Source organism: Nuphar pumila, chromosome 13 (assembly GCF_984573655.1).
Source record: "Nuphar pumila chromosome 13, dmNupPumi1.hap1.1, whole genome shotgun sequence".
Classification (NCBI taxonomy): Eukaryota; Viridiplantae; Streptophyta; class Magnoliopsida; order Nymphaeales; family Nymphaeaceae; genus Nuphar; species Nuphar pumila.
In genome coordinates this window covers 54478093-54550181 of record NC_143261.1, presented here as the reverse complement: position 1 = coordinate 54550181, position 72089 = coordinate 54478093, and the positions used below count along the sequence as shown (strand labels likewise).

The following is a 72089-nucleotide window of genomic DNA, read 5'->3' as shown; positions in this document are numbered from 1 at the left end:
GAATTAAGTGCATAGGATTAATTTAAGACCTCAAAAATAAAAAACAATGGCATCCTACTCTGTGCTGTCTAACTAGGGATTGGCTCTAGGAGGATTAGGCGAACACAAGTAGGGTAGGCAGTACCAGTTGACTAGGTAACCACGTATCACTTTTGACAACATAGTTTGCAACTAAACAAAAGTTAGCAGCTATCAATGGTGATTACAAGTATGTAAGGATAAAACTCAAGTAATGCAGCTGTTTTTCATAAAAACATAAAATTGAATTTTGCAGTAAAAGAAAACTAAGGCAATGGAAGAAGGTATAAGCACAGTCACAAATATCATGATATTTTAAAAAAATATTATGATATCTTTTCATCAGTTCTAACATTTAAAATATCACGATATTTTTCAAAATGTTGTGATAATTTAAAATTAAAATATCATAATTTATGTTTCATAAATTATTTTAAAAAACTTTGGCTGATAATCCTATTTTATCATTCACATCTCTCTCAATCTTTTTCTCCTAACTAATTAATGGCAATAAATACTGAATGCAACTTAATCCTAAGCAAGAAAGTATTTATTTCGGCCTCTGGACTCTCCCGTCTTTCATTTCTTTTTCATTTTTAAAACAATGGATGAGACATATTTATTGCTTTTGGCATTTGAGTAATTTTTTTACATATTTTTAACTTCAGTTTATAAATTTTTAAAAAATTATTCATTTTGCCAAGATTTTTTCAATAAAAGTGTGGGAGAACACAAATTATCAATATATGCCATTTACCATTTAATGGCAGATTTTATTTTGAAAATATAAACAGAAGGTAATAAATTAATATACCCAAGTTACACAATAGCACAGAGAAAACACAAGAATACAACCGCTACACGACAAAAATGAACAAGAAGCCACAGACAACAGAAGCAAAAGAATAAATGTTATAAAAGTTTTAGTTTGTCTCCTTTCAAAGAGGAGCTTAAGACAATTTTCAAATGTATATAAAATGAGGCTAATTGGATGCTATTGACAACAAACAGAAAAAGCAGCCAACTAGAATCCATCATAAATTGACATATATATTACATATAAAATGCAGTGGCTGCACCATAGTTGGCAAACCCAGAGAGCTGACTCGAGAATCGCCCGAGTCAACCCAGATCGGATCCCAACTGGGTCACCGATTCAGGACCACCTATCCGCATGCCACTTATGTGTCTTTTGTCATGCATTTCATGGTTTTAGTGCATAATGCTTATAAAAGGATAATTTTTACAAAGAATCATCTATTTTTAAATCATAATATCAACAATTATGTATAGTTGAATACTTATATAGCTTAGTCATTGATGTCATGTACTAAATTTAGTGATTATACAGTTTGGAGTTTGATTTTTTCCATATCTTAACACTAAAAAAATCATGTCCTAACTCGTCCAAATTACCGAGTCAACCTGCTGACTCACAAGTCAAGGGTCAGGCAATCCGGATCCAAGTCACGAGTTTGTCAACTATCGGCTGCACAAGAAAAGGCAAATTGCACAGGTGCCACTTTGATTCTTGGCAAACTTCAATCTTACATCATGTATTAAGCAGTAGAAGTGTACAGTTTTATCCTAATATAAAGAAAAGTAACTGCAAAGGCGGAACCAAACAAGAAAAACACAGAAAAACAATCTTACAAGGGATGTAAATTTTGATGGGAATTAACATTCAATATTGGCATGTCTAACAATTTAAAGCAAGTTGATGTCAGAAAAATAATCTAAAGCAAGTGATAGCAAAGAAAATAAATAGTGGCATTTTCTTACTCTTCTACAGGTTGTGCATCTGAGGAGATTGGATGGTTCACATATACAACACCTTTATCTCTTGCAATAACAGAACCAACCATAGAGCTTAAATGTGGTGGCCTAATCAATGCTTGCAAATAAACAAAAAGTCTAGTTAAAAACTATACAAACTAGGAAACATTTTGTTACACAATCCACTCAGTGAACAGAAGCGCAAACACAAACCAAGCAGGGCAACTTAGATGTAGAGATAAGTTCCTAATAAACGATGTCTTATGAAGCAACTGCCTATGAACACTACAAAAAGAAGGCAATAGCGCAGGCAGTTAGATTAGCAAAAATATTGTTGGCCTCATGCAACATGACACTTGCGGAATTATCATTTATTTTATGGAAAAAATATTTGTAGCTACTAAAATAATAATATAAATGTTTAAACATCTAATGAACTACTAAAGACGTTATATGTAAGCTCATTCAATGTATGGTATCAATCCTCAAGGCACTCTCTGCTTGGCTTCCCATTGAGGGCCTGAGCCAGTCATGAAGACTGAAAAGGAGGTAGAAAGATTACATCAGGGGGGGCATGAAAAAGACACATAAACCTTAATCAAGTTGCTGCTAATCTTCAACTTCAAGCAACCATAACCCGTGGGCTAAAAGGATATCAATGAGGTGTGATATCATCCAGAAAGGGATTTTGTCCAGAATACCTAAAGAGCATAGACAATGGAGTCACTTTGAGGCAGACTATACTTGTTCATATCATACACTGTTATCATTGCCCGCATTGATCAATCGGCCAAAAAACTTAACCATTCTTTAGATGGTTTAATATCCAAACGGCCTTTAGATTGCTCCCACTTGAAAATCGCAAACTTCAAAGCATTCAAATTTACAATGCAAAATTAAACACTGGTTTTATGCATAGTAACAAATATCAGCAATATTTTGAAAAGATCATGAGTGGTTTGGACCAGAGTTGCTAGTCGAGGAAGCGATTCGAGAAGCAAAAGCGAGAAGCGAGAAGCAAAAGGAAAAGCAGGACGACTTAGAAGCGAATCAGGAATCGTCTTGGAAGAAAACTAGGAAGCAAACCGAAAGCGACCTAGGAAGTGAGGGGGAAGCAAAAAAAAAAGAAAAATAAAAACACAAAAAAATGAAAAAATAAGGGAAAACGAGCTTCCCCTAAATTGGGAAGCGCGCTTCCCACTCCCTAATTTTTTTTGGCACTTCCCAGCACGTTTCAGAAGCGCCATGTTTCACGCTTACAAAACACGCTTCCCCATGCCCTATGGCACTTCTGATAACTCTGGTTTGGACATACAAGCATGAATTTTTCAATTTTGAAATTTCAATACATTGTGAACCATAAAATTTGAAACCCTTAAAAGATCTACCTATATAATTGATCGGACGATCTAAAACTTGCTTTTGACTGAACAAACCATATGGATCATATCCATAGGGCTTGGTCCACAAAAAAATCAATTAATCCAATAAAGGCATTTTTTAAAAAATTTATGTCTCTCTTTATGTTTTTATATATTTTTATAGTCTTAATTGGTTTTAACTTTTATCATAGTTACAAATATTGGCAATATTTTGTAAACATGGCAGCGTTTACAAAATCTGCTATACTATAAAAAGTCGCAATATTTCCAATAATGGTCTTATCATGATATCAACATAATAAATCATTTTTAATTTTTTTATATATATTGCCCATATTTCTAACTTTTTACACATGCTAATATTTCCTAGAGTTTTTCCAAAAAATAAAAAATTTAATTTATCATGACATTTTTCCTCACCAAGAGTTTCCTGGTACCAAGTTTTTTTATGTTGGCTTTATCCTATGTCACATGGGTGCGGGTGCGGGTGCGGCACTTTCAAAAAACTTGGGTGCGGGGGTGCGGCAAAATATATATATATATATATATATATATATATATATATATATATATATATATATATATATATATATATATATATATATATATATATATATATATATATATATATATATAATTTGTGAAGGGAAGGGGTCGAGCCCCCTCCCTGCGCCCTCTTTGTGCAGGGGAGGGGTCGAGCGAATGAGTTGTGGAGCTTGATTCAGAGTTTTTGCCCTTGCAGAAAGGGGGGGCGGGGGCTCCCCCCGGCCAATTTTTTTTTAATAAAAAAATTGGACACACCCAGGGTCGGGTTGACCACACCCGGTGCCGCACCCGCGTCGAGTCGCGTCGACGCGAGTGCGGCACCCTGCTAGCCGAATCCCTGTGACATAGGCTTTATCCTATTGGTCCAAGGATAAACACCTATGTTTTTACACTCTCCCAGCAAAGCTCAAGGATCTGAAGTTTCTTTGCTCCAAGATGGAAGAGGGAAATGTTCCACTATTTTATCTGAAATTGTTGGCAAATATTCAAACTGGTAACATTTGTTACTTTCAGTCTGCCGTCCAAAATTTACTGAAGCTTTTAACTGCCAGACCTGAGCTACATGTAAGCAGCTTGACCCACCATATCCCAACTAGCTCAGAGCTTTGCAATAGAAAATTTCTTGTGTTAAACCTATTCAACCATATTAAAGATCCTAATCAAATTTTCTTTCATTAGAAAAGGTAATTACTGATTCAAAAACCTCATAAGATTTCTCTGGTTGAACATGGAACACATGCAGTGAGAAAAGTACTAGATATTGAATAATCAAATGGGTGACTTAGTTCTCTTATTTGGAAGGCAAAATTAAATTGAGTGTGTGATTCACCAAAGCTAGTCATGGTTATCTTGTATATCAGTAGTTTTAACATCCATGATGAGAGATGAGAGAAAGTATCCTGAATAAAAACCAAAAGAGCAAATTCATTCAACCTTGAATAGCTTAAAGAAGACATGAAGGGGGGATTTTGGATTTATGAGCCTTACTAAAAGCCCTTCTTGTCCTGAAAGAATTCCTGAAAGCATTCTGTTTCCGCTTTTTCTTGAGCACAGATTGAAGATTCTTACGGGCAAATTTCCGTGCTTTCTTCCCAAGTTTACCCATTTCCTGGCAAAACAAATGAGAACAATACATCATAACTTCAAGAAGACTCAAAACCAGAGCTAAATCAAATGAAGAACCAAATCTAATGCATTGTAATAACACATCCATGCACTTACAGAAATGAACAAATTAAAAAAGAAAAAAAAAACTGAAGCAACTATTGATTCTTAGAAAAACTACTGATGCAATATTTTTATTGAGTGAATAGCAAGAAGCAAATATTAACTTTCAGAAAAAATGATGTAATATATTTAACAAGTGAAGCAAGAAACAAAGCATACAGGTCAAAACTGCAAAGGGTCCCTAGTGCACCTGAGAACTCAAACACGAAATGCTTGAGATTCCATGACAAAACGCTTGTAATGCATAAAGAAAATGAAGATTCATTCAATAAAAGACAAGATCTATCTCCTTGAATTCACAACCAGATAAGATATTCTTTTTCAATTTTTCTTGGTTGCAACTTTACCTACATAAGAAACAACCTTCCCATAACTACTCTATCAGTGTTCGACATGTGGAATTGAAAGCTAATTCCAAGGAATCAAGAATTTTTCAGGCAAAATTTTCATTATAAATGGAACACATAATCTACAAAATATGAGGTGCAGACATTCTTAGGCATTATTTAAGAGCAGCACTATTCTCTTTTTTTGCATACATCCCTACAATGAATTCAAAAAAAAGTTCCAATTGGATCTATTCTGCTTTCAATTGCACAAACAAACTGGTGACCTTAAGGGCATGTTTGGATGCAAAATTCATAAATTCACTTTTCTGGATTTTCTGCTTTTCAATTTTTTAAATATTCTGGAAAAATAGTGTTTGGATGCATTTCATATATATATATATATATATATATATATATATATAGAGAGAGAGAGAGAGAGAGAGAGAGATGGGAACATGCTAAATGGGCACAATGCTAAATGAAACATGCAATTGGATTTCCATTGTTTTTTTTCAAAATTCCAACCCCATAGATGTGTTCAGCATGATTGATTTACTAGAAATCCTAATTTGGATCAAGCATTTTGGATGGAAAAAAATGGTATTTGGAGGCTCGAAAATTTATGAAAAATTGTAGGGTATTGATTTTTGAAACCTTATAAAAACCTATTCATGCATCGGAGTCAAATGCTCTAAGAAGTGATTCCTATAAAAACAAGCATATAGATCACATCTGTACAGTCAAAAATTTGAAAAGCACCAAAAATCTAAGAGCATGTTTCATTTAGCACTGTGTCCATTTAGTAGGTTCCCATCTCTCTCTCTCTCTCTCTCTCTCTCTCTCTCTATATATATATATATATATATATATATATATATATATATATATCATAGATTTTAAATTTTTCACAGTTAGGTTGTCCCATTTATTAAATCTGACTGATTTTGAATCTTAATGCATAATCAAGAGTCCAAATTTACCTTCAGCCTTATGATTTTATCAATGTTGTGAATAGTGTTGAGGCGTAAGACCCACTCATGAAGCGAGGCGTAAGATTCACAAAAAATATTAAAAATTTGACCAAATAAAAAAACAAAATAAAGCATCATTTATGTACTATTAATATATAATTAGATATTAAGTGGACAATCTAAACTAAATTATAAAACTAATTCAAAGAAATGACTACAATGCAATAATTTAACTGATCCAACAAAGAAGATGTGATTATTTAACCAAGGAACAAGACCAAAAATCACAATAACTAGCAAGAACCACTCTACATATTTGTATAAAGGACAACATAATGCTATACACCACACATAGTTATACTTAGCAAACACAATTATATAATACAAATAGCATGCAGCTAATAAATAAGCAACAAATCAATGAATTACTAAATCAATATATAATTAATTAATTAATTAACAAGAACAAAGTAATTTTCTTATTAACAGGCCCGATTGTTCAAGAAGAACAGAGGAAGGGAAGAAGAAAAACGAGGAGGAAGGAAGGGGGAGAAGAAGAAAAGGAAGTAGGAGGGAAGAAGAAAAAGAACATCAGAAGAACAATAAGAAGGGGAAGAAAAACAGAAGAAGAAGAAGTTGGGCAGAGGAAGAAGGAGAAGAAAAGAAGAAGAAAAGAGAGAGACCTAAACAATCGGGCCTCCCTTGTTTTTTTAACCTGAAGAGAAGAAGATCTGCAGAAGGAAGGAGAAGAAGATCTGTAATAACTGTGAATTTTACCAGATAAATAAACTTAAAATTTATGTTATTAAGCTGATACAGGGATATTTTATTGGTGTTTATTCGTACTTGGATCTCGGACATCCTATTTGGATCTTCAATATTCCAATTAGAATTTTTTTTATTTGGATCCATAATAGTGGTCTAGATCCATGTATGGTAATTTGGATCCATAGCTCCAAATCAGGGTATGATGAAAACTTCAGACCCTTAGATCTGAATCTCTTAAATGGTTTATGAACAAAACGGATCCTGGATCCAGTATAATTACGTAAACACCAGGATAAAGTAATCGGATCCATAATTATTCAAGTTGGATCCTTCTTTGGAATTTTTAAATATTAGTGCAAATAGAAGATTTGGATCTGCGGATGGATCCGGATAGACACAAAACTTGGAATCAAGAGAGCATATGGGTCGCGGGTCGCAGCCGATCCAAAGTCGCACATACATGTGCGTTAAAATGAAAGCACAATAAAAAAAAACTAAGGTTAAAAGAGAGGACTGTGCAAACCCTAAAAAGGGTTTGCTTTTGAGTTAAATGAGAGAGGGTTTTCAGGCAGCCGCTGGAAAATTAGAGTAACCACTCCCCCACGATCTCCTTCCATCTTCCCTCCCTCTCTCACGCTCCTCCTCAAAACCCATCCCCACTCTCCATTTCGTTATCTCCCTCACTCTCTCTTTCGTTATTTCCTCTTTCCCTCTGCTTCCTCTCCCTTTCATTGTCTTGCTGTCGCACGAATTGGAGAAGGGCGCACAGTTGCATCCAAGATCTGCAAAGAAAAGAAGGGAAAAAAAAACTCAACAGAGGTAGGTTTTTACTGTGCTTTTTGCATATGTATTAAGTTATCAGTGTGTATTGGATTTGCCGAAAATCCCAAATCTTCGATTTGGGGATTTCGGATTTTTGGTAGTAGGATTTTATTATGTTTTGCACATATACTGTGTTTCAACCCTGTACTACGTCATAGTTTACCCCAAACTGAATGGATTTCAATTAGTTTTTGGTTTCGTATGGAGGTAACTTTGGGGATTTTTCCTTCCATTCATCCATACCCTTTTGGTAGGTCCGATTGAGACTAAATCACACAGAAAGAGCAAGGATGCACTGGTGCTGCCTCAAACATTGCGTATGCGACATAGAGACGTTGATTCTTTTTGGGTTTTCGAGTATGTCATGTAGGACTTCATGCAGAAATCTTTCTGCTGATAAATCATGGTGTCAGATGGTGAATGTAGGGTTGATACGATTAGGCAATTCGATAGGAATAGTTGGCCGTGATTAATGGGTGAATCTTTGTTCGGTGGGTGTTACTTGTAATAAAAATTTGACACGGGGTGCTTCGTTCACCCAGTTATGTATGTATTTTGACAAGTATGAAATATCGGTTTTCAGTATTGTTGAGCTTTGAAAATGTTCTTTGTTAGCTGCAGCGTTATGGCGTTATTCTAAATTTCTTTTTTCTTTGTTTTAACATTTTATGATGCAGGCTATTATAGGTTCTGAACTCTTAAGCTTTCACTGTCTTGCATTTTTGAAAGTTTTGATGCTCAGGTTATGTATGATTTGATTAACTTTTTGGCTAAAATTAGTACAAGTGTTGAATTCTTAAACTCTCAGAGTTGCGCATGCTCAAGTGGTGGTTAGCACCTGCTGATTTTAATTTAAAATATGTACCGACCTTATAATTGGTAATTAGATAATGTTGCAACTATAATTGTGCACTGATTTTGAAATTTAAGGTAGGTTTTTCCTATGGTTTCTGCTAATTATTTGTATCAAGCACGCTCAGCCTATGTGAGTGGGTTTAACAGATGCACAGGCAGAATCTTGGTTCTGCATGCGTGCTTTACACAGATTTTGGTTTAGCACATTTTTTTTTTTTTGAAAGTCGGTATTAGAGCTTCTATTTTGTCTAAATCAGGGTTTATGTTTGGGAAACACAGAGTCTCGATTCTGTGTGATTGCTACACCCTGAACCATAGGGTATACACTCTTGATGTTAGGAAAATCCACATGAATTCTGGGCTAGTGGACTCAGTGAAACGAAATCGATGGTAATCTGTCCAGACCAGGGAATATATTTCTATGATATATATATATATATATATATGTTTGGATAGGAAGATAATTATTTGCCATTTGCTTGTTCGATTTTGTTCACACATTTTTTTTATAGATGCAATGAAAAAAAAAATAACATAAACAAATTTTTTTTGGTTACAGAGTTGTTGGTTGGTAGTTCCTGTAATCTATTTTAGCGAACTCTGTGAAGTGCCCTATGTAATTTCATTTGACATTTATGGGTTAAATACAATGGTTGAATGATCATAGGTAATAAAGTTGTTAAAAAAAATAAATTTCTGTGAGGATCCATGATAGAAATTACATTTTTATGTGTTAAGGTCCATGACAAAACTCTGAATCGGTGCATTTTCTGCATCTTAACACATATCTGAATCTGTGCATTTTCTGAAATGTAAAAATACTACAGTATGTGTTTGCCTATCTATAATTCCAACCCAACTATGTGCTCAACTTGAAAATTGGCAATTGTAATATTAAAAGATCTGTCATGAGTCTCAAGCATCTAAACGAATGTGAAAGAATGAGAAAAAAAAATCAGTTTAGTAGTATATGAATGATCTTTATTAGTAACTCTCAGTTTAAGCTTCTGTAAAAGCAAGTAAGTTGCATGTGCCATGATTCAGTCTTACAAATGAATATGAACAACAAATGTCATGACTCTACATAGATTGGTGGTTGTTCTTATGGTGGGTTTATATAACTTGAATCGTGGAGAATGGTTGTTCATATGCACTTCATCTATGCAAAATGTGAGTTGCGTTAGGCTGATGCATAAACTCTTTATATCTGTGAGTTTGATTTGAGCCTGCTTTTGTTCGCATATGCTAGTTAGAGATGTATAATTGTGAGATCGAACAAAATATTGAGAGCTTTATACCTGAACTTGTTTACTTGTGATTAGAAAATTGAACATATGATTAAGTATTTAAACCAGTGTTACTTATTTAATTAGATGTTAAGTCCTGTTATGTTTTGTTATTTAGAATTTGTGCTATGCAGTAAATTAGTCTCATGTTAATTATTGCTTAATAGCATGCTTTACTGGATATGGTTAATCAAACATATTACATACCTTTTACACAGTACTTCTGCAAAAATCATGGTAATTACCTACTTAGACAGTTGTAGTCTAATTTCAATCAATTTACCATTTTTTTTGGTAGCGAATAAATGGAGCATCGTGGCGTCGCATTTGGAAGTAGTCAAGAGATCTCAGTTTTTCAGTGTTTCCTGTTTGAACTCTGATTAGTAGATTTACATTCCTGTTATGAGATGTAATTAATGACATTAATGCTCCCATTAATGAATAATATGTTTTTAGTACTTCTCTGTTTTACCCTGTACTGCGCCCAACTCTTGTTTTCACACTTTCACTATTTCAAAAAAAAAAATTTACTCCAAAATTTTTACTATAAAAAGTTGGGGCGTTACAAGATCAGCATAGGAAGAATAAGAAGGAGGAGGAGGAGAAGAAAAGAAGAAGATGATGAAGAAGAAGAAGAGACAAAGGAGAGAGAGGGGTACGTACCGAATGGACCCTCCTTCTTCTTCTTCCTTTCGACAGAGGCGAGAGAGAGACCTTCGGCTTCCTCCTCCTTCCTTTCGGCAGAGAGAGAGAGAGGGCCTTCTTCCTCTTCTTCTTGAAAGAACACGAGAGGGTTCTTCTTCTTCCTTTCGGCAGAGGCGAGAGAGCCCTAAACAATCGGGCCTCTCTCTTCTTTCAAAAATTGAGAGCCTATTGCCTCACAGGCACTTGCGCTTCATTAACGCGCCTCAAGGCAAAAGCGCACCTTTTACGCTATCCATCAAAAACTTCAAATTAGTCTACCTGAAAGCTGAACACGTTCCATTCGACTAGTGATCCTAAAACAATGACTAAGAGAATAAGCACTCTCCCAAATAACCATACCAACAATGATTCAGACATAGAACACTATATAAGATGATCACAACAAAATTACTTTTCCCACAGAATAACCATATAAACATCGATCAATTGACACCATCTTCACCGAAACAATGATGTAAACCATGTTGTGAAAAGCGATGGGGCGTAGACAAGGGTTCCACTAAAATATGAAGAGAGGAGTAAAGCACAAGCCTTAAAAACACATTTTTAAAAACTTAAAAAAAATATATATCTAAAAACACAAATAAATAAAAGAAATAACAATGAGAAATAAAAAAACTCAAATAAATACCGAAAGATATGAGAATAATATGTAAAAACAACATTAATGCAGCACCTTGATCTTTGTAAGTATCTAACAAATAAACTATCTATTTAAGGTTATGTCCACGAACGTGGATACAATATGGGCATGAGGCATGCATACATGGTTTTTATGAAAATTAGGACAGGATGTCTTCTCTTGAAAGCTTAATTTATAAAAACACAATACGCAACAAATTTTTATACATAAACATAATTACTACGAGATTCGATTAATCAAGGAATATACAATTAAAGTTTAAAACCAAATAATTAAGTAAAACTCAAAGAAGAAGAGGAAGGAGAAGAAGAAGAACGAAGAGAAGAAGAAGATGGAGAACGGAAGAAGAAGAAGAGACAAAGAAGAGAGAGAGTACCTGGGTGGGGGGACAGCCTCCTCTTCCTTCTTCTTTCGGCAGAAAGACAGAGAGAGAGAAAGAGATTTTGGCGGGGATTCGTAGGGAAACGCGATGCTGGGGTTTAGGGTTCTTTTTATCACAGTTCACAGATCGTTGTTCATAGGGTGCGAACCAGTGTTGTTAAAATCGGTTTCTCAAGAAAAAAACTCTTAATGAAATCGAATCGGATTGAATTCGTACTTTTCACCACTGGATGACACGTGTTATTAAAATATTTAAAATGTAAAAAATCTATTAAGAATACTAAAACAGAGTTTGAAATGATAGGTAAATCGGCCTCTTTGAATTGAATTGACTGAGAACGGATTCCATATGAATCAGGCCGAATCTGACATTGGTGCAAACGGGTAGAACTGGGCTTAGATCTTTTAGGATCCGAATCTGAATCCAAATTTAAACAGTAGATTCAAATTCAAATTCAAATACGATGAGGTAAAGTTGAATCCAAATCCAAAATACATGTGGTGATACTAGATCCCGAAACATAGAACAAAAAGAAGTTATTTATATGCAAGACATAATCTGGTCAGATTTTGCATTGGATCAATTTGAGATCCGAATGCAAAAGTAAACTGATTGAAAATATCAGAATCCCATTATGAATGTACATTTGAATCTTACTTAAAGGATCCATATATGGAGAAAACATGTCTAACTCATATCGTATATTTAACCCTATCCGATCTTCAACCCTAAATTATTCTGATCTTTATTCAAACATACGCCACTAAGATCTGATGTTATGGTGGAGATCTGATTCATGTCTATACTTAGGTAAGAACTACAACTGGTTTGCATCCATAGACATGGCCAAACCCATCATGTTGGATCCTGGTTTTGGATCAAGTGTTGCTATAGGGTCTTATTATAAAACATGATTATATAGCTTTATGAGTTTCATTTAACCAAAAATTGGTTATGTAGGGGGGATTACTGGAATTTATGGGGGCACTATCTCTAATTAGTGGTGAATTAAATTTAATCTTATGGAACACCTATAAATAAAGACCATGGTTATGGCAGCTCATATGATAGAGCATTTTGTGCTCAGTAAGAGGATTGCGGAGAGCCCCACGGTTAGAGATTGACTTAAATAGCTCAATTGAGAGAACATGTGTCACTACAAGAAAATAGGTTATTAGCGACGGAATTATTTCGTCGCTAGTTAGCGACGGTTTACCGAGCGAAACACATCCGTCGCTATAATTGCTGAAATTTACGAAAATAGTGATGAACTATATCCCGTCGCAAAATCCGTCGCTAATTAGCGGTGGATTTTGCGACGGAATATTTGGTCGTAACGGATGCAGCGTTTGGCGACAGTGTTTGCAACAGACAATTTACCGTCGCGACGTAGCGACGGACTTGGCGACGGAATATATTCCGTCGCCATTTACTTGTTTTTGATTTACGGTGGCTTAGCGACGAAATTACTCCGTCGCTAAGTGTCGCATAACCCTATCTCAGCCCTCTTTTCCTTTTCTTCTTTTGCTGCTGTCGCTCCCGCCAGTCGTTCCTAGTTCGCCGTCCCCCGCCAGACGTCGTTTGTCGATCGTCGTTTGTCGATCGCCGCGGCCCGAAGACAGGTTCGCCAGCCGTCCCCGCCGTTCGTCGTTTCCGACAGGGGGTTTAACCCCTTGCCTTTCCGGCAGGGGGGGTCGACCCCCTGCGTTTCCGGCAGGGGGGGTCGACCCCCAGCCGGAAAGGCAGGGGGTTTAACCCCTGCGTTTCCAGCAGGGGTTAAACCCCCTGCCGTGCCGGAAACGCAGGGGTTTATATGGTTATTCTGTGGGAAAAGTAATTTTGTTGTGATCATCTTATATAGTGTTCTATGTCTGAATCATTGTTGGTATGGTTATTTGGGAGAGTGCTTATTCTCTTAGTCATTGTTTTAGGATCACTAGTCGAATGGAACGTGTTCAGCTTTCAGGTAGACTAATTTGAAGTTTTTGATGGATAGCGTAAAAGGTGCGCTTTTGCCTTGAGGCACGTTAATGAAGCGCAAGTGCCTGTGAGGCAATAGGCTCTCGATTTTTGAAAGAAGAGAGATGCCCGATTGTTTAGGGCTCTCTCGCCTCTGCTGAAAGGAAGAAGAAGAACCCTCTCGTGTTCTTTCAAGAAGAAGAGGAAGAAGGCCCTCTCTCTCTCTCTCTCTCTGCCGAAAGAAAGGAGGAGGAAGCCGGAGGTCTCTCCCATCCAGAAAAAGTCTATAACGTACTTTAGGTGGCACTCATCTTCTATGTATCCTCTAATGGGTCACAAAATGTAAATTGTCACCCATCAGCTGCATTGCAGCAGCCTGCTGGCCTACCACTTCGGCCAAGTTATGTAGCATCTTCATAAAATCATTGCAATGATTTACCCAAGCCATTTGTTTGAGCAAATAAAAAGGTCGTTACAACCTTAGTTATAAATTCATGAAAATATAATATGTAATTATATGTTTTTATCTCTACATTAAGAAAACAACATTTCTACATACTTACAGAGCCATCGCGGTCGCTGGAAGAGCCAAGATCTCAGATTTTTCAGTCCTGCTCTGATACCAAAGTTGTAACGCCCCAACTTTTTATAGTAAAAATTTTGGAGTAAATTTTTTTTTTTGAAATAGTGAAAGTGTGAAAACAAGAGTTGGGCGCAGTACAGGGTAAAACAGAGAAGTACTAAAAACATATTATTCATTAATGGAAGCATTAATGTCATTAATTACATCTCATAACAGGAATGTAAATCTACTAATCAGAGTTCAAACAGGAAACACTGAAAAACTGAGATCTCTTGACTACTTCCAAATGCGACGCCACGATGCTCCATTTATTCGCTACCAAAAAAAATGGTAAATTGATTGAAATTAGACTACAACTGTCTAAGTAGGTAATTACCATGATTTTTGCAGAAGTACTGTGTAAAAGGTATGTAATATGTTTGATTAACCATATCCAGTAAAGCATGCTATTAAGCAATAATTAACATGAGACTAATTTACTGCATAGCACAAATTCTAAATAACAAAACATAATAGGACTTAACATCTAATTAAATAAGTAACACTGGTTTAAATACTTAATTACATGTTCAATTTTCTAATCACAAGTAAACAAGTTCAGGTATAAAGCTCTCAATATTTTGTTCGATCTCACAATTATACATCTCTAACTAGCATATGCGAACAAAAGCAGGCTCAAATCAAACTCACAGATATAAAGAGTTTATGCATCAGCCTAACGCAACTCACATTTTGCATAGATAAAGTGCATATGAACAACCATTCTCCACGATTCAAGTTATATAAACCCACCATAAGAACAACCACCAATCTATGTAGAGTCACGACATTTGTTGTTCATATTCATTTGTAAGACTGAATCATGGCACATGCAACTTACTTGCTTTTACAGAAGCTTAAACTGAGAGTTACTAATAAAGATCATTCATATACTACTAAACTGATTTTTTTTTTCTCTTTCTTTCACATTCATTTAGATGCTTGAGACTCATGACAGATCTTTTAATATTACAATTGCCAATTTTCAAGTTGAGCACATAGTTGGGTTGGAATTATAGATAGGCAAACACATACTGTAGTATTTTTACATTTCAGAAAATGCACAGATTCAGATATGTGTTAAGATGCAGAAAATGCACCGATTCAGAGTTTTGTCATGGACCTTAACACATAAAAATGTAATTTCTATCATGGATCCTCACAGAAATTTATTTGTTTTAACAACTTTATTACCTATGATCATTCAACCATTGTATTTAACCCATAAATGTCAAATGAAATTACATAGGGCACTTCACAGAGTTCGCTATAATAGATTACAGGAACTACCAACCAACAACTCTGTAACCAAAAAAAATTTGTTTATGTTATTTTTTTTTTCATTGCATCTATAAAAAAAAATGTGTGAACAAAATCGAACAAGCAAATGGCAAATAATTATCTTCCTATCCAAACATATTATATATATATATATATATATATATATATCATAGAAATATATTCCCTGGTCTGGACAGATTACCATCAATTTCGTTTCACAGAGTCCACTAGCCCAGAATTCATGTGCTTGCATGTGGATTTTCCTAACATCAAGCGTGTATACTCTACGGTTCAGGGTGTAGCAATCACGCAGAATCGAGACTCTGTGTTTCCCAAACATAAACCCTGATTTAGACAAAATAGAAGCTCTAATACCGACTTTCAAAAAAAAAAAAAAAAAAATGTGCTAAACCAAAATCTGTGTAAAGCACGCATGCAGAACCAAGATTCTGCCCGTGCATCTGTTAAACCCACTCACATAGGCTGAGCGTGCTTGATACAAATAATTAGCAGAAACCATAGGAAAAACCTACCTTAAATTTCAAAATCAGTGCACAATTATAGTTGCAACATTATCTAATTACCAATTATAAGGTCGGTACATATTTTAAATTAAAATCAGCAGGTGCTAACCACCACTTGAACATGCGCAACTCTGAAAGTTTAAGAATTCAACACTTGTACTAATTTCAGCCAAAAAGTTAATCAAATCATACCATAACCTGAGCATCAAAACTTTCAAAACATGCAAGACAGTGAAAGCTTAAGAGTTCAGAACCTATAATAGCCTGCATCATAAAATGTTAAAACAAAGAAAAAAGAAATTTAGAATAACGCCATAACGTTGCAGCTAACAAAGAACATTTTCAAAGCTCAACAATACTGAAAACCGATATTTCATACTTGTCAAAATACATACATAACTGGGTGAACGAAGCACCCCATGTCAGATTTTTATTACAAGTAACACCCACCGAACAAAGATTCACCCATTAATCACGGCCAACTATTCCTATCGAATTGCCTAATCGTATCAACCCTACATTCACCATCTAACACCATGATTTATCAGCAGAAAGATTTCTGCATGAAGTCCTACATGACATACTCGAAAACCCAAAAAGAATCAACGTCTCTATGTCGCATATGCAAAGTTTGAGGCAGCACCAGTGCATCCTTGCTCTTTCTGTGTGATTTAGTCTCAATCGGACCTATCAAAAGGGTATGGATGGAGGGAAGGAAAAATCCCCAAAGTTACCTCCATACGAAACCAAAAACTAATTAAAATCCATTCAGTTTGGGGTAAACTATGACGTAGTACAGGCTTGAAACACAGTATATGTGCAAAACATAATAAAATCCTACTACCAAAAATCCAAAATCCAAAATCCCCAAATCGAAGATTTGGGATTTTTGGCAAATCCAATACACACTGATAACTTAATACATATGCAAAAAGCACACTAAAAACCTACCTTTGTTGAGTTTTTTTTTTCCCTTCTTTTCTTTGCAGATCTTGGATGCAACTGTGCGCCCTTCTCCAATTCGTGCGACAGCAAGACAATGAAAGGGAGAGGAAGAAGAGGGAAAGAGGAAATAATGAAAGAGAGAGTGAGGGAGATAACGAAATGGAGAGTGGGGATGGGTTTTGAGGAGGAGCGTGAGAGAGGGAGGGAAGATGGAAGGAGATCGTGGGGGAGTGGTTACTCTAATTTTCCAGCGGCTGCCTGAAAACCCTCTCTCATTTAACTCAAAAGCAAACCCTTTTTAGGGTTTGCACAGTCCTCTCTTTTAACCTTAGTTTTTTTTTATTGTGCTTTCATTTTAATGCACATGTATGTGTGACTTTGGATCGGCTGCGACCCGCGACCCATATGCTCTCTTGATTCCAAGTTTTGTGTCTATCCGGATCCATCCGCAGATCCAAATCTTCTATTTGCACTAATATTTAAAAATTCCAAAGAAGGATCCAACTTGAATAATTATGGATCCGATTACTTTATCCTGGTGTTAACGTAATTATACTGGATCCAGGATCCGTTTTGTTCATAAACCATTTAAGAGATTCAGATCTAAGGGTATGAAGTTTTCATCATACCCTGATTTGGAGCTATGGATCCAAATTACCATACATGGATCTAGACCACTATTATGGATCCAAATAAAAAAAATTCTAATTGGAATATTGAAGATCCAAATAGGATGTCCGAGATCCAAGTACGAATAAACACCAATAAAATATCCCTGTATCGGCTTAATAACATAAATTTTAAGTTTATTTATCTGGTAAAATTCACAGTTATTACAGATCTTCTTCTCCTTCCTTCTGCAGATCTTCTTCTCCTCAGGTTAAAAAAACAAGGGAGGCCTGATTGTTTAGGTCTCTCTCTTTTCTTCTTCTGTTCTTCTCCTTCTTCCGCTGCCCAACTTCTTCTTCTTCTGTTTTTCTTCCCCTTCTTATTGTTCTTCTGATATTCTTTTTCTTCTTCCCTCCTACTTCCTTTTCTTCTTCTCCCCCTTCTTTCCTCCTCGTTTTTCTTCTTCCCTTCCTCTGTTCTTCTTGAACAATCGGGCCTGTTAATCAGAAAATTACTTTGTTCTTGTTAATTAATTATATATTGATTTAGTAATTCATTGATTTGTTGCTTATTTATTAGCTGCATGCTATTTGTATTATATAATTGTGTTTGCTAAGTATAACTATGTGTGGTGTATAGCATTATGTTGTCCTTTATACAAATATGTAGAGTGGTTCTTGCTAGTTATTGTGATTTTTGGTCTTGTTCCTTGGTTAAATAATCACATCTTCTTTGTTGGATCAGTTAAGTTATTGCATTGTAGTCATTTCTTTGAATTAGTTTTATAATTTAGTTTAGATTGTCCACTTAATATCTAATTATATATTAATAGTACATAAATGATGCTTTATTTTGTTTTTTTATTTGGTCAAATTTTTTATATTTTTTGTGAATCTTACACCACTAGCTTTTTATCCCTTTTGTCACAAGCCTCCAAAGTGGTTGAGAAACTTCTAATTCAGAGTTAAACTTGAACCAACTCTATTGACACCACTAGAACTCCCCATTATATCTGAAAAGTGAAAAGTGAATAGAAAATATGTAAATAAAGTTAATAAACACTTCAAAAAAATAGTAACAAGAGCTCCACCCCTCTAACTGTGTGCCTGATAGAAAATAACAAAGGCAGGGGTTGAGGCAGAGGGGAGAGCCTCCTATCAGAAAACAGATTTGAGGCGGGCTCCGCCCCCTGCCGAAAACCTACGGCTGAGGTAGGGGGTGGAGCCCCCTGCCGGAAAACAGATCTGAGGCAGGGGGCAGCCCCCTGCCGAAAAACAGATTTGAGGCATGGGAGCCCCCTGCCGGAAAATAAACTGAGACAGGGGCCTCCACCCCTTGTTGGAAAACACGAACGAGGTAGGGGGCTCCGCCCCCTGCCAAAAAATAAAATGAGGCAGGGGGCGAAGTCCCCTAACGGAAAACAGATCCGACGCAGGGGGCAGCCCCCTGCCGGAAAATAGATTTGAGGCAAGGGGCGGAGCCCCCTACCGGAAAACAGATCTGACGCAAGGGGCAGCCCCCTGTCGAAAAACAAATCTGAGGCACGGGAGCCCCCTGCTGAAAAATAAACTCAAGTAGGGGCCTCCATCCCCTGCCGGAAAACACGAATGAGGCAGGGGGATCCGCCCCCTACCGGACGAAGGGGAAGAAGAACGGAAGAGGGAGGAGTGCATACCTGAGAGGACCGGTGGCTGAGGTCGCTGATGGCTGGCTGCGGCTACGATCGTCAGGGTCTGGGTCGCCGGTGAGACTGAAGGGGACGAAGAGCGAGGGACGGCTGGGGGAGAGGGAAAGATCAGCGGGGAGGGGTCTGTCGTAAGCCCCTCCCCTTGCGTAGCCTCTTTAGGGTTCGACCCCGACCCCGATAAACATTTTGGATCCGGATCGGGTCCGGATCAGACCCGACCCGAGTCCAAAATAAATTTTAAATATGGACAACAATAGGCTCGGTCAAAGTTGACCGAGTCTATAAAGTGGACGGACTCGGCCCCGATGCATTGACCGAGTCCAACACTTGTTGACCGAGTCTGCCCTGTGTCTGAAGCCGCACCCGTGTCGGGGCGTGTCGACACGAGTGCATCGACCTCCTAACCGAGTCCATGTGACATCGGTTATATCCAATTATGCCTACATTGAAACCACATCCCTAGATGTGTCTGACATCTATCCAGCTATATCTTGATCATGTGGCTTGATCAAATTGCAAATTCTGCAGTCCAATCTACAGAATTGGAAGTGTCAATGACTCTTAAGGAAATGAGAAGGTTTGTTTGTTACATACATAATGTTCATAATTTCGCAAGGTTGAGGTTCAATCGACTATACTGTACAAGTATTATAAATTGTGCTTTTGTTCTTTCAGAATTTTTTTTTCTTTTTTTGGATATTAAGTATTATTAGGAGTTTCCCATTATCAAAGAAGGCACCAAACAAGGGCCTAGCAAGTTTCATAGAGAGAGAAAGTGAAGGAGTGGGGGAGATGGTTTAATAGATCTGAGGAATTTTCTTTATATTGTAACATCATATTTCATATATATAGGTTCTACATAAATATTTCCTCTTGAAAGGCTAAGCTTTTTGATATACTATAACCAAAAAGGGTACCAAAACATCCAATAATGCATAATATTACAATATTCAATAACCTAAAATCTTAGACTTTTTAATATATTCAATAACTGCAATATTCTACATTATGCATAGATGGACAAGCAGGAACAATTAGACACGATAACTAGCAAACTAATTTGGCTTTTAAAATTGTGATATGTATGAGCTGAAAAACTGACCTCCATCTTGGTTTTGAGGGCATGCTGCAAAACCTTGGAAAGGTGTTGTATAAGGATGGATGCCTTCTGGTAAGACTTAGCAATATCTAGTGAGTACAACTCCACAACAGAATCAGCAAGAAACTGGATATGTTTTATGTTTTCCGGTTCAACAAATTTGGAGTGTGCCAAAAATGTTCTGTACATGTTCGTTAGGAAGGAATCATAGCAATCTGAATTTAACTGCAGAACCATGCTTCGGATGAGTAAGAATGCTGCCAAAGAGACTCTCCCTCCTCCAGTTGCCCATAGGTGGATGACAATCTGCAATCACCTCACATATGAGATAATAAAAATCCATTAAGTGATAAGTTATTAGATATTCATCACAAGAATGCCCTTGCAATAGCCGAGTGTAACATCAACGGTTCAAATCAATCTCATGTATAATGATAATAAGTTAATTGTAGGGGTTCCAATCTATGTGACCTCCGGGCAGATTAAGTACACCTCTTCCCATGTGATGGACAAGCACTTTGAGACAAACAAGGAAAAAACCTTTCTCAAAATATGAATTATTATGAAATAATAGATGCAAACACCTAAAAAGGGTTTTCCATCTGCAATAAATGAATTTTGTGAAATAACCACATTTGCTCATTAAAAAATTTAGCACTGAAACCCCTTGTTCCCTACGTCTTTCCTCATAAAGAAAACTTTTCTCCCAAAGAAATACCAAATATATCCTTTCTACTGTACCAGCAGGATCATGCAATATAGATCCTGGAAACTTCATTGCATTTAAAAGAAGTCTCACGATTTTGCCGTAGAAATGGCCTAATGTAATGAACAAAGCATAAAACTAAAAAACAAACATGTTTTTTGGAAAAACACAGACATGACCACGTCAGCACACAAATACAAGCATGCACATGGATAGCATGGGGCACATCCGTGCATGTTTACGCATACATATGCATATCTTTTGCTTCTCAATAGATTCTAGCTTGTTCAACAACAGTTACCTTGCTAAGCGTTTGTAGCAAAACCGGAAATACAACTAAAAATATAACTGAATCTCTAAGCCGAGAAAGGACAAAGACAATTATCTGTGTATCTGTAGCCTGAGTCAGAAGATACAATGTACTTTTGATGTAAGACTTAACCAGTGGTTTCACTGAGGCCCATTTTGAAGTATTTTGCAACCTCAGTACAGTGTCCTTGCAACCAGAGCTTGACATTCCCAATAATCTTCAGAATATATTGTATGCTTCATAAAACACAATTAACAAAACCTTGCAGAAAGCTGCTCTTGTCCGAATCTTGTATAATAGAGCATCAGAGTTATCACTTCCATAATGGCATGCAACCCAGAATCCATTTAACAGATTAGGAAGCACATAGATGTTTTGTTGATTCATGATCTGTTGGCACCATGAATCAATGGGGAAACTTGTGAGGATTTTATGTTCACATAAACTTGAATTTTCCCCGATTTTGTTGTTGCTGCTCTCATTTGGTTCACCTTCATCATCTGAAAGCTGTCATGTGAAGGCTAACAAAGTAAGCAACACATAAAAGTTGAGAATAAGTGAACACGGGAAAGAAAGAATCAAGAAATAGCCCAAATAATGGCATAAAAAAGAATAAACAATATTTTAGAAATTTTTATATCACAGTAGTATAAAATATAAATCAATGATCAACAAGCAATAAAACAGGTAGACATGCATTATATAAATATAAAAAATATATATTATCATAGTCACAAATATCGGTCTCGGACATATCTTAGCAAGGCAATTTCTCTAGGTTTGGTTGATAAATATAAACTTGGTGCTTAAAAAATTTTTAAAAACAGTAGCAATAAGTGAGAAAAGCAACACATAATACAAAAAATAAGTAAAAAAACAAAAGAAAGAAGAAAAACATAGTTAAGATATAATAAAAAGTAAAAGGCAACTTATAATATCATGATATTATCACGATAATATCATGACATATATAAATTTATGATATTTTTAAAATATTGTGATATTTTGCCTTTAATATCGTTTTATGAATTTACAGCTATATTCTCCCTTCTTATGTTAAATCACATATGAGACTTATGTATCATCTGTGTATTACATTTAGTGTGGTACCCCCTCTTTGTATTTATGTGTACATTTCATTTTTTCAAGGGTACTTATGGATTTTAGCATTAGTTAGTGGTAAGCTTAGTTGTCAAAGGTGGTGCCTAGGCATAAGCCTAGGTCGGTATTTTTTTTTCCGTTGACTGTTATCAACATGTATAAAAGGGGGAAAAGGGTCATTTTTCCCCTTTTTTCGCTCCACTCTCTCTCGCTCCGTTCTCTCTCCTTTCTCTCGCTAGGGCAGAGCCGAAGAAGGTCAACCTTCTCCTCCCTCTACAGGTACCGCTACCTCTCTCTCTCTCTCTTAAAAGTTGTACTCTCCATATGAACCTTATAAACAAAGGTAAGTGAAGAAAAAGAATTAAAGTATTCTAATAATGTGTTCAGTGTTTCAAGTTGTTGGTGCCACATTTTTCTTCATCATATTTTGGGACATTATTTGGTAGCATTTTGTTTAACATTTCACATTTTGTTTAACATTTTTAAACTGTCCTTTTGAGTTCACACTTCACAGTTTGGGCTGGCTCCGTGGTGTGATTCCAATGATGTGAGTGTGATATATTTGATCAGAATATAAATCTAGAAAGATCAAATGCTCAGTGATGGCTTGCCTATAAAAAAAAAGAGTGATGAAGCAAACTGTTGGGTGTCATATTTGTACTAAATAGACATTATCGGTTTATTAGGATCACTTCATACCAAGGTTGCCAGACTAGGAAATGGAAGCGGGAAACGATACAGAAAGCGGAAGCGAGAAGCAATGCATTTTAAAATATATAGGAAGCGGGAAGCGAAGAATAAATAAAAGAAATATATGAATTGAATGAAAATCAAAATGAAACACAAATAAAAACTAAAATAAAAGTGACGAATATTAAATTTCATGTTTTTTTAGTGTAAGAATTAAACGTATAACAAAATCTAAAAATGATGACTACCAATTTAGAGAAAGCACATGGAAGTGAGTGAGAAAAGTGAGAGAAAACACATAAAAAACAAGAAAAGTTGAGTAAGAGAACATATAAGAAGAATAGATGAGGCGTGTGGAAAGCATAGGAGAAGCATGGGGGAATCGAGGTTCTCATCAAGTTTCGGAAGCGAGGAGTATCACGCTTCTGAAGCGAGTTTCCAGGAAGCGAGCTTCCCACCTATCTAAGAAGCTTCCGGTAGCTCTGCTTTATACACCAGTGTAAAGAGTATCTCCATGAAATTGGGATCAATGCTGCCATGAATAATATTTTCATCTATGTTGTGGCAGTTATGTTTTTTTCTTTTTTTTTCCTCTTATAAACCAAACATTTTCGCTTGTTGGCTTTTGTAAATTTCCTTTTGACTTTTTCTCTAAATTACTGATTCTATGAAAGAAAACCAATCATTTTTTGAAAATCCCCTACAAATTCCCGTGCGGACAAGTTAGAAATTCTTCTAAAAAGATTTACTGTGATCCGAACAAATCTCAGCCACACTCCAATTTTTGTTACTGGCACAGATATACATTTGTTAGGGTATAAGTGCACAGATAAACATTTGTTTGGGTATAAGTTCACAGATCTCATCTTGGGCAGTCAATGGGCCAGATCCATGTCTGGTATCTGACTGAGCCCAAACCCAAACATCAAGATAGGCATAAAATAATGACCAGAACCCAACTCAAATTAGGTTTAACTATGTTTTTTGGGGAACATTTTAAAAAAAACACCTAAATTTTGGTTGATTATAAAAAACACATCTAAGTTTTCAATATTGTTGAAAACACACCTAAACTTTTTTATAGTTAATAAAAAACCTAGGGTTTGCTCCTGTTAAAGTTGTCATTAAATGTGTGCTGCAATTACAAAAAAAAAACTTAAGGGTTTTTTTATTATGAATTCATATTTTGCTGATATGTTATTTGTTGCTTACTCCTTTTTATTTAGCAAATTTAGATGTTGCCTTTTTTTAGATTCTTATCATTTTTTAGAACAATGGAAGGGGGCTTCATCTGCAAGTGCTAGTGGGTCCACATTTTCAAATTTGGAACATATTCAGAACTTTAAGAGAAAATCAGGTGATCCAGCATGGGAGTGGGGCTATATTAAGGATAAACAAGATCTGAATTCTGTGACATACCTTAAATGTTGAACTTATAAAGGATGTATATATAAAATAAAATGACATCTACTTGGGATTGGAAGAAAAGTGAAGGCTTATGATAAAACAATTGCAGAAATCAAGCAAGTACTTTCTAAGTACATGGAGGAATCAAAGAAGAATAGAGATGAAAAAAATAAGAGAGAGACAGTTAATATATACGAAAGAAATGAAAGTTTATTCTCAGCTTCCGATTATGGCGAAGGACGTGAATGCAGTTTCATAGATGGAGGGGAGTAGTACATTCGGCTTTAGACCAAAAGGGCTATGGATCTATACTTTCAAAGTGATTCAACAGAGAAAGGAAGGCAAGCAAACAAACAAACTATGTTTGAAAATTGCTTCAAAAAGGAAAAAAGAGAAACAGTGTTCGAGTACATTAATAGGTGATTTTATGACGGTGGAATACCTTTTAATACAGCGAAGTTGCCTTCATTTTACAGTATGATTGAAGCTATAGGCCAATTTGAACCAGGGATGAAGCCTCCATCATATCACGAGTTGCGAGAACTACTTTTGAATAAAGAAATGAAGAAAATGAAGGAGTTCTTGGACCAATACAAAGTGCATTGGTCCAAACATGGATACAAAAGGGTGTACACTCATTAATTTTTTTGTTAATTGCCTTTTGGGAACAATGTTTTTGAAATCAGTTGATGCATCAAATGAAGTAAAAGATGCAAATTTGCTTTTTGCATTGTTGAATGATATTGTTGAAGTTTGGGAGGAGAATATGGTTCAAGTTGTTATTGATAATACCTCAAACTATGTGAAAGCAGGTAAATTATTTATGGATAAGAGAAAGCATTTAGTTTGGACTCTTTGTGTTGCACATTGTATAGATATGATGTTGGAATATATAGGATAATTGAAAGAGTTGAAGAACATTTCCGGAAAAGCAAGGCAATTGGTGGTATTCATTACAAACATTCTCAAGTGTTGAGTATGATGAGAGCACACACACAAAAGGACTTACATAGGCCTGCAGTGACAAAATTTGCCATTTTTTTACTCTAGAAAGCATATATAATTGGGAAAAATGCCTAAAGTTCATATTTCTTAGAGATGATTGGGAAAAAAATAGTTTTTCAAAAATGTCAGTTGGTAAAAGATGTGAAAGCATGATTTTGAGTTCAAAATTTTAGAAGAGAGTGAGTTGTGCTATGAAAACAATGGCCCCCTTGTTTGACATGCTTCGATTGGTTGATAGCGATGAAAAGCCTGCTATGGGTTACATCTACAAGAAAATGGATCGTGGAAAGGAACAAATAAAAGTATAATTATAAATTAATTTTTTTGTATTCTACTATTTGTAAATTACTTTTATCTTAGCTTCTATAATGGTTACTTTCAATTCTTTTACTTAGTAGGTAAATGTGTGTGATGATAAACAAATATACGGCTAAGTTTGGGAGATAATCGATAAAAGGTGGAGCAATCAATTGCACAAACCTTTGCATGCAACAAACCTATATTTGAATCCAGCCATATATTATAAGTATAAAAATATCGAGTCCAATGAGGAGATAAAGAATGACTTATATGATTGTGTCAATCGTCTTGTTCAAAGCGAAGAGGATCGAGACACACTACTAGACCAACTTATAAGATATAGAACTGCTATTGGGCCTTTTGGAACGGAGTTAGCAAAGAGGAAGATGAAAGTGTAAACCAGAGTTACCGGAAGCGCCTAGGTAAAAGGAGAAGCGTGCTTCTCTGAAGCGCGCTTCGAAAGCACGAAACGTCGCACTTCCGAAATGTGTGGGGAAGCATCCCCCTTTTTTGGGAAGCGCGCTTCCCCCACGCTTCCCCATTTTTTCATTTTTTTTTGCTTCCCCTCGCTTTCGGTTCGCTTCCTAGTTCGCTTCCTAGGTCGCTTCCGGTTCGCTTCCTTGGTCGCTTCTGAGACTGTTCGTAATTTTTTTCTTAGTGGTCCCACGCTTTCCCGCTTCCTAAATTTTTGAAAGTGTCTCGCTTCCCGCTTCCGCTTCTCGTATTGTTTCCCGCTCCCGCTTCCTTGACTGGTAACTCTGGTGTAAACCCTAGGTAAGATGATTAAATTTCATATAACCCCTTTTGCATTATTTTTATAACTTATATACAGTTGAGAGTTATTATCGTGAGGGGTTTATTGGAAATCAGAAAAGTTATCAGTTGGTCTTGTTTATATTTTAACTTTTAATGGTCTCTTTTGTAATTTTCTTTATTGACCCTAATCACTACTTAAGGGTGATTAGGGCTAATCGTGAAGGTACTTTTCTATCTTTTCTCAAACCAAGTTTCAACATGGTATCAAAGCCTCTCGTTCTTGGGAGAATCTAACGCCTAGGCTGAATTTCTTTCTTCCCTCTTTATCATAGTTTTTTTCTTTCTTCTTCTCTCCTCCTAGCCTATATCTAGTTTGTTCGATCTTCCTTCTGATCGAACCCTAGGTTCTTTCCTCAGTCTCACGACCTGGGATCTGACTAGTTCTACACAATATGCAGATCTGATCAGACACCTTAGATCGTGTGTTCCTCTTTTGCTCCTTGTTGATGACGCCTCAGTAATATTGATGGATCGTGGTGCATCAGATCTACCATCATGTGGAGATTGCGTGGAGCAGATCTGACATCATGATCGTGTTGCATCAGATCAGCAATCATTTTGTGATTGGGTGGAGCAGATCTGAGATCATGCAGTAATTGGATGTCGTGTAGCGTGGAGCGTTGATGTTGGATCAGATCTGAATGGTGTGGCTGACTGATTGTTGCTCGTATCAGAGTCGTGTTGATGTGGTAGGTGTTAAATCTGTAGTGCTTGCTGTCGTTGGAATCAGATTTGCTCGTATCAGAGTCGTGTTGATGTGGTAGGCGTTAAATCTGTAGTGCCTGCTGTTGTTGGAATCAGATTTAATCAGATCTGATTAATTTTTGTTGAAGTTCAGATGTGAAATCAATTTTTGTCATCTAAAATTAATTTTTATAGTGGTGATCAGATTTATTATCTTGCTGGTGGCGTCTGTGATATATATATATTGCAAGACAAGGATTTTATTTCAGCTAGAATCTATTTCTTTACTATCAGTTTGCTCGTGATTACTTTCTGGTTATTATTATTATCCGGCTTATTAGCTAGCTACTGTCAGCAGTGAAATACCATGGCTGAAATAAAGTCCAGTGATGGTGAACAAAGGTTTGAAGTGTCTGCAGAGTACAAAGCTTTTGCTAATCCCTTCTCTTATGGGTCGTCTGTAAAGCTGGACGACAATAATTATAAAAGGTGGTCGAGGACTTTTATGATGTCTGTGTCAGGACATCGTCGAAAACATATTTTGTTAAAAAAGGAACCAACAGAGAAAACTGGAAAATATGCCACATGGCAGGAAGATAATGACATTGTTATGTCTTGGATTATGAACAGTGTTCAGCCACATATTGCAGACGGCTTAATTTACTATTCTACTGCATAGGAGATGTGGGATTCATTACGTGACACGTACTCTCAAGACAAAAATGTCAGTAGAATTTTGTAAGTTGAGCAAGAGATATTTCAGTTACAGCAGGGTGATCAGAATCTTTCCCAATATTATGCATCAGTTAAATCAGCCTATAAAAGGCTCAACTTTGTTCATCCTCCCTGCTGCACTAATCATAAAACCCATCAGGAGTAGACTATGGTGGCTCGTTTTCTATCAGGATTATCTCCATATTACTCAGTAGCCAAGGTGCAAATGCTTACTAGCTCAGAGATCCCTACTCTAGCTGATGCCTACAACCGGTTAAGTAGTCTTGCTGTTACCCTTCCTCCGCCTCATGGAGACTCTCATACTTCAGCTCTTGTTGTCACTGGTGGAGGAGGGCATGGTTTACCTAGTTCTTCCAGAGGCAGAGGTCGTGGAAGAGGCAGTGGAGGTCGTAGCAGGCTTCAGTGTACATATTGTGGCAAGCAAGGGCACCTTGAGGATCGTTGTTGGGATAAGAACCCTAGAAGTCGCCCTCAGAGCTCATTATCGTTCCCCAAAGCAACAACTCCAGTTGTCTCTTCCATCACTGAACCTGTGCCTACTTCTTCAACCAATACGATTACTCTCAGTCGTGCAGAATATGATCTGCTTCTTTCTCAGAGTTCTGCATTTGTGTCTACCTCTATTGTAGTGACTGATGTGGCATGCTCTGCGGGTACTCAGTTAGATGATGGAGGTAAGATATGGATTATTGATTCTGGCGCCTCTCAACACTTTTGTGGAGATTCACATAGTTTCTCTACACTGGTTCATACATCTTTCCCTCGTCATGTTAAATTGGCAGATGGTAGATTATCCCCAATGGTGGGGCAAGAAGATGTGCATTTTACCCCTACATTATGGATTCAATATGTTCTCCATGCTCCACAGTTTCCTAAGAATTTATTATCCGTAAGCTAGCTTACAAAAGAACTAAATTGTCGAGTTATATTTGACCCGGGTTCTTGTGTATTTCAGGATTTGTTGTCTGGGAAGAAGATTGGTGGAGACCATGAGGAGGGAGGTGTTTATATCTTACACAACCTGTTGGAGTAGCAACTTCGTGTGTGGAATCGAGTTCTAATTCCTACCAATGGCATCTCAGATTGGGTCATCCTTCTCTTTCCAAGCTTCAAAGAGTCATTCCACAGGTCTCTCCTACAGCGTCCTTTCAGTGTGAAGCATGTCAGTTGGGCAAGCATCATCGTAGTTCTTTTTCTTTAAGTCAGAGTTGTACTAGTCAAAGTCCTTTTGATCTAATTCATGTTGATGTTTGGGGGCCTAGTCCGGTTCCTAATAGGTTTCAGTCCAAGTATTACCTTGTCATTGTTGATGACTACTCTAGAGTGTCTTGGGTCTTTTTAATAAAGGAGAGATCTGAAGTCTTGTGTATTCTCCAATCTTTTATTCTTGAAATAAATACTCAATTTGGTTCCATTGTTAAAATTGTTCGCATTGATAATGCTCTTGAATCCAAATCTAGCAAACTATTACAATTTTATCGGGATAATGGGATTTGCCCTCAATTTTCATGTGCCCATACGTCCCAGCAAAATGGGGTAGCTGAAAGAAAACACCGACACCTTTTGAAAGTAACTCGAACCCTTATGATTCAAACAAACATGCCAGCTTCTTTTTGGGGAGATGCCCTTCTTACTTCTTGTTACCTTATTAACAGAATGCCTTCTACTGCTCTTAATCACCAAATTCCTATTAGACAACTTTATCCTGATTGTTCTTTGTTCAAAGTTTCTCCTAAGGTATTTAGTTGTGTTTGTTTTGTGCAAAAACTTGGACCTACTAGGGACAAACTAGCTGCACAGGCAACTAAGTGTGTCTTCCTTGGGTATCCAAAAAACCAAAAAGGGTACAAATGTCTTGACCCCATTGCTCGTAAAGAGTATATCAGTGCGGATGTCACATTCTTTGAGACCATTCCTTACTTCTCGCCGTGCGCGTCTCGTGTGAATCCTGATATGTCCATATCATTTCCCTTACCCATTCCTCCCATTCCTTTGAAGTCAGTTCCTTTATTGCCTTCATTATGTTCTGATCCCTCTTCAACTCGGTTCCATGATCCTCCACTGGTGTATACTCGTCGTCAAGCCTCCTCTCGTGGCCCTTCATCGTCTTCTTCTCCTGCAGTCAGTGATCCTGATTATGTTGATGATTCTATTGCTTATCCTGATGATCGTAGAGCAGATCCTGAGATTAAAAATGATTTGCCCATAGCCCTGAGGAAAGGCATGCGTCAGTGTACTCTGCGCCCAATTTCAAAGTTTGTGTCCACAAACAAGATTGGAAAGAGCATGCAAAACTTTCTATCTGCTTTATCTGCCATCTCCAGTCCTATCAATCATCAACAGGCTTTATTAGATCCTCAATGGAAACAAGCAATGCAAGAAAAAATGGACGCCTTGATTTCTCAAGGGACTTGGGAGCTTGTCGATCCTCCTTCTGATGCAGACATTGTTGGTTGTAAGTGGGTGTACACTATTAAATATCATTTTGATGGCACTCTGGAGAGACACAAAGCTCGTCTAGTCGCCAAAGGCTACACCCAAACATATGGGGTGGACTTCTTTGAGACTTTCTCTCCCGTAGCCAGAATGGGCACTATACGCTTAGTTACTTCTGTGGTTGTTCATCATGGGTGGAGTATGACTCAGCTTGATGTGAAGAATGCTTTTCTGTATGGGGATCTATCTGAGACGGTCTACATGCAACAACCGCCTGGCTTCGAATGACAGGGAGAGTGTGGCAAAGTGTGCAAACTAAAAAAGGCAATATATGGCCTAAAGCAAAGCCCGCGTGCATGGTTTCACAAATTGTTTGAGGTGATGTCTAAATTTGGTTTCCAGAGGTCACCATCAAATCATTCTTTGTTCATAAAGAATAGCTCTAAGGGTTTTGTGACTATGGTTGTTTATGTTGATATAATTTTAACTGGAGATAATGAGCAGGAGATTTCAAGCACCAAGGCATATCTGCAGAAATACTTTATTACAAAGGATTTGGGTCCTCTCAAGTACTTGTTGGGAATCGAAGTAGCAAGAAATAGAGAAGGTATGGTTCTTTCTCAGAGTAAATATGTGCTTGATCTTTTACAGGAGACAGGGATGCTTGGTGCAAAACCAGCCACTATTCCCATGAATCCTAAATTGTTCTTGTATGACGAGCAATCTGAGGCAGTTGATAGTGAGTCCTATAGGACTCTCATTGGTAAACTTCTCTATGTTACTGTAACTAGGCCTGACATATCATTTGTTGTTGGCAAATTGAGTCCATTCATGGATAAACCAAGAAAAGTTCATTGGGAGGCAGCTATGATGGTTCTTAAATACCTGAAGACATCTCCAAGAAAAGGTCTATTGTTTACAAAAGAGGCAAATCTTGATGTGGTTGCGTATACTAATGCTGATTATGCAAGGTCGGTTGATGATAGAAAGTCTACTACAGGGTTCTGTGTTTTTGTTGGTAGCAACTTAGTTTCATGGAGAAGCAAGAAACAAGCTGTAGTAGCAAGATCAAGTTGTGATTTTTGACATGGGCAGATTTTTGAATATATATATATATTCAAAAATTATTTGTGTTGCATGCCTTTTGAGAAAATATATATTTAAGTAATATTTGTTTTTCATAAACAAGAATGTGCATATGTTAAAAAAGTATCAAAATTTTCCATATGTGAGTATTTTGAACATGTTTTCAATAAAAGACACATATATGTTCAGGTTTTACAAACATATTCTAACATATGTATTTTGGATTTTATGAATAGTTAAATACGAGTGTATTTCAAGATTTTATGAATAAATATATGTATATGGCTCATGTTTTTTGAATATGCATGTTTCTGAAATTATTACGTAGTTTTAAGCCTGTGTAAATGCTTATGATGAATGATAAAATGCATATCAAAGATGCTGCATAGTATCTATGATGAAAAGCATGTTATTCAATTGTTATTTTATGTGAGGCAAAACAGGGTGGTTCAACAAAGAGAGGAGGTTGTTCAGCAGGAGCGGCTGAGAGCAGTCACCAGGAGTCAGTGAAGGTGGCACTGGTGGGTGCCATCGGTGGCTGCCCAGTTGGTGGGAAGGAGAGAATCGGGTGGCAATGGTATGGTGCAAGACGAAAATCAGGAGAGAGATGGGCAGTGGTGGTGGTGGTGGACTGGTGGTGGTGGTGCTGGGTTTACACGAGAGAGGGGAGAGTGAAGGGTGAAGGGTGAAGGGTGAAGGGGAGCATGAGTGAAGTTTATGATACAGGTGAGAGGGAATGTAATGGGCAGAGGGGGCATGAGTAGAGTATTTATAGGAAGAAAAAAAGGAAAAAATCCAATTAGAAAGGAGGAAAACCTTTTTGATTTGAAAAAAAGTAGGGGGAAAAAACATTTTCAAAGGCGAGTGTGGAAAGAAAAACTTGAAATTAGAATTTGGTTTTGAATTTCTTTTTAGTTTTAAGTAGGAAAACAAGTGGGCTTGGATTTGGATTTTGGTGAGACCTATTTGGATCTCATTAAATCCAAATCCAACCTACTATATATATATATATATATATATATATATATATATATATATATATATATATATATATATATATATATATATATATATATAATTAAATTCATTTGGGTCATAAGTGGACTTAAATCCTATTTATTTAAATGAGATTCATTTGGGTCTTAGGTGGATCCAAACAAATTTATTATACTTTAATAGGATCCATTTGAGTCACAAATGGATCTAAAATTTTATTTACTTGATGAGATCGAATTGGGTCTCCAAGTGGATCCAAAAGTCCTTTTCTTAGTGAGATCCATTTGGGTCATCTAAATATATCCAAATCTTATTTTACTTAGTAGAATTCATTTGGGTCTCTAAATAAATCCAAGACACTTTCTACTTTAAAGAAAGATCCAATTGCGTCTCAAATGGATCTAAATTTCTTCTATGCCTGATTTAAGCCCCGATATAAATCAAAACCCTACCCAAATCTATTTCGGTTGACTGAAATCATTTGGAGATCCAATCCTAAATAACTTGAGATCGAGTGGATCTTATATGTTCATTCAAATAGTTCAAACTTGCGTTTGAGTTGGTTGATCCTCTTAGATCTATATTGAGGTCGAGATCCAAATACTTCATACAAAACCTCATAACTGCCCAATTAAATATCAAATAACTTCAATAAATGCCAAAATATTATCCATAAATAACTGCTAATTAATCAATCAATATTAGCTAAGTAATTTGCTAAAAATGATATTTAATCAAAGTTAAATACCAAAATAATTCACAAAAAAAAATCTTTTATTTATTTAAAAATTTTGAGAAATTTATAAACTTTACATTATTGCTCAATGAATATTATTTCAATAAAGAGCAATTGGCAATCATTGATGTTAAGTCAATTTAGTTGTTTGAGCAACTGTGTAACAAAAGACTTAATGATATAGAACGATTTCAATGGCTATCAATATAGTCAAAAGATCGAGAAGTTGTTATCGACAAAAGGTTTAATAATCTTTAGCACTATCATAATTTTTTAAAGATCATGTGATAAGAAATAACTATAAAATAAAATTTATGAAAAACTGCAATAATAGAGTAACTGTAGTATGCATGAGAAATAACTTGCGGACTATGGTTCATTCCACTTAGGATCCATTGAACAAAGGTGCAGAAAACATCATTCTTTCAAGTGAAGAAGTATCAAAGTGAGCATACATGTGGTGGATCATTGGACAACGTAGTAGTGAAAAAAATATCTTTCAAGTGGATTTCAAGTGTTATTCTTGAACACTTACACGATAACCCAAAGTTAACTCTAAAAGAAATCTTAAATGACATTAGTCGCAAGGAAAGTATGAAGGTTACGTACAAACAAGCATGACATTAATGAGAAATGACTAAGGTGATCCTATATGGTTTATTCGAAGAGTTTTTCAAGATGCTTTTTGCCTATTGTCATTATTTGATGACGACTAACCGATGATCGACAATGTGCATTGAAACTGATAGACGACATAGATTTATGTACATGTTTGTATCTTTTCGTGCATGCATTGATCAGTTTTTTCATATCCAAGTGATCTCAAATCCATCGCGATTTCTCAATGGATTTGAAATCTAGTGTTTGAGAGAGATGGCAATAGAGAAAGAGGGATGAAGATAGACATGAACACTAAATTCATGAATTTCTGGCTCATCCCTGTTTGATCCTACCAGACATTCATTAATTTAGTATTACTTTTGGATATCAGATTCAAGGATTTGAGATTCCATGTTTGCAGAAAACATGAATATGGCACAGGCGTAATGCTAGGTTTAATAAGTGGATTACATTTAATTGCACCAAAATGGAACTCCCTATATGTCCTAACAATTCATGAGCTGGTGGCTTGTTGCATAGATGTAGCTAAACATGGGCAGGGGCTGGGTATCCAAATGGGTTCTCAGATACGAAGTTTAATTTGCTCTAACTGTAACAGTTCGGTTGCGCTCAAACCTGAGTGCAGTTCCTCTTAATAATATGTCAATTATACATCCAAGCGACTTTGAATGGATCATTACTAGGGGTGGCAATCGGGTCGGGTTGGCGGGTCTGATCGGCGGGTTGACGGGTCGGCATACCTCAACACGAACCCGACCCGTTTATTAAATGGGTCGGCTGTGGCAAACACGAGCCCGACCCATTTATTAAACGGGTAACCCGACACGATACGGTTAACCCGCTTAATAAATGGGTCAGGTCCAGTAAACGGGTTGGCGGGTTAGCAGGCGGGTCGGGGTTGGGTAAACGGGTTGGCGGATCGGGTTCGGGTAAACGGGTTGACCCGCTCGCCTAACCTTTTTATTAAACGGGTCAGCCGGGTTAGCGGGTTGGCATACCCCTAACACGAACCCGACCCGTTTAATAAACGGGTTAGGCGGGTCCCATTTGCGACACGAACCCGTTTAAGTCAAACCCGAACCCGGCTATGAAGCGGGTTGGTGGGTCCTGACAGATTTTGCCACCCCTAATCATTACCCACTTGGAACAAGGCATATAACAAGTCATTTTTTTTATAATTAATTAAAAAAAAAACCTCACTTTCACAAGCTCATTGGTGCAAAAACTCTAGGGCTCTGCATAGTTGGTAGGAGCTGTCAGTACACGTCTCCTTGTGGTGGTACGTTGCATGTTCAAAACCTCAGTGGTACGTTGAATAATAACTGGTGGGAGTCGGACCAACCATAGCTTGCCTTGAGAAAAACAAAGGTTGGAGGAGGATTATTAGCTATGTGAGCACACTTTCTGTGTACTGCTGCACCTGATCACCCTCCTATCTTTGGGATACATGCACCTATTAAAATTCATAATGTCCTGTCAGTTTGGTGAAATTTTACAAGTCGGACCTAATAGATAAATGGAGCCCTACCGTGCTGCATAGGCCCAATCTTGAAAATGGGTAAGAATATTTCTCTAAGCTTGATTACCCAATGTGTCCAATCTACCGCAGCCAGCTGGACCCAGAGGGCCAGATATGAGCCAGCTGCTGCAATAACTCTTCATGACATACACCAAAACCATAGTCCAATAGAAGTAGAACCCTCTAGTCCATGAGACCTGACCACTGTGGTACACTCTTACAGTGAAACAAATACTTCATTTTGAGGGAATTTATACTTCTCTCTTATTAGCAAACATTTAGAACAAGCTTAATTGGGAAACTAGATTCTCCTACCCTTCATATGGTATGAACAGTACTGTTTTTTAATTTTCTAAGTTATGTTTTGCAAAATCAGCCTTTAGGAATGTATTCAGCATGTTTTACTTGATAAGAATCGATTGTTGGATCATGTTTTTCTGATAAAAAATATGATTTTATGAGTTTTAAAGTTTATAAAAGTTTTGAATCATCGATTTTCAAAACCTTATAAATACATGCTCACATAGTTAGATGATGCAAAAGTCGATTCCTACTAAACTAATCACCTGGATCATATCTAGAAGGTCATAATAGAAAAAAAAAATGACAGATGAAAAAAAATTGAGAAATCAAAATTGTTCCTTCTCTCCTACCCGGGTAGGAGGAGCCCATCACCAGCTTAATTTACTGTATTTTTTTGATTCACAGAACAACGTGGAATCGTCTAACTGTTGCTGAGCAGTTATTAGATATTAAACCAACCCCTCAAAATGAAAATCTTATTGGTTGGATTCGTTACAGCACCTGCTGCTCCAGCTAATCACATCCACCAATTGCAAGATAAAGGCCGACGATTGGGCAAGGTGAGAGTTTGCAAGCACCTTGAAAGCTGTGAAAATGAATTGCAAGTACAAGAATGTGAATGACATGATTGTTTTTTCTTTTTTTTTTCACATAGGAACGGAAAACCACTCAAGAGGGGTGTAAACCCTGGTGCACCCCTTGACCCCAGGGAGCCACCAGCTTCGGCTTACGCAAGAAGAATAACGCCCGCAGGAATCGAACCCCGACTACCTGTCTGACAGTTGAGGCCGGTTCCAACCGGCATGATTGTCTTTCTTATTACACAACTTTCTCATGTTTGTAAAAGTGAGCTGTGAATCAAAATCCCAACAGCTAGGGTTTTCTATTTTGTGTCTAAGCATGCAAACAATTTGTGATATTTATCTTTTCAGTGAAACTAGTTTATTGGGTAATGTATTATTAATGGCGTGATTGCCTACAAATGCCTTTGGATGTCCTATCCCCAAGTTGTTTTGATCCAAACCGACCTCATGAATGGATTCAACATGTTCGAGATAGTGGGAACCATAGTGACAAATATGGCGAGATTTATGAAAATCTCGCGATAATATCACGAGAAATTGCCTGAAAGTTTAAAGCGACAATTTCTCGCGAGATTTTGAAAATCTTGTAAGATTTATGAAAAAACATAAATACTATGATTTAAAAGTGATATTTACATTTTAAACAGCTATTTATCATGAAAAAATGTGTATTTTTATTTTTAAATATTTTTATTAATATTTTATTATAAAAAATAATTTATTTATTTTTTTATTGCCAAGATTTTGCCGAAAAAAAATGTGAGATTTATGAAAAATTTTCAATTTCTCATGAGTTTTTGAAAAACGAAAAATTGCCCTGTCACTATATATGGTGGGAACCAGTTTTTGGATCATGTTCCCAAGAAAGTAATGCACATTGTAAGCCATTGATTTTTGAAGCTTATAAAAACCTGCCTGCATGTTCCCACTAAACAAATACATAACTCACATCTGAAGGTTGTTTTCATGAAAAAACGATCAAAAAATAAATAAAAAATTTGATAAAAGGGGCTTTTGTATAGTTAATGGAGACAGTAGCAAATGCAGACCCTAGTTTAATACATAACAATAACTTGTTCTCCTGAAAATCTGGGTTAGTATGGTAACTTTGACACAAAAATAATTGCGACCCACCTCACATGAACTGGCTTTAGGGATGGCATTAAAGTTCAAACATTAATTCTAACACTAAACAGAAGGTGCTTTCAAGGGAAGATCTTTCCATTTTTTTCATGGACGAAAATGACCTTGATCCAACAACGGTAGTAAACGGGTTGGATATAAAACCACAGTTTCCTTGAACCCAGATGGACCATGTCAGAAGTGAACTGAATTTTGTATGGATTTGGATCTTGTGGAAAACTCCATATTGCTTATTACATGGGCCAAATACTTGATGGACCCACATGGATCTTGAACTGGTGGTACTTGCTGATCAGCTTATATGTGCATCTGGATCTGATTCTACCATCATCGACTGACTTCTTAGTTGGAATATATCAATCCAGACAGTATCTAAAGAAAATGGATACTAGACAACTCGGTCCACAATCCGTGCGTATATCTCACAGTCATACTCTACATTAGCCTCGGAAGCATGGAATTTTGAAACTTGTAGATTTTTTCATGGATACACGATTCAGCATTATTGATGAGCTTATGAGTTCCAGTTGAACTCACCAAAGTTCTGCATCAGGCTCCATAGCCATTGTTGTCAGGCGCCTTCAAGCAAACTCAACTAAGCTCTAAGCTGATTTGAGTTGGTCTCGATCAAGATTAGACCTACCTGATCCCCGCCCTACTTATGGAGATGGTTATGGATCCAAATCCTGATCCCGCAAAGTTCAGTGTAGAATTCAAACTTTTAGCATTGCCATTTTAGCGGGTCTATCTGATGTTACACATAAAAGAAGCGCTCTATTTTTTTTTTTTTTAAGCGCACTGTTTTTCAAATTTAGATAATGAAAATCTTGTACATGCTCTTGATATTATGAATATTCTTAACTTTAATTTTAGCATAGCTCAATTGATTAAAGAGACGAAAAAGAACCCATAAAGTTGATCACATTTTACAAACACAAAGCTATTTTTGGGTGCAAAAAGTCATTTTCTCTTTTTAAATTGAATATTAAAATATACTTTGTCACTGTTTTAGAAAAGTGTTTGGCCTTTTGTTTTCTTTCAAAATAAAAGATTTAAATTATATTTAAAAATAATCATATTTTTTAAAAATGTCATTACTTTTGAAGGTATTTTGTTCAATTCAATCAGTTAAATGCTCGTGATATTAATATAATTAGCTTAAAGTTGTATAAATGCTCTTTAAATGAGTTTATACTATTCAGATTCCTGGGCCTGGGGCCTAGGATCAAGCAAGGTCATATCCAAAACCGAGACAAATAGGGAAAACACACAATCACAATAAAACCCAACAAAAAAGTAAACAACCACAAGACAAGGATTTACATGGTTTGAGAAAACCACCTGCATCCACAAGGGGAATACTAATAGCTTTAATTACAAATATCAAGTAGTGCACAAATACAAGGGAAAGCCAAAATAAAGAAAAGACCATCAAACCAATTATATCTTGAAACTCAGGCATCTTTAATCACCAAAGAACACACCGATGCATGCACTTCAATAACCGATCCATTAAACCCGTTCACCATGTTGGATCTATCTTCACCCTCTATACTCGAGAGATCATATTCTCTCAAACACAAGAAAAGCCCAAGAGAGTTACACCATCATTCTCTCTCAAACCCCCAAGAGAATAATACGTACCACCTTCTCCTCCTCCAAGAGAAAACCTTTCTCTCCTCATTTAATGCTCCAAAAGAAAGCAACTCGCTATCTTTCTTTCTTTTTTTTCCTTTCCCTTAACACCCAATAAATTTTTTTATTTTTATCTTTTCAAACTTACCTTTATGGGTTACCAAAAGTTTACTCAGGAGTCCTATGTCTAATTTTACTGGCCTCTTTAAGCTCCATAACATTCTTCACCATGGCTTGAATTCTCTTTGATCAACTCTGAATGAACACCCCCTTTCTTTGGGGTTTGAGCAATCTAACTCGTAAAATGAACCAAGTTCAGCCAAGCCTTTAAACTTTACTTATTTCATTGTTTTTGCCCATAATAGATTCAACAAATTGAACATATTTGTCATATGCTGAAGTCATCTTTGCTATCAAAGTGCTCCACCATAAAGTGAACAGTACTCGTCATCTTTGAGGTCACCTCAAATCATTTTTCAAACCGCAACTCTAATATCACTTGTTGAGATTTTAGGAGCTTTATATATACATCGAAACCACCTTTGGCCGAGACGAATAAAGAACACACACAAACACAATAACCCCAATAAAAAAGTATACAATCACAAAACACAAAGATTTACATAGTTCGACAAAACTGCCTACATCCACAATGAGAATACTAAATGCCTTTATTACCAAAATCAAGTAGTGCACAAATACAAGAGAAAGCCAAAATAAACAAGAGAGCATCAAACCAACTATACTTTGAAACTCGATCGTCTTCAATCACCAAAGAGTATATCGATGCATGTAGTTTGATTATTGATCCATGGAACCTGTTCACCATTTTGAATCTATCTTCACCCTCTCTAAACTCAAGATAAAGCATATTCTCTCAGACCTAAGAGAGGTCCAAGATTGAACTTATCTTTCAACACCAAGAAAAACCAACAACCAAGAGAGCTACCTCTCTCTCGCCCTCTCCCTCTCTTTCCCCCACTTCTCTCAAACTCCCAATAGAACCATAATAACTTCCTTCTCCTCCTGTAAGAGAGAACCTTCTTCTCTCTCATCATCTAATTCTCCAAAAGATAGCAAACCAGTCTCTTTCCTTTTTCTTAAACACCAAAAGAATTTTCATATTCTTCCCTTTCTAAACATATCGTTATGGGTTACCAAAAGCTTACCTTAAGGAGAAGTCCTATATGGCAATCGAGTCCCACACAATAACCGGTTCAAACCACATAACTCAACATACACCAACCAAGACAAGCCAAGCACCCTTTCTTTGTGTTCAGCTTGGTAAGTTACATAAGCAGCTAGTGGCTACAAGCAAGGTTGTCAATAATGGGTAAGATCTACTGTGTAAGAGCGAATTCATGTTCGACTCTAAGGTGTATAAGGTACAGAACTGAGCCTGATTGGACTCAACATATGCAAATTCATACCTGGGTTCGGATGTGGTGCGTAGGTATAAGATAAGCCAGAACTTAGAAAGTATTAACTTAAAAAAAATCACATCGAAAAAGATGTGGATGTCAATGGCAACAAAAGATGGTATAAGCGATTGAGAGAGAGAGATTATTGGTTATAATAATATTTTGTAAGCTCGTAAATTATGTATATTATTGGTTACAAAAAATGTTTCATTTCATATGGACCCATACAACAATAAGCTTGACATTAGCATCAATGGTCCAAATCCACAAGTTGGAACAAAACATACAACTGTGCTCCAGTTAAATCCACCACCATGATGCTGCCCTGATCTGGGTCAGACCTGTCTTGGATAAAAAAAAACCTGAATGAGTCCTTGTGTTGCATCGGATCAGACTGGATTTGGACCTAGTCTTACGAATTTTGTCCAATTTAGGCTATGGGCGTAGATGACACATTCCTAAAAGAAAAATACATAAATATTGTTGTCAGCCCATGGTATTGATCCTTGTGATCAAATATTTTCGGTTGCATTTACGTTATAGATAACGAGTCGAATGAATCATGGGTGTAGTTTTTTTATGCATGTGAATGCACAATTGAGACACTAATACAATGACATACCCAAAGTTAAAGTACAATTAACAGCTATCTCAAATAAGCACACAAAGCTACACAATATGTTCTCCCATACATGGCTAAATTGTCAGGTTGAATTTTACACAAAACACTACGAAAAACTTTTAACATAAATTTGGAATATCACTAGGTCAACTTTGGTAAAGCACAGCCAAAGCACTCACGAGACAAAAGTATAATTATTTTCTTAAAAAGATTCAGGAGCAAAGGGAAGATGCATACAAGTATGCAACTAAGGTCATAAAAGAAAAACATTAGGCTAACATATACTTTTCAACTAGAATGTACAAGCGCTTAACCTCTAATATAGTAAAGAGATTTAATGCGAGGATTCTCACAATACATGACAAGTCACTAAATCCTCTTATTGAAAAACTTTATCTCATGATGATGAAACTTTTTGTAAACCAAAAGAATAATACCCATAACATGTGTGGTGCCTAAAGTAAAAAAAAGTTGGACGATCGTAAGAAAGAAGCACGAAATCTATGTGTTCAAGTAGTGCATTGCCTTCATCGTCGATACAAAGCCTACAATCACTCTCACAATTGCAATGTTTATCTTAAAAAACAAACATGCTCTTGTAGAGAGTAACAGGTTAGCGAGATTTTGTGCAAACATATAATCACGTGCATTTTGTACGAAGACAAGTTATCAGAAGATTACTACGATAAGTTCTACACTATTAAATCGTATCAAGCTGCATATAATACTTATTCATTTTTTCTAATGACGGATAATATCTCACATCACTCCTCCAAACCTTATTCCAGTCTTACCACCTAAAGTGCATCCTAAAACAAGATACCTTAAGAAGAAACAAAAAACAGAACACAAAAATGTTGGGTAATACAAGTGCAATCATTTTTTATGAAATTGGCCACAACTGGCGAAAGCACAAATAACATTATATTAGAGTACAAATGGTTTACAAAATCTGTATTTATTAGAAGTTGTTTTATGAATTCTTTCTTTGTATTTACAATCTTTTTTAATTAATTATTCCAATGTCTTATATCTTTTATGTATATAAGGAGTTCACAATGAATAATTATAAACCAAAAAAAAACATGGTAGTAGAAAGCAGTTCAAACCCCGTCACCAACCCCAAACAAGGAAGCAATTGTGTTAATTATACAACACATTGACCATAATTATAAAGTGAAAATTGCCCAACTTCTGATAATTATTTGGTGCAATGAACTTTACACAATTTGGCTTTGAGGATACAACTGAGCTTGTCCTGCTCATGGAGTCTAATCTATAACGTGTTGTCCAACTAAACTGCCTGGCACAAATCACTTTAGATAGCACCTTTAATAAAATGAAAGGGACTCACACTAGGTTAAAAAATGATAGAGAGAGAGAGAGAGATGGATAACAGGAATAAAAGATAGGCTTCAGTTATTATAGACTTGATCCCAATAGCCAATAATTGAGTCAAACGGCATCTACGGCCTAAAAAGGAAATTAAATGGTCTAAACAATACTAAAAAACCTAAAAACATCTACAGAGGAGGTGACTAGTCAAACGATCAAATGAGAGGAAACAACTAGGCCAATCAATCTTGCATGAAGTATATATCCTTATGTTAAAATCGATGTGAATCGGCTGATATGAATTGAATCTCCTAATTGGAAACAGCAACACTTAAAAAGTCACTTGCTCATGCACAGATATCTTGATAAATTAGATCAGTCAATATCAAGCATGCACTAAACCTTTCAATGAATTGCCGTTTATCCAGATCTCCAGTGGAATTATTTCATCATATAAGCCCTCAAAACTTCGTCAGCATGTATAGAATTTAGATGACAAACTAAATAAAACTAATCCAGTTATTATCATTCAATATTAAACAATAATGAAAAACACGACGGTTAAAAAGGTACTCAGATTGCACACTCATGTTCTATGTTTCTTCTTCTTACTTGGAGAATTTAAATTCAAGTTTCTTTTCCCTTTGCCTGACCTTTTCATTCCACTTACAAGCTCTGTAACTTCAATAGAATTTGAAGCCGGCTCTTCCAAAATGCTGCAATACCAAGTTGACAACCACCAGAGTAAGATGAATTTATTCAGCAAAAATTCTAGTTGGCAGGCAGAGAATTGCCTTTTTTTATATTTTTTGAGAGGAAACCCCAGTTCAGGTGGTGGGGCCCGGTAGAGATTGATGCTCTGCCGTATGGCCCACTCCCAAGCACATAAAATCCCTCCAGGGAGCTTGATGCTTGGGCTTAAAGCAAGGGTTGCACACCCTGGGTATCACAGTTACAAATCTCATTCTCAGGTTAAAAAAGTGAGTTTTCCTCAGGAAAATCTCTGTAAGTTGAAAATTTATACATTCATTACTAATATAGAGCAATCCTAGGGTGCTCCCGGAGCACCTACTAGAAATCATATTTGTAGGTTGCATCTTCTCAATCAGATCTTATAGATGTACTTAAAACAGTGTATTTGATAGGAATCATGTTTTGGATCATGTTCAAAATAGGCTTTTTTAGTCATAAAATTTTGGTACCTTGTGAGCCATTGATTTTTGAAGATCTTAAAAAAAACTACATGTATGACATAATCACATGATCCAAACATTTTTTTCCACTAAATAAAAACTATAGATCATATCTATAGGGTCTGATCAACGAAAAAAGCACTCAGATTTTGAAAATTTGAAGCTTCTACTAGGTGGCAGTAGGTGATCGGGGAACACCCTATCATTATTAATATAGAGTAATGCTCCGGGAACACCTACTCCCTCCTACTAGAAAGCAAAGTTGTAGATCATATCTATAGGGTCTGATCAACAAAAAAAGCACTCAGATTCTGAAAATTTGAAGCTTCTATTAGGTGAGAGTAGGTGCTCTGGGAGCACCTTATATATATATATATATATAAATATATATATATATATAGAGAGAGAGAGATTTTGAAAATGAGGTAAGGGGCGTTTACAAAAATACTATACAACATAGGTTACTTTGAGCAATGGGGTGAAGGGCATTTACAAAATACCATATAATATAAGGTAGTTTCAGCAATGGGGTGAAGGAAGTTTAAATGATACACAACATATAACACAGTTTCCCTTTAAAAAAATATGCATAAGTTGTTTAGAGTCTAATCGGCTACTTGAATAGTACCATACCAAATGTGTAGGGGAGGGAAGGCCCTCTCAGCTGCTATATAAAACGAGGGTGCCTCCCCTTCATTTAGTGAAAAGCCATTGCCATCGGTAGTCAGCATTCAATGCTGCCTGACATGCGCCATTCAATGCCAGCTCAGCTCAGCATTGAATGATTGCTGACAAAAAAAAAATTCACACCATCAAAAGAAGCGGCATGATTTTTTTGTATATTTCAAAATCTTACAAAAAATCGTGAGGGTTTTAGCAATATTTTTAAAATATCGCATTTTTTTTGGGTATATATCGTTTTGTGATTATATTGAAGCCTTTGTGAGCCAAGCAGAGAATTAATTAATTATTGGAGATTTCTAACAAAAATCCATCTATTACCTTGATTTCTTCTCAGCTTTTTTAGAAAGAGATCCCTCAACAATCCTTGCATGATACTTATGGAAAGGAGCACTCCCTTTTCTCTTTTCATCCTAGAGATATTAGAACAGTTGGTGAGAGAAGATGGCTAGTAAACACAAAAAAAAAAGAGAAACACTAGCACACCTGGAGAAAAGATTCAAGTGATGCTTGGTCATTTGGAGAAAAAGCAATCTCATCCCTTTTTTTCTGTACAAATTCTATGTTCTGCTCAACCTATATCATAGGAAAAAGAAAAAGGTGAGAGAATTGCCAAATTAATTTGATACTTGAATGCTGAAGAGCGCAGAAGATGGCAAGTCTTTAATTACAAGAAAAGCTCATTTTCATACTCTCCCGTAATTTAAGCTTGAATGAAAAAGAAAAAAGCAGACATCATCTCTTTTCATGAATATTTGATGTTAGATTATGATATCCAGAAACTTCAAGAGCATGATATTAATACAAAAAAAAATATGTGAAGATGATATGTCCATCACGAAATCCACTACTAGTGTATCCTGCTTACAAAGTTTGCATCTGTAGAATACCATTACATACTACAATATGAAACAGTCCTAAAATATTCACTGATGTCAACTAAAAACCAAGACTATGTTTTAGTTTAGTTTTCTTTTCCTTATTTCATCAATTAGTTTAACATTGGTCACAAAGAGCACAACAGAGGATGTTTCAAAAATCATCCTGCTACTTTCATTTGGACATTATTTTGGGTGTTGCATGGAATCTGGCCCAGTCTAGGAAATGTCGCAGATAGCTGAAGTGTAAGTGCATATCACAAACACCAAAAGGGATTTGTTTTAATTTTATCAGCAACAAATACTTAAAATGATTTTGGGTAAGATGCTGGGAGCTGGCCCTGCAGCAGAGTGTGCATTTGGCCAGCAGAGTGGGATTGAGGAGTGATGCTAATCCCACATCTCAAGATCAAAACCAGCCATGTGCCTGTGTGCAAGCTGATGCAAGCGGTTGTAATGAAGTATGTGGAATTACAAAAGCAAAGTGCAAAAGCACATAAGTGGACAATTACAAAGAAGATAGACAAGCACAAAAGTGCATAGACAAAAGTCCACTAAAGGACAATACAAAGAGTCAATTAAAAATAAAATATTATTGAAAATGTGCTTTGGGAAGCCATGAAAAAATATGGGGGGAACACTCCCCTATTTATATACAAATACAAGAGGGAGACCATTGGGAGCTCCCTTTCATAGAGACGTTGGGGAGCTCCCTCGGTCATATTTTTTTACTGTTGGGGCCCCTATCGACTCTATAGAGTGGGGCCCAATGACATGATAAAATAGAAATAAAAAAAGAAAATGAAGACAAAAATAAGAAAATGAAAAAATAGTTGTTTCTAATAAACAACTATAATTACATACAAAAAGACAAAAATTCCCTTATTGGGCAAACTGTTTATATATATATATATATATATATATATATATATATATATATATACACTCCCCTTCAAACTTTACGAGAAAATGATTGAAAGTTTGCTGAGAAAGAGAAATCGAGGAGCGGAAAGAGCTTTGATGAAGAAATTTGTCAACTGGTACGGCAACGTAATAGTTCCTCTTAGATATTCATCAAAAACATAGTGACAATCCATCTTAATATGTTTGATTCGCTCATGGAAGGTATGGTTGCTCGCAATGTAGATTACACTCTTATTGTCATAACACTCTTCGAAGGTGTTGAGATGATGATTTCCATATCACTGAGAAGACTTTTAAGCTACACAAGCTCCATTGTTGTCATAGTCATTACCTAATATTCGGCTTCAGCTGAAGATAAAGATATTTTTTGTCGTTTCTTACACCTCCAATAGATCAACGAATCTCTTTAAAAAATACAAAAACCTATCATTTAGGTTACCACCCCGGATAATTAGATCTAAAGATGATGAAGAGGACAAAAAAAAAGCTCTTTTGAAACGGTGTTTTTAATGTATCACACAATCCTCATAATTGCTGCCATGTGCAATGTGGTAGGGGCATGTTAAAACTGACTTGCTGCATGAACACATGAGTGATATTAGGTTGGGTGATAGAGAGATAAGTGAGAGATCCAATCAATTGATAATATGAAATAGAATCTTCAAGCAATACACTATCTTCAAGTCTTAATTTTGTATTTATGACTTTTGAGATTTCCACCTTTTTATCGAAAATTTTTGACCTAGCACATATGTTAGCAGCTAATTTTATTTGAGAGAGAATATATCCTCTGAGAGAATAGGCAACCTCAATTCCTAAAAAGTATCTCAAAAAAACCAAGTCAGACATATCAAAAGTTTTCTTTAAAATTGATTTAATTTCAATAACACCTTCTTTGTCATTTCCTGTGATGATCATATTATCAACATATAAAAAAAGAATCACAATTGTAATATTTGTTTTCTTGACAAAGAGAGTAGTGTCAATATAACAAGAGATAAATCCTAAATTAATCAAAACATTACTAAATTTATCATACCAATCCTTAGGAGCTTGTTTAAGACCATACAAGGCCTTTTAAAGTTTTAATTTTTTTTTTATTTAAACTAACCCCTGGAGGGGGTTCCATGTAAACTTTCTCACTAAAGATCTCCATTTAATAAGACATTTTTAATATTTAATTGGAAAGTAGACCATTTTTTAATAGAGACAATGACAATGAGAGCTCGAACACTAATAATTTTTGCCACGGGAGCAAAGGTTTCCTCATAATCTATTACATATTCTTGGGCATACCCTTTGACGACTAACGTTGCTTTATATCTTTCTAATGATTCGTCACTTTTGGTTTTGACTTTAAATACTCATCTACATCCTATAGGTTTCTTGTCTAAAGGAGGATCAACTATTTCCCATGTGTTGGCTTTTCTAAGAGTATTAAGTTATATTTCCATTGTTTCATTCCAATGAGGGTATTGTTTAGCATCATTATATTGAGATGATTCATAATAAGAGTGAATAATTATTAAACATGCTCTAAAGTTTAGAGAAAATGAGTCATATGATACAAATCTACTTGGAGCACTAGAGATTCAATTTGATATCTTAAGTTAAGATTCATCTAAAGGTATATTTTAAGAGAACCTGCCAAGGGCACATGAGTGATTACCTTAACCCCATCTAGTATACACATGCATATCATTTGATATATTTTCATTCAAACTTTCATGTTGATGTCTATCAACAATCAGATGTTCAACACTACAGTTATTGTCAAAAGAATTAAATACCTCAACAGAGTTAAACTTATCATGTCTTGGCAATAGATCAAATACAAATGAGTAATCAAATTCTTATTTATGTTCTTTGCTATCAAACTCAATTTCATTTTCAAGAAAGGTGACATATTTTGAAACATAGAGTTTGTTATTTATTGAATCAAAACATCGGTACTTTTTTTATTTTCTCTATAGCCCAAAAAAGCACATTCAATGGCTTTTGAGGATAGTTTATTATTTTTATGAGTAAGCACATAACACTTACAACTAAAAAATTTTAGTCTTTTAAAATCATCAGTCATTTTAAAAAGTTTTTCAAATGGAGAAACATTTTGCAACGAAAACAAAGGAATTCTATTTATTAAGTATCTTGAGGTTAAAACGATTTCGGCCCAAATTTTTTTAGGAATATCTCTTGAAATTAAAAGAGTCCTAGTGGTTTTGATTATATGTCTATTTTCTTTCTGCTAATCCATTTTGTCGCAGAGTTCTAAGCCAAGATCTCTGATGACAAATTTTATTTTGTTTCAAGTAGTTTTGAAAAATATTTGACATGTACTCCCCTATCGAATCTGATCTAAGAATAGAAGGTTGCTAAAAAATTGATTTTTAACCATTATATGAAATTTCTTAAAAAAGGAGAACACATTGGATTTATGATTCAGAAAATAAATCCATGGGTATCTAATAAAATCATCAACAAAAATAACATAATAAGAGTAACCTTTTTTTATATGACGGTTGAAGGATCTCATACATCTGAATGCACTAATTCAAAAGGCCGAGTAGAAATAAAGGTTCTACGAGGAAAGGGAATGATTTTCATTTTTTCAAAAATGTAATCTTTACAAGATATATATTTTTCATTACATATATTTTCCAAAAAAGAAAAAGAGACATCTTTGAAAAATTAAGATGCCCAAGTCTTTTATGCCAAGTATCAATATTTTTGTCATTTATAAAATTACAAAATAACATGAATGGAAGGGATAAAAAATCCATAAAGTAAAGATCGTTTCTCATATGGCCTTGCCCAATCAGCTTCCCTAACTGGAGATCCTGCACGGTGTAATCTTTAGATGAGAAATAAATTTTGCAACAACGATTGAAAATTTGAGAGACCGAAAAAATATTTAAATTTAATTTTGGAATCACCCTTGTTCTTAAAACAAAAATTTTTTGAGAAATTTTTAAGTCAAGTGTTCCAATACTATTTATTTTTAAAGAGGTTTCATCGGCCATTGAAACATAAGATGAAGTAGAATTAGTGCAAACTTCGAAAAGGGCATTCTTATGATGTGTCATATGAAATGAAGCACCTGAATCTAGAATCCATATACTTGGAGGAGACGAAGAAGACGCAATAGTAGCACCTAAAGTAGAAGATGATTTGAGAAGTTGTTGAAGCGCCTTCAATATTTGGTTAAGTGTGTCTTTAATATTTCCTCCATTTTTGCTTGCTTCTTTCTTAAGTGTGATTTCTCCAACGAAAGTGATTTTTCCTTTAAGCTTTGGGCATACCAGTCTAATGTGTCCCGATTCATTACAATAGTGACAAATAGAACCCTTTCTATATCTACTATTATAGTTGGACCCATTATTATAGTTATTTTGTTTTACAAAGTGGGGAGCTTATAGGCCCTTACATTGGAACCCAGCTTAATAACGATCAAAACATCATCATTTTTATTGGTCATGCCAAGACGAGTTTCTTTTTGACATACCTCGGCAAGTGCATCTTCGAGAGACAACTTTGGTTCTATGAAGAAGAGTCACTTGTTCAAATTCCAGTCTTAGACCATGAAGAAATTGAAAAAATTGTTTCTCTTTAATTGGCTTTCTTCTAACCTCAACATCTTCGAGAGCCACCCATTTAGACTCAAGAAGTGCTAATTAATCCCAAAGAGGAGACAAAATACTAAAAGAATCCCGAAAATACATGTCCCCTTGCTTAGTGGATCTAATATTGTCTTGACAAAAATATTGTCTAGCAAGATCCTTTTGAGTATACATACTCTTAAGAAAGAATCAAACTTCAATGGCTCTTCTAAATTTAGCAATGTTGGCACATATTTTTATGTCAACATTATTCATAAACCATGCCAAAATTTTGGTATGGTTGTTTTCCAAATCCTCTACCTTTATTTGATGTTCATTGATGGCTTTAAAACGATCATCTCCAATAAGAGCTTTCTGAACACCTTCGACCTTGGTGAGCTTTAACTATGGTTCAAGAGAAGTTCACATCACAACACCCCAAAGTTTCTTCCCTTTGAGATGATTTTCCATGGCCGAAGCCCACATCAAGTAGTTGGATTCATTGAATTTGAAAGAAAGCTTCACTCTTGATTCATGTTCCATGACGCAAAAGAGATAGATAAAGAAAAGGACATGCACCTTTGTCACGATCTTCAATCACCACAAGTAAGACCTCCAAGATCAAGAGAACCCAATGAGCTTTGATACCATGTAATGAAGTATTAGGAATTACAAAAGCAAAGTGCAAAAGCACATATAAGTCTAAGAGTAGAAAATTACAAAGAAGATAAACAAGCACAAAAGTACATAGACAAAAGTACACTAAGGGACAATACAAAGAGCCAATTAAAATAGAATATTATTGAAAAATGTGCTTGGAAAGCCATGAAAAAATTTAGGGAAAACACTCCCCTATTTATATACAAATATAAGAGGGATACCATTGGGAGCTCTTTAGTACAGTCATTGGAGAGCTCCCAATGGTCATATTTATGACCATTAGAGCCCCCAACGACTCTATGGAGTGAGGCCCCAATGACATGATAAAATAGAAATAAAAAAAAGAAAATGAAAGATAGTTGTTTCTAATAAACAACTATAATTACATACAAAAAGACAAAAATGCTTCTATTAGGCAAACTGTTACAATCTATGTCACAGGGATTCGGCTAGCAGGGTGCCGCACCCGCGTCGACGCAACTCGACGCGGGTGCGGGTGCGGCACCGGGTGCGGTCAACCTGATCCTGGGTGCGTTGACCGCACCTAGGATCATTTAGGTCCATTTTATTTTTTGGATTTTTTTTTTTAAATTTGCCCAAATGGGCTGCGAATTTTTAAAAAAAAAAAAATATGCAGCAACTGCTGTCTGTCAGCTGCTGACAGCTGTGAAATTTGAAAAAACCCGCCGACCCCCTTTATATATATATATATATATTTTACATTTTTCCCCTGCCGCACCCCCGCACCCGGGTTTTTTAGAAGTGTCGAATCCCCGCACCCGCACCCGCGCCCGCACCCATGTGACGTAGGTTACAATATATATATATATATATATTGTAAGAAAGTATGCGAAAAGGTATAACAAGAATGCTTAATGCATTCACACGGTCCAATGAATGGACAAACCCAAACCCACAATGGAGAATATAGAAATAGTCCACCAAGGGACAACACAAGAAGCCTTCAAAGAAACAACACATAAAAAATATGAACTTTATTGAATGAGGGCTTGAAAAGCCATAAGTTACATAGGAGATTACCCCTCTATTTATAAGCAAAAGAGTGAGAGAGAGAGTGCATTGGGAGGCCCAACAAGTACTCATACCTGATAAAGGGTATTTCTGTAATTCTGCCCAATAGGGGCATTTCAGTCTTTTTACTTTTCTTTTATTTCTTTTCTCTTTTCTCTTTTCTCTTTTCTCTTTTCTTATTTTTTATTTTATTTTTCTTTTTACTTGATAAAGGATATATATATATACATGATTACATATATTTTAACACCCCCCCTCAAACTTTGCGTGGGGATAACGAAAAGTTTGAAGATACAAAAGGAGAATGCCAAGTGTTCAAAAGTCTTCAATGGAAGTCATCTTTATAGCACATGAAAGAACTTTACAAATGTCAGCCTTTAACTGTCTTTAATGATCATCCTCAAGCTCCTTCCATGATGTATCATAGGTACTTCTTCCATCTCATCTTGAAGATCCTATAGAACAAGCCAAAAAGCTCCAAGTAAAAAGTATCTTTGTATCACAATCAAATAAAACATATCAAATAAAATGAATCAAGAGACCATAACATTGATCAAGAAGAACATATGATTCATAAAAAGAAACAACGATTCAAAAGATATTTCACGTATTTTAATGCAAAAATAAACTAATCTTAAATACAATATTGATAAAACTCACTATGTTCTTGAAGAAAGATACGTGCACAAAGGCCCAATAAATACTCACAAAGGAATTTATCAATACTTGGAAGTAAGAAATGTGTGCACAAAAGAACACGAAAAACACTCACAAGTGCACGAAGACACACAAAATATGAGATTTGTATTAAAATCAAGACTCTTTTAGAAAAGTTTCATGTATTAGAAATATCTTTAAGACAATGTTCACACAATAACTAATTGCTCCCAAAGGAATGTGTATAAGAGCATGTTTAACATACTCAATTCAATAATAGGGAGACATTTTATCAACAAAAGATGAGTTAATGATTTCTCACACATCTTAGAGAGAAGAAGTCTTATGCCAACAAATATCATGTGTGAACTTGCAAGAACATGATTTAATTAAGTATAATAAAGACATCTACCCAAGAGTCAAGAATGAATGTTATTTGCGTAGAGAACCTTACTCATTGAGGAATTTCTCACTCAAATATTTGCAAATACAAAAGCTCACTAGGTGGCCGAAAACCATAAACACTTAATATGCAAAGTACCTGAATTCCTTATAGAGTAAATGCCAAAATGTAAACTTGATTTTCAAATATGCATATCAATGATATGATCTTTTTATCGATAAATATTTTTCTTTGCAAGTAGTAAAGAGAAACTCATTTAGAAGAAAATCTCATACGATATATGCAGATCAAAAACAAATTAAGAATGAAATTTTGCAAATTTCAACAATAGTTCATCCACTACAAGCAACCGCCTCATTAGTCTTTATAAGCAACTAGAACAAGAACATAAACATAATGCCACTAAAGGCCAAAGACACACACAAAGGTGTGTATAAACACCTCTTGTCTACATATAATAATACTTGAAATGAGTGTATCAGCGACTAGAACAAGAGTACAAAAGCCAACCATAGGCTAAAATCACACATAAAAATATGAATAAACATCTCTTGTCTAAATATAATGTCACTCTAAATCAAGTATATTCAGCTACTAGAACAAGAGTAGAAAGTCAACCATGGGCTAAAACACACACGAAGGTGTGACAACACATCTCTTGTCTAAATAAAATGACACTTGAAATGAGTGTATCAGCGACTAGAACAAGGACACAAAAGCCAACAATGGGCTAACATCACACACAATGGTGTGAAACAACAAGCCTTGTTTATATATAATGACGCTCAAAACAAGTGTGTTAAGCTACTAGATCAAGAGAACAAAGCCAGCAATGGGCTAACAACACATACGAAGGTAGGAACAATATTTCTTGTCTACATATGATGACACTTAGATAAGAGGCATAAAAGGAGAAGACACTTGAGGCAAGAAGGCTTGTAATGAAAAACATTTAACAAGAAGGATAGAATTTTTCAATAAACCTTGAAACACTATGGTTTCAAACCTTAGACATCCATCACAGGTATACATAATTAAGAGTATCCATAATAAAATCAATGGCCAAAAACAAACGAGTGACATACTCATAATCAGAGATCACATAACATGTCATTTAGAGTCAAACTACAAGGTGACAATCTAAAATGACATAACACAAGGTGCACATAACTCACCTCAACAAACATCTCTGATTCAATAATAACAAGGCCAAGAAGATTGATTCATTATATAAAGTTTGTGATGGGCTATACAAATGCCATAAGGCAACAAATATTTATGGAAGTTATTTTCCAAACAAAGTACCGATTTGAAAAAAACATGGTTTCAAATCAAAAAATGGTAGATAGAAAAACTTGAACTTATATGCTCACATAATTATAAGTATTGTTAATATAAGCAAGTTATAAACATCTAACTTGATCTAGTTTATAAAAGGAACTGATTGAAACATATAAAGTTCCAAAAATTTTCTTATGATAATTTTGGCAATGTAAGAAGATAGAATTTACAAACAAGAAGATTCTTCACAAATGATCTCTCACAAGAACCATATAGGTTCACATACAAAGCTTTCTCACACGAACCACTAGGGTTCACACCAGAGTTACCAGTCGAGGAAGCAAGAGCGGGAAGCGAGGCACTTTCAAAAATTTAGGAAGCGGGGGACCACTTAGAAGAAAATTACGAACCGTCTCGAAAGCGACCTAGGAAGCGAACCGGAAGCGACCTAGGAAGCGAACCGGAAGCGAGGGGGAAGCGAAAAAAATAAAAAAAATGGAGAAGCGTGGGGGAAGCGTGCTTCTCATAAATGGGAAGCGTGTTTCCCATAAAAGGGAAACGTGCTTCCCATAAAAGGGAAGCGCACTTCCCAAAAAAGAGAGACGCTTCCCCACGCGTTTAGGAAGCACGATGTTTCGCGCTTTCGAAGCACGTATCGGGTAAGCGCGCTTCCCCATATACCTAGGCGCTTCCGGTAACTCTGGTTCACACATAAGAACAATAAAGAGAAAGCAAAATATAAAAGAGGAATGAATTTCATTCAAGTGGGATAAAACTTCATAACTAATCAATTTTTAAGAGCCCCAAACAGAATTTCAAAAAGAAGCTCACAAGAGATCTTTCTCAATGAACACAAAGATTCATTCAACACACTCACAAGAACCGAAGTACTCAAAAGAGTGCACACACCAAAGAGAGAAAATATATCTCACTAAAGTGGAATGAACCCACACAAAAAAGTAAGTTTTAATAAGAATCATTCTTATTATAAGCAATTCTTCAAAAAGAGTTCATGAGTACATCAATCAAGAGATAAATGCAATAAGGTATATCATATGCAAGGAATCCAATGATTCTAAAAATAATGTAAATGATATCGAAAAATACTATTTAGCTTTTGCTCACAACATGATTATGAGACAATTAATATCATTAAAGAGATTTAAATAAAAGAAATATAAAACTAATTAAGGTCACATCATTTTATGGATGTGCATATATTCTCATAGAGGGAAAAAACTCATGCAATAATTAAGGCCACATATCTTATACAAAAGACATGTTTACAACCAAATAAATGCAAGTGATAGGATTTATATAAAAGTTTACATTTTAAGCATGTAATGGGTCAAAAAAGTTTTAAACATGAACACGCATGACTATCAAGGATGAAATATAAATTGTATTTGACAATTATCATATATATATATATATATATATATATATATATATATATATATATATATATATATATATATATGTGTGTGTGTGTGTGTGTGTGAAATACAAGTTTATATTTTATAAAATAAGATATCATTATCAAATCATTAAGATAATACAATGATTGACGAAACATCTAGAATTAATAATTCATGGTTATATATATACATATATATATATACATATGTATATATATATATATATATATATATATATATATATATATATATATATATTAGAGTTATTTTAAAAAAGGCTTCAAGATTCAAACCTAATACATATATCTAGTTTCCTTAAAACAAGTTCAATGATGGTTAAAATACTATTTTAGAACTTAAAAAAAACATACATTTCATTTTTATTTTAATCACGTAAAATATATATATATATGTATATATGTTTGCATATATATATCTATATCTATATATATATATATATACAATGGTAAAGAAAAAACAAGTGTTTTTCTCATGTGTAATGCATGGGCTAAATACTTGAAAAGTGTAAGAATACAAGCCAAGTAATTCCGAGTAGAAGGAAGAGAGATAAGAGATAACAAACACTTCACCAAAACGTAGAGAAAGAAAAGAGGTAACAAATACTTCACCATTTTTTTGAATTTTTGAATATCACGCTTCCTGATGCACCGAAGGACTAGCTTGATTATAACCGAGCTCTGATACCAGGTAAGAAAGTATGCAGAAAGGTATAACAAGAATTCTTAATGCATTCACACGGTCCAATGAATGGACAAACCCAAACCCACAATGGAGAATATAGAAATAGTCCACTAAAGGACAACACAAGAAGCCTTCAAAGAGGCAACACATAAAAAATATGAAATTTATTGAATGAGGGCTTGAAAATCCATAAGTTACATAGGGGATTACCCCTCTATTTATAAGCAAAGGAGTGAGAGAGTGAGTGAGAAAAGAGTGAGAGAGAGAGAGAGTGCATTGGGAGGCCCAACAAGGACTCGTTGGGCCCCCAACGGTCACATTTGTGACCGTTGGGGGTCCAACGACTCTTAGTTGAGACTGTAATGAAGAGGGGCGGAAGCACCGATAAAGCAAACCACTCCTTAAGAGTGATCTCAAGAGCCAAGAACACAAACACTAAAAGTGTATAAAAAAAACCAACTAAAGAAAAAATGACTTAAAGTCATAAGTTGGATATTATTGAAGAAAGAAAGAAGAGGGTGAAAAACCCGATACCATACAAGAGAAAGCCTCCTCTATTTATAGAGGAGGAGGCCAAGAAGAAGGGACCACAAGGGGGCTCCCATCTAGTCGTTGGGAGCCCCAACGGTCATAAATATGACCGTTGGGGCCCCAACGACAAGATGAGTGGGGCCCCTTGTGGTCTTACAAAAAGCAAAAGAAAAAAAGAAAAAGAAAAAGTAAAAAAGGGAGAGAAAAGGAAAAGGGGAGTGTTTACATGGGGATTTACCAAAATACCCCTATTGGGTATTTGGAGAAATAAGAAAACAAAAAAAAAGAAATATGTATATATATACATATATGTATATATATACTTATATATATAAGTATGTATATATATATAAGTATATGTATATATATATATATATATATATATATATATATATATATATATATATATATATTATATATACATAATTTAACATGCCCCCTCAAACTTTACGGGGAGAAGACCGAAAGTTTGCTAAGAAGAAACAGAAATCGTGGAGTTGGGAGCGCTTTGGTGAAGAAGTCAGCCAGTTGATATTCTGAAGTAACGTATGGTAATGTGATAGTTCCTCTGAGGTATTCGTCTCGAACATAATGGCAATCCATTTCGATATGCTTGGTCCGGTCGTGAAAAGTATGATTGCTTGCAATGTAGATCGCACTTTTGTTATCACAGCAGAGCTTGGTGGGAGAGGAAATGAGGACGCCCATGTCACCAAGGAGACTTCTGAGCCATACGATTTCCATAGTTGTCATTGTCATGGCCCGATATTCAGCTTCAGTGGATGATAGTGAGACCTTTTGCTGCTTCTTGCATCTCCACGAAATGAGAGATTCACCTAAAAAAATGCAAAGACCAGTAGTTGAGATACGATCATTGGGATTTCCTCCCCAGTCAGCATCAGTAAAAGCAGTTAATTCAAGAGATGAGGAAGAGGATAAGAAGAGTCCCTTGGAGATGGTATTTTTGATGTATCGCACAATTCTCATTACGGCCGCCATATGAACTGAAGTAGGTGCATGCTGAAACTGGCTTGCAGCATGAACCGCATGAGTTATATCTGGACGGGTGATGGATAAATAGGTGAGAGATCCAATTAATTGACGATAGAGGGTTGGATCCTCAAGAAGAACACCATCCTCAAGTCTCAGTTTTGCATTGATAACTTCAGGAGTCTCAACTTTCTTTTCATCAGATATTCCTGACTTGGTACAAATGTTTGCTACTAATTTCATTTGAGATAGAATGTATCCTCGCGAGGAGTAAGCCACTTCAATTCCTAAAAAATATCTCAAGAATCCAAGGTCAGACATATCAAAAGCTTCTTTTAACATAGACTTCACATCATTTACCCCCTTTTTGTCACTCCCAGTGATGATCATATCATCAACATATAACAGAAGAATAACAATGAAATCACTTGTCTTCTTAACAAAAAGAGCAGTGTCAGTATAGCAAGAAGTAAATCCTAAATTGATTAATACATTACTAAACTTGTCATACCAAGCTTTAGGAGCTTGCTTAAGTCCATATAAGGCCTTTTTTAATTTTAAAATTTTACCATTTAAATTCATACCCGGAGGTGGTTCCATATAAACTTCTTCATTTAAATTTCCATTTAAAAAGGCATTTTTGACATCAAGTTGAAAAATTGGCCATTTTTTAATAGAGGCTATTGCAATAAGAGCTCGAACACTAGTCATTCGAGCAACTGGGGCAAAAGTTTCATCATAATCTACCCCATACTCTTGGGCATATCCTTTGGCCACTAACCTAGCCTTATATCTTTCCAAGGAGCCATCACTCTTAGTTTTTACTTTAAAAACCCATCTACATCCAATGGGTTTCTTGCCATTGGGTGGATCAATGATTTCCCAAGTTTGTGCCCTTTTAAGTGCATTAAGTTTCAGTTCCATTGCTTCATTCCAATGAGGATATTGTTTAACATCATTATAATGAGTCGGTTCATGAATTGAGTGAAGAGCTAGTAGACATGCTCGAAAATTTGGAGAAAAAGAATCATAAGATACAAATCTATTTGGTACTTTAGAAAAACGATTTGATCTTCTTTGAGAGGATTCTTCAATCGACTCATTTTGAGATAATTTTTCAAGGGCACAAGAAGGATTACTTTCATTTCTTCTAGAGTAGACTTGCGTTTGCCTTGGTACATTTTCTTCTAAATTTTGGTCATCATTTGGAGGTTCAAAATGATCCTCTATGAGAGATTCACTAGATTCAACATGATCATCTATGACGTTTTCTTGAGGTAACAAGTCAAATAAAAAAGAATAATCAATATTTTCATTTGGTTTATGCGAAAAACCATTTTCTTCTTCTAAGAATGTGACATCTTTTGAAATATAAAGTTTGTTTTTGAATATGTCAAAACATCGATAACCTTTTTGTTTTTCGCCATATCCTAAGAAAATACACTCAATTGCCTTAGAAGAAAGTTTATCATTTTTGTGAGTTAGAACAAAGCATTTACATCCGAAAATTCTTAGTCTTTTATAATCGGGAGACATATTGTAAAGTTTCTCAAATAGAGAAAGATTTTTCAAAGAAGATGAAGGGGTTCTATTGATAAGATATGTTGAGGTTAGAACCGCTTCGGCCCAAAAAGATTTTGGAATATTTTTTGAGATTAATAAAGTTCTTGTGGTTTCTATTATGTGTCTATGCTTTCTTTCCACAAGACAATTTTGTTGCGGAGTGTTTGGACAAGAACGTTGATGGCAAATTCCATTTTGTTTCAAATAGATTTGAAATGCATTGGACATGTATTCGCCTCCCGAATCGGATCTAAGAATTGATAGATTTCCTAAAAATTGATTTTTAACCATTGCATGGAATTCTTTAAAGAAGGAGAAAACTTCGGATTTGCGACTTAAGTAAATCCATGTAAATCGAGTGAAGTCATCAATAAAGACCACATAGTACGAAAATCTTCCTTTGGATAAAATAGGGGAAGGTCCCCATACATCGGAATGAACAAGTTCAAAAGGCCGAGTGGTGAAATAATTTCTTTGAGGAAATGGAATAGCTTTAGATTTCCCAAAAATGCAATCTTTACAAGTCGTGTGTTTGTCTTTACAAGTATTGTTCAAAAAAGGAAAAAGAGACATCTTTACAAAATTTGGATGACCAAGTCTCTCATGCCAAATTCAAATACTTTTGTCCTTTATAAGATTGCAAAATGACTTTGGTGGAAGAGTCAAAAAGTCCATAAAATAAAGATCACCCCTTCTATGGCCTTGCCCAATCAGCTTCCCTGACTGGAGATCCTGCACGGTGCAATCTTTAGGTGAGAAAGAGACTTGGCATCCATGATCGGTGATTTGGGAAACGGAAAAAAAATTTAGATTAATTTTTGGAACGACTCTTACTTTAGGAACGAAAAAGGTTTGAGAAGTTTTCAAATCAAGTGTTCCAATACTTTCAATTTTTAAAGATGTCCCATCGGCCGTTGAAACATAAGAAGATATGGGTTCAGAAAAAACATTAGAAAGAGAGTTTTTATGAGATGTCATATGAAAAGAAGCACCGGAGTCTAGTATCCACATACCTGGAGGTGATGAAGAATAGGCGATGGCGGCTCCGGATGTTGAAGATGAAAAAGTCTTGAGAAGATGTTGGAGAACTTCGGAGATATGATTAAGAGTTTCTTTGATATCTCCCTCTTTGACACTTTGTTCTTCCTTCTTTGGAGAATTTTCTCCAACCGCGGCCACTTTTCCCTTAAGCTTTGGGCAAACCGGTTTAATGTGTCCCGGTTCATTACAATAGTGACAAATCACTCCCTTTCTATATCCATTATTTTTGTTAAAGTGGGAGGTCTATATGCTTTTACATTTGATCTGGGCCTAGTAACGGCCAAAACTTCATCACTCTTAATACTTAGGCCAAGTCGAGTTTCTTCTTGGAATACTTCGGCAAGGGCGTCTTCAATGGGTAAGGCTTTACTTCTATGGAGAAGGGATGCCTTAACTTGTTCAAATTCCAGTCGAAGACCATGGAGAAATTGGAAAAAATGCTCCTTTTCAATTTGTTCTCTTCTCAACTCAATATCTTCCGGAGCCGCCCATTTGGGCTCAAGAAGAACAAGCTCATCCCAAAGAGGGGTTAAAGAGCTAAAGTAGTCACGGACACTCATATCCGCTTGTCTAGTGGAACAGATTTTTTCTTGACAAAAAAATTGTCTAGCTAGATCCTTTTGGGTATACATACCCTTAAGAAAGAACCATGCCTCATTGGCTCTTCTAAATTTTGCAATGTTGGCACAATTTTTGAGGTCCACATTGTTCATAAACCATGCCAAAATTTTGGCATGATTACTTTCCCAATCCTCAACTTTGGATTGATGGTCATTGATAGCTTTGATGCGCTCATCGTCATCTAAAGCTTTTTCAACCCCATTTTCAATTTTAGTGAGAACAAGAGAGGGTTCGGGAGTAGTTCCCATAACAAAACCCCAAAGTTTCTTACCTCTTAGATGATTTTCCATAGCGGAGGCCCACATAAAGTAATTGGATCCATTGAGCTTAAAAGAAAGCTCAACTTTAGAATCGCGTTCCATAGGTGCCGAATAGTCTTCCTTTCTTCAAAAGCTTGAGAGGCACACGTCCCAAGATAACAAAAAAGAGAAACTCGATCACCAACCTCGCTTTGATACCATGTAATGAAGAGGGGCGGAAGCACCGATAAAGCAAACCACTCTTTAAGAGTGATCTCAAGAGCCAAGAACACAAACACTAAAAGTGTATACAAAAAACCAACTAAAGGAAAAATGACGTAAAGTCATAAGTTGGATATTATTGAAGAAAGAAAGAAGAGGGTGAAAAACCCGATACCATACAAGAGAAAGCCTTCTCTATTTATAGAGGAGGAGGCCAAGAAGAAGGGACCACAAGGGGGCTCCCATCTAGTCGTTGGGAGCCCCAACGGTCATAAATATGACGTTGGGGCCCCAACGACAAGATGAGTGGGGCCCCTTGTGGTCTTACAAATAGCAAAAGAAAAAAAGAAAAAGTAAAAAAGGGAGAGAAAAGGAAAAGGGAAGAGTTTACATGGGGATTTACCAAAATACCCCTATTGGGTATTTGGAGAAATAAGAAAACAAAAAAAAGAAATATGTATATATATATACATATATGTATATATATGTATGTATATATATATATATATATACATAATTTAACAGAGACCCCCAATGCAATGCATTTAATGCATTTTACAATCAAAAAAAGAAAAATAAAAAATAAGAAAAAAGAAAAGAAAAAGGAAATAAAAGAAAAGTAAAAAGACTGAAATGCCCCTAATGGGCATAATTACAGAAATACCCTTTATCGGGTATATATATATATATATATACATGATTACATATATTTTAACATATATATAGATATATATATATATATATATTAACAACAGTACTGTTCATGAGGCAGGGTAGCTGTACAGGATTTTTTCCTGGATAGACAACCAGGTCTGGGCCAAGTCTCCAGACTGGGCCAGGTTTTCCCCGTCTAATAAAAAAGAGATGTTGGGAACTGCTTCTTCATTAGTATAAAATAATGTTTATAACCATAATCCAAATGGATAGGATTAAGCCTATCACCATGATATTGATTCATTGAACAAGATTGTGTCACTTGGCGCCAAGTGGATAACTCAGTCCCGGCTGGTTGTTTTGTTAATCCAAATTGGTGGGTCTTGGATTTTCCAAGTCCATCTAACTCTAGGCACAAACCTGGAGAAGTTTGGCTACACTTCCTGCATCCTAAGATGGGTTCTGAGCTTGCTAGGTTTTGAAACACCGGCATTGGTCATCAATTTTTTTTCTTGTCTCGAACCAACAAATCTTTCATTAGAACTACAGGCTTCCAAGCTTAGACCATTCAATTTAAGGCTGTTCAGGTGGCAGCGGCATGAAGTGGACAGGGCTGGTTCCACATAATCAAATGTAGGTACAAAATCCTCATATGATCTTGAATTGTGGCAAGGGTAGATGTAGAATTGAAGCAAAGTGCCCTTGCCCCAAGTTCAGAGCCCCTTCACCTTATGCACTTGGATTGTGGTCAGGGGTAGGTGCAACCTTGTGACACAGATTCTGTCAGCCCAAGTTAGTTGTACTAAGGATTCCCTGAGCAATGTTTCACATTGTTGGTCAAAAGAAAATCAATTTACAGATAAAAAACACAACTCTGAGCACGTGCTATCGCAAAGTCAAACATGTAAGCTTATTCAAAAATATTTACCTGATCCATGAATGGCTTTACAAGACGTCTAAGGCTCTCACTGGTTGTCTTTTTGCAAAACTTTCTAAAGCTGACGAGTGGAACGAAAGCCAACTCAGGGAAAGATACATGATAGCTCCATTGAAAAAAGTGCTCTGAAAGTGTTTCAACTGCAGAGCGTACACATTGCTCATGGTATGCTTTCAGTTTCAGTAGCTGTTTTGGCACCTGTCAGACAAGTAACCAACTAATAAGTAAAGCAGAGAGCCGAGACAGTGAAGATCCTGAAAACTGATGAGGTAGTCTCTTCACTTGAACCAACCTTCAACATACTTGAAAAATTAAAATCTTTTGGAGCACTATTATCAGATTTGCCACCTTCCCCAAATTCTAGAAAGCTTAGAGATAAAGAAGCCACAGGAATGAAGACGCCACTAGAATGTGAAAGCTTATTCAACAAATGGATGCATTTTAGTCTCAAAGGAAAGAAACGAGGTCCAGGCAACATATGGGCAAGTCCATTTATCATCTGAATTGCCAAGTATAGCAAACTCTGAAGATCATGTTCCTTGATGTTAGCACATACAAACTTAACCCAAAGTTCAAGGCAGTTTACATACTGCCAATCTTGTATTTTCCTTAGTGCATCCTGAAAAATATGTAAAATATTAGAAAGAAGATAGAGAAATATGGATCTCGTGTACAAACAGAATTGCAACCACAATTATGAACAGATAAGCTGAAAATTGTGGGGAAAAGGCAAAACACTCACTATATTTGGGAAACAACAATATCACAGTGAATTTCTCAAGAAGGGTAAGAACCGTTCTAGGTTTAATGACTTGATTCCATAAGAACATGAATGAGAGCAGGGCAGAGGAAACTAGAGAAGTTGTCGGTTTTCCAATTAACATCAAACCATGCTGCAATAGTTCCAATAATTAACATAATATAGATCCCAGCAGTGTTGGCCGATGAAATTGTGAAATCGCCCATAGCTGATCTATATCAAATCAGATAGTGGTCTGAAACATAGTAAAACACACTTGAGAATGCAAAATAATGCTCACGCACATGGAATTCATCCTATAAAAACTTCATACTTCTTTTAGTGGCAAATTAACAAGTGTAGCATCATTATCTTCACTGTGGTAAACTTTCTCACTTGCAACTTTCACATACATGAAATAATAATTAATTTCTGTAAGCTTGGTGTCACCCACAGTTTGCCCACAATAAACCCTTTATATATGCAATTTCTGTCATGATGAGCAGAACCACACCCTCTATAACCTTCATGACACAATACTTGGGTCTGTGCTAAAGGAAAACATCATAAAAAATACCTGAAAGAGCAATGAGGCCACGCCATGAAGGTCCAAGACCTTATGACTTGTGATTGGAGGTGATAAATTTGCATGTGAGATAAATCCATCCATACAGTAACATGTATTTCTTTTACTTCTGAGAAGCCTCCAAATAGTCATTACCCACCATTTCCAAATCTACACCAATGTCTTCTCAGTGGCACAAGAAAGTAATTGATCGTCCAATCTATGCAACATTATCCATTGGCCATGCACAACAGCACAAGAACAAAGGAACTAGCCTTTGCATACCCAAAGAGGTGGTGATCCTTTTTCTGAAGAGTCTCTATCTAAAGGGACTTTTTCCTTTACCTTTTAGTGAAAGAACCTAAGGGATTTAGTTTTGTTGCACTCGGGGCTCTGAACTAATAGAGCACAGAGTAACTTCAGGAAACAAGTAAAAGAACTGTTTCTAGTTGAATAAAGTGAAAGGAGACAAATTGGTAAAAAAATATAACTTTGGATCATGAACATTTCATGGTTCTGAAATAAAATGACAAAGATTTAGAAATGAGATCAATACAATATCTATATTTCACATGGGTCCCTGCCTATACCCATATTGTGAGGCCAGCTTACTGACTGGGAAGGCTACCTACGTGCTAGCACTAGGCGATAAAAGTCATGCTCAGGAAACCTCATGTAAACATCACTTAGGTGCTTCTAAGTATGCTTGATCTTAATAAAAAAAAGTCTATAAAGACAGAGAATAGCAAGTTATGTTTGTGATTGAAACTTTTTCTTTCTTTTTTTTATTTGAATTCCTGGGTTCTGTTCAACAATCAACATCACATACAAATGTATTTACAGAGTCATGGATTTTCATATTATGTTAAATATGCCGGTTTGCTTTCCTGGGTGCATGTCACAGTGCCATCTTGTGCTCAAGTAGGTGCACAATTTTTACTAATATTAGCGTACATCTTGTAATGGTGTAAGATGTTAATCTTAACATTACAGCCACCTTGAATTTCATATTATACTATAACTGTTTTTTGCATACAATGTTAAAACATATAATTTCAGAAAATTTCTAGATCTTGAAAGCCTTTTATCAATCTTTTCATTTTGAAAATTTATTTTGTGTGTTTCTGAGCCACACAGCAAGCTGGCACGTGTGCACTGCCTAGCTCTTTGACTATAAGACATTTAAGCTAGTTCTGATATCCAAATTTCACTTTTTCTTAAAATGATAAGATGGCATCATCATCAAAGAAAGTAGATGGCTAAAAAAAGCGTTCAAACTTCACATTGGAAAAAAATGAGTTAATCCTGGTTATTTGAAGTAGTTTTTGAAGATGTTTGCAAAGTTGATCCCACAGTCACTGAATTTGCTAATTGCAAGTCATGGGTCACAAAGCCCAAAGACACTAATTAAGCAGGGATGGTCGTTCAAACTAAAAATGACTTAAACATGCCACATTTTTTTAAATTGTTCCAGAACCCAAGGAATCGAGAGAAGCTCAAAAGTCAAAACACATATCCATCTATCCGCATCATCTGGCTTTATTAGCGAGAAGCAACTCCTAAACAATTGAAGGACTTTCTAAAGTTTCTATTGTCAATCATATAAACCCTTTGTTTGGAGTTTATGAGATATATGCTAGATCATAGGAACTGGAAATAAAATATTACTACAATTATAGAATAAGGAAACAAGGTTAGGGTTATAAAGTTAAAATTATATTCCTATGTTCTAAGACAACTATAATACACCTCAGCTATACAAGTGGATAAAGTTATAATACTACCACCTTCAGGAAAAATATATATGAAAAATAAATTGTATGAAATCAATGGGGATTTATAATAAATATGTCACCATAAAATCCAAGTTCGCCATTTCATCAACTCTCTGATTGCTTTGAAGGACATAGATACAAGAGAAATTTCATTGTGCTGGTCAAGTAGAATAGAAACATGTTTCTAAAGATTTCCAATCTCTAATGGTGTTGGGTCAAACCAAAGTGCATCATCTGACCCAACCTCAGTCTCTTTCTTCCAGAAGGGGTGGGTATTGAGCTGGGTACATGGTGCAGGACAGACTTAGCTTGGGCCTGAAACTGATGGGCCCATGCCTAGGCAATCAGGCCAAGCCTAGGCAATCAGGCCAAGCCTTTGCCATGGGGTGAAGTGTAGCCTGGCCAAAATAAACATGGCATTAGGATGGTTTTGGAAGAAACAGGGCTAAAGATTTAAATAGGTCTTATGCAGATGTCGCTTAAGGATGTGAGGGTTGGATATTCAACTGGCTTAAATCCATTTAGAGGGATTCAGTATAAATTTCAATATCCAATTAGCTAATCAGAACATACTATCTTTCAGTTTTTTATATCCTAATCCAAATCCAACATAATATCTGGCTTAAAATGTGTGTGTATCATAGTCACCTGCATCGTTAAAGGTAATTTCTCAGCGAGGGTATTTCTCGGAGAGATTTTCAAAAGTTGATAAATCTTGGGAATATCTTGGGAAAATCATGGGAGTTTAAAAAATTGAAAAAAATATAAATAACAACAAAAAAACCTAAGAAATAATAAGTTTTGTATTATTTTTCTTTCAAAAATATAAAGAAACATGTTTTAAAGGTTTTAAAATATAAAAGAAACAAAAAAATAGGAAATGCAAATTTAATTTTAAAAAAAAACTCAAAAATATCGTGATATTTTTTATTTGCTGATATTTTGAAAATATCACGATATATTCCCAATATTATCGGCAAGCTTGAAATTGCCGATAATATCACGATATATTCAAAATATCAGCGATATCGATGACAATGGTGTGTATATATATATGCATGTACACGTGTGTACATATGTATATGGATATGGTGTTTCTATGGTGGTACACACTTGTTTTACACAGATCTAACCTCTAAAAGCAAAAACTAACCTTTGGATCATGTTTAGGATGTTCTATTTTCCATTTTATGCATTAAAGTTTATTTTAATAGGATATTTTAGACCATTTTTTATCCTCATGAATTGTGAGCCTTCGTTTTTTCACCATCTTTGAAACTGTATTATAATCATAGTCACAAATATCGGTCTTGGCTATATCTCGGCTAAGGCAAAATATCAGGATATTATATATTTTCAATCAATCCCAGGAAAATCTATGAACTTAAAAATAAAATGCGAAAAATAAAAAAAAAAACTAGGAAAAAACAGTTTTCTTTCCTTCTTCCTTCTTCCCTCCTTTTTTTCCTTCCTTTCTTCTTTCTTTTCTGCACCTGATATTATCACACAATATATATATATAACTGTGACTATGATTATGGTATATTAGACATGATAAAACCTCATAATATAGTAAATAAACTATGTTGAACATGTCTGTGGGGGGTACATCTAACATTTGCTGGTTATATTCATGCAAACAATAGTGCACATAACCATATGGCATCATGGTTCAGAACCAACACACACAAATTACACTGATAGGATCCGGCTTGCTAAAGGCTTTTCTCACCCATCTCTTCATCCAACTCCAAGTCTGATTAGGTTACATCCTATGTCACATGGGTGCAGGTGCAGGTGCGGGTGCGGGTGCGGGTGAGGGTACGGGTATGGGTACGGGTACGGGTGCGGCACAATTTCAAAAATTTTGAAGACGGGGACTCGGCTATATATATTTTAAAAATATATATATAATTATATATATAACAATAAATTAATAATAAGATTGTAAATTTTACAGCAAAAATAAAAAAGTAATTCTATTGAAGTAACAACACAAACTTACCAAAATATAACACATAAAGAAGCTTGTGAGTGTGAAAACAACAAAACTTATCATAAATCTGCCTCATCGTCAGAATTAGAGGGAAGAACAAGATCGAGGTAGTCCATGTTGAGAGTATGCAAATCATGTTCTCCCTCCAAGTCAAAATCTTTTGGATTTACATCTCAATACTTAGATGGTTCACAACTACATCAAAATATGACTAACTTAGTATCTAACTTCAAACTTTGAATATAAATATTTAAATACGAACTTTGAATACAAAAGAAAAAAAAGTACATATACTCATCTTTGGTGTGACGAAAAATTAATCGTAGATTAGAGTGAACATAAACCAAATCCTCTGCTCTTTTACTAGTGAGTTTGTTTCTTTTAATGTTGTGAATTTGAACATATGTGAGTCCAATTTCTTTCACAACACGATGATGTATCAAGTTGGGATAACAACTTCATTGCAAGACATTGCAGATTTGGTGTATCTGATCCATATGTTGCCCACCAATTAAGGGGATCTTCTTTGTCCCTTGCTATGAGTGTTGCTAAAGAATCAAATCTTCCAGTAAAGAACTTTTCAAACTCACTATTTACAACCTTAAACATGTGAGGATCATTAAAAATTCTTCCCAAATATATCATTTTGTTCCTTGATATCTCAGGATCTTCATTTGGAAAAACACGACCAACATTTGTTGTCAACCATTTTTTTGCATAATATTTTGGATTGAGAGAGTGTGCCATGCAATGCAAAAGTGTATTGCTTTTATCTCATCTTCTCACTAAAACTGAATGTACATAATTTTAAAATTCTGAATCATCAAGTGCAACATCTTTCTTCTCATGTTTAAAAATGATACTTTGAACTTTTTCAATCTTATTGTCCCACGTTTCATAAATTCTATGAAGCATGGGTATATCTCTGTCAACTTCTCTCAACATTTCCCAAATAGGCTCTGTAAATTCAACAAAATGTGTAATTTTATCCCACCAAAAATCATCACAGATGCATTTTTTGATAGCTTGAGACTTAACATCATCTTCAGTGCGATAAAAATCTCAATCTTTATCAGCCACCATCATCATCAATGCATTCTTGAGTTGCTTAATTCTTTGCATCATAACAATGAGAAGCAAAACGAGTTTCAGCAACTTTCAGTAACTTGAGATCAAAATGCTGATTAAATATAGAAAGGGCATGATGATGGTTTACAACAAAATTTCTAATATTTCGATCATGCTCTATTTCCTCAATCTATAAACACATTTCATGTGCATGTGCATTATCTTTTGATGGATTGTACATACTCTTAAGTGCCAAATTTAAACTATGTGCTGCACAAGGAGTCCAAAAAATATGTGAATACGTATCTTCACTTGCCAAATTCATTCATGCACGATTGCAAACTGAAGCGTTGTCAGTAATGATTTGCACCACACTTTCTTCACCCACTTCTTTTATCACTTCAACAAATAATCTCTTTAAATATTCAGCATCTTTATACTCCCCAGATGCATCAAGAGTCTTCAAAAAGATTGGCTCATTAAGTGAGTAAGCATTGAAGTTTATCAGTGGACGCCTTTGTATATCAGTCTACCCATCAGAAACAATAGACACTCTATGACATTTTCATGCAAATTTTTTGGTCTCTAACAAGTCTTCAATTCTATTTTTTTCCTCTGCAAGAAAAACTGTTCTTAGTTTTTCTGAACTAGGAGGCATATAACCACTCAAATTACAATTAGTCAAAGATGTAATCATATCTTTCCAGTATGGACTTCTAGCTACATTAAAAAGAATTGAGCTTGAGTAAAAGAATCGACCAATCTTTTTATCAATTTCTGCTCTTGCCATGTTTTTGAATGATCCTTGTATTGTTTTATTGCCTTCCATCTTTCTTTTCTTCAAAAGCTCGAATCGCTTCTCATCTCTGCAATTTTCTTCTTTTCAGCTTCCTCTTGTTCTTTCTTTAATTGCTATAACAAGTCTTTATCAACCCCAGAACATTGCCTAATTCCTTGACCACGAATATGCAAAAGATGTGCTTTCACACGCGTATAAGAACTCGTGAAAACAATCGTACATAAATTACAATGAAACTGCACATTCCCACCACTACCACCACTAGCTTTTTATCCCTTTTGTCACAAGCCTCCAAAGTGGTTGAGAAACTTCTAATTCAGAGTTAAACTTGAACCAACTCTATTGACACCACTAGAACTCGCCATTATATCTTAAAAGTGAAAAGTGAATAGAAAATATGTAAATAAAGTTAATAAACACTTCAAAAAAATAGTAACAAGAGCTCCACCCCTCTAACTGTGTGCCTGATAGAAAATAACAAAGGCGTGGGTTGAGGCAGGGGAGAGAGCCCCCTATCAGAAAACAGATCTGAGGCGGGCTCCGCCCCTTGCCGAAAACCTGTGACTGAGGTAGGGGGTGGAGCCCCCTGCCGGAAAACAGATCTGAGGCAGGGGGCAGCCCCCTGCCAAAAAACAGATTTGAGGCAGGGGAGCCCCCTGCCGGAAAATAAACTGAGACAGGGGCCTCCACCCCCTGTTGGAAAACACGAACGAGGTAGGGGGCTCCTCCCCCTGCCAAAAAATAAAATGAGGCAGGGGGCGAAGTCCCTTAACGGAAAACAGATCCGACGCAGGGGGCAGCCCCCTGCCGGAAAATAGATCTGAGGCAGGGGGCGGAGCCCCCTACCGGAAAACAGATCTGACGCAGGGGGCAACCCCCTGTCGAAAAACAAATCTGAGGCACGGGAGCCCCCAGCTGAAAAATAAACTCAAGCAGGGGCCTCCATCCCCTGCCGGAAAGCACGAACGAGGCAGGGGGATCCGCCCCCTACCGGACGAAGGGGAAGAAGAACGGAAGAGGGAGGAGTGCATACCTGAGAGAACTGGTGGTTGGGGTCGCCGATGGCTGGCTGCGGCTACGATCGTCGGGGTCTGGGTCGCCGGCGAGACTGAAGGGGACGAAGAGCGAGGGACGGCTAGGGGAGAGGGAAAGATCAGCGGGGAGGGGTCTGTCGTAAGCCCCTCCCCTTGCGTAGCCTCTTTAGGGTTCGGCCCCAACCCCGATAAACATTTTGGATCCGGATTTGGTCCGGATCGGACCTGACCCGAGTCCAAAATAAATTTTAAATATGGAAAACAATAGGCTCGGTCAAAGTTGACCGAGTCTATAAAGTGGACGGACTCGGCCCCGATGCATTGACCGAGTCCAACACTTGTTGACCGAGTCTGCCCCGTGTCTGAAGCCGCACCCGTGTCGGGGCGTGTCGACACGGGTGCATCGACCTCCTAACCGAGTCCATGTGACATCGGTTATATCCAATTATGCCTACATTGAAACCACATCCAACCCAGTTACATCCCTAGATGTGTCTGACATCTATTCAGCTATATCTTGATCATGTGGCTTGATCAAATTGCAAATTCTGCAGTCCAATCTACAGAATTGGAAGTGTCAATGACTCTTAAGGAAATGAGAATGTTTGTTTGTTACATACATAATGTTCATAATTTCGCAAGGTTGAGGTTCAATCGACTACACTGTACAAGTATTATAAATTGTGCTTTTGTTCTTTCAGAATTTTTTCTTTCTTTTTTTGGATATTAAGTATTATTAGGAGTTTCCCATTATCAAAGAAGGCACCAAACAAGGGCCTAGCAAGTTTCACAGAGAGAGAAAGTGAAGGAGTGGGGGGAGATGGTTTACTAGATCTGAGGAATTTTCTTTATATTGTAACATCATATTTCATATATATAGGTTCTACATAAATATTTCCTCTTGAAAGGGTAAGCTTTTTGATATACTATAACCAAAAAAGGGTACCAAAACATCCAATAATGCATAATATTACAATATTCAATAACCTAAAATCTTAGACTTTTTAATATATTCAATAACTGCAATATTCTACATTATGCATAGATGGATAGACAGGAACAATTAGACACGATAACTAGCAAACTAATTTGGCTTTTAAAATTGTGATATGCATGAGCTGAAAAACTGACCTCCGTCTTGGTTTTGAGGGCATGCTGCAAAACCTTGGAAAGGTGTTGTATAAGGATGGATGCCTTCTGGTAAGACTTGGCAATATCTAGTGAGTACAACTCCACAACAGAATCAGCAAGAAACTGGATATG

General features: G+C 36.0%; 1 protein-coding gene across 1 annotated transcript; it reads right to left on the bottom strand.

Moving 5' to 3' along the window:
• Positions 1 to 40995: 40995 nt before the first annotated feature.
• On the bottom strand, positions 40996 to 62880 carry LOC149818436 (protein REBELOTE-like). Its single transcript, XM_089985494.1, has 5 exons — positions 62842 to 62880; positions 44988 to 45077; positions 44823 to 44914; positions 43240 to 43343; positions 40996 to 41128 (listed from the first exon to the last, which is right to left on the bottom strand). Exons 1-5 carry the CDS (start codon positions 62848 to 62850, stop codon positions 41106 to 41108), a joined length of 318 nt encoding a protein of 105 aa, XP_089841620.1. The 5' UTR covers positions 62851 to 62880; the 3' UTR covers positions 40996 to 41105.
• Positions 62881 to 72089: the final 9209 nt, after the last annotated feature.

What these genes read in the sequence shown, in the direction of transcription:
- LOC149818436 (XM_089985494.1), bottom strand. An exon ending in CACTTGAATCTTTTCTCCAG is followed by an intron (nt 44,915 to 44,987) that starts GTGTGCTAGTGT and finishes TAATATCTCTAG; the next exon opens with GATGAAAAGAGAAAAGGGAG. An exon ending in CTTGAATTTAAATTCTCCAA is followed by an intron (nt 41,129 to 43,239) that starts GTAAGAAGAAGA and finishes TTTTTCTTTTAG; the next exon opens with GAATGTGTCATCTACGCCCA.